The sequence below is a fragment of the Adiantum capillus-veneris genome, chromosome 8 (genome assembly GCF_014529385.1).
Source record: "Adiantum capillus-veneris isolate H3 chromosome 8, ASM1452938v2, whole genome shotgun sequence".
Taxonomy (NCBI): domain Eukaryota; kingdom Viridiplantae; phylum Streptophyta; class Polypodiopsida; order Polypodiales; family Pteridaceae; genus Adiantum; species Adiantum capillus-veneris.
In genome coordinates this window covers 135,894,211-135,966,299 of record NC_140938.1, presented here as the reverse complement: position 1 = coordinate 135,966,299, position 72,089 = coordinate 135,894,211, and the positions used below count along the sequence as shown (strand labels likewise).

The window sequence follows — 72,089 nt, the reverse complement described above, 5'->3', positions numbered from 1 at the left end:
GTAGAGAGTTCTAAAGAGTCTATGGTTGTCTCTACGCGCCTTTAGTACAGAGAGAGAGAGAGAGAGAGAGAGAGAGAGAGAGAGAGTCTGTGTGTGTGTTTTGGAGAGAGAGAGAGAGAGAGTCTGTGTGTGTATTTTGGAGAGAGAGAGAGAGAGAGAGAGAGAGAGAGAGAGAGAGAACAAAGACCTGACATGTTTCCTGATGAATAGGATTAAGGTCCAGTAGGCAGAAGAGGCTAAAACCAAACCCAAAGCTTGTGCGAGGATTCCAGCCTTTGCAGGCTCAGTTCCTTAGCATTTTTGCCAAAAGAATTGTTGACTTTTGTCACAGGACATTGATAAAGAAGAGTCAATTTGTGAAGATGAGTCAGAGAGGTCAGCAAACCAAGAGGGTCCCTCACCCTATAAGGGTCCCGAACCCTCGACAATACTTGTCAAGAAAACTACAAGAAAGAGGAATATAGACTTCTCAGATGATGCAGATCTCCGAGCAAGCAGTCCTTGTGCAAGTAAAGGTAAAGCCAAAGAGGATGTGCCTTCTCTGGAAGACCCAACTGTAACTGATGAGAGGCTATTCGATTGTGTAGCATCTTGTAGTGCTGGAGACAAATATGATCTAGTTCATTCTATGTTTAACCCAAAATTTGATATTGAAGGCCTTTTAGCTCAGCATAGTGAATTCTTGCAGTCCTATAGAGATAAATTTGAACTGATGGTGTAGGTAGGGAGTGTTGTTCTGCCCAGTATGACTGTTGTTCATTTAAATGACTACGGTGGAAAAGGAGAGGGACTGAAGAAGTATAGGAAATTACCACCTACTTGTTGCCAACATTCAGCCTGACCTTTGCACCAAAAAGAGTGCAAACTTATTCAGGAATCCTTTGGCTTTATGATTTACATGAACAGCCTATTTGGATTCCTCATGCAGAATCCTGATGAGGTGTTAGAGGAGCAGGATGCAGCACGAGACGAAGAATGCGAGGAGACAACACATATACAAGAAGTCGAGGAGGTTAAAGAGACAGTTGACCTTGAGGTTGAGGAAATTGAAGTACAAAGAAGTAAGATGCTCTCTGTGAAAACAACAGAAATCAAACTACCCTTGGATGTCAGTAACTTCACTGAGAAGCATGCTCACATGATGCTGCTTGTTGTGCCTGACTTAAGGATTGGAGACAGGACCTATATCTTTTCACATGATGTGCAAAGCATCTTTTATTTAAGGGAGGACTTCTCCCTGGCTATCATTTGCAGAGTTCAAGAGGAGAGGAGTGGATTTGTTTCAGAGGATAGTAGTGATGATGAGGCAATAGAAACATCCAGAAATCCAATGGAATGCCTCCAAAGATGCTTTGAGAAAGCTGAAAAATACAAGGAGACACTACCAGATGAAGCCACCTTCCAAGAAATAAGACAAAGCCTAAGACCATCAACAAGTAACAAAGAAGTGGAGGATTAGTTTAACCATTCAGGTCAGGGGCCATCAACAAGTAACAAAGAAGTGGAGGATTAGTTTAACCATTCAGGTCAACTACATCTGTAGACCTGTGGCAAGAAAACCTCTTTCTGCAGGATGAGAGCTTCATGGTAACTCTCTCTCTCTCTCTCTCTCTCTCTCTCTCTCTCTCTCTCTCTCTCTCTCTCTCTCTCTCTCGATGTGTGTGTGTGTCACTTACTCAAACATGATATGTGCGGTCTTGGATTGCTGACAAGGATGACTTCCTTCGATGGCGGACTTGAGAGTATCGTGGAAGGGATGCGGCCCTAGCACAGTACCTTTCAAAGCTTTTCAAGGCGCCGATAGTAGTGTTTCACAATGGAATGTCAAAAGAGGGTTCAATAGCAACTTACACACTAAATACACTCTCACACTTCTTGGGTGGACCCGTGCTGCCCAAAAGTGTAGATAAAGTCATTCTTGTGGACAAAGTGTTTGCCAGAGATTGTTTTGGTTACTGCCTGGGCTATACAGGTGGTCGGGCAGCGTATTACTACACTTACACAGCAATGGCAATAGTTCTTCGCAGACAAAACCCGGATGAACTTTTAGAGTACGGCAAACATCTCATGATTCATTAGAAGGGTGATGTGCCAAAAAACAAAATTGAACCTTCAAAACCTTGATACACTTCAAGTAGCAATTGTATCAGATCATGTATTACAAAAATTTTGTACAATGTCATCCACTCAGAGTATCTTTCTCCACTTATGGTTCACATACACCATTGTCTCTCTCCACCTTCGTTGACCTTCACGAGCACCGGAGTTGTTGTATGTCATTGATCTTTTAACGTTTTTTTGTTGTAAATGTCTGATGGCTTGTGTTGTTGTTGAAGAGGCCAAGACTTCTTTTGCCTGCATTAGATGAATGATTCTACGGTAGAACCATTCAAATAGTTCTCTTAAATTGTTAGCCTTGATTCGAGATCCACCATGTCATGTGTGCCTGAAATAAGCATTTCTCGCCATGTAATGAGACTTTTTCATCCCTTGGGTATTCCATATTGCCGGGTTCACATACTTTTGTATAAAATATGATAAATGATTGAAAATGATGTGCTGGATATGAAAACGGATTACTTAGAATGTTTTACACTCACATAATTACACATAAAAGAGAATCAAATACACAATAATACCATGTAGTGAGTAATCTGGGTGTCTGTCCATGCTGTCTTGAATGATTTTTTGAGAAGGTTGAAATTCTCCTTGAACTGGTTCAAATCACCTTGTGATCAGTCAGTCATCTTTGTCGCACATCAAAAACAGGATGTCTATTGATCGCCAAACCTCAGTCTTCACGTTACGAGTAGTTGGTTCTTGATCTTTGACTGCAATATGTAGCTTTTTCCAGCTCTGATACTCTACCTTGCTAACCTAAGATGTGTTATATATTTTTCCATGTTTTGTTAGCTTCGAATCTCGTATTCCTTGAGGTTTAGATAAAAACCTCCGTGCCTTCACCCTACCGATGGATGGTTTGCATGGGACATTCTTCTCAGCAGTTGATCTCTTTTTATCCCGCTAGATTTTCACATTGCCACCATGAAACCCCACATCTGACCGTACCAATTCTAAGCACTGCAGGGCCACTTTTCGCGCTCGCTATGCTGCGTTCTTGATTTTCCAAGCAAACCCGATATATAAGTAGACCAATTTCTCCACAATTCTACAAAGGGCATGCATTGTACAGATGTGGATATTCACAAGTGGTATTTTCAAAACCGGTCGAAAAGCAAGGTCCTCAATGTGACGTGTTGGAGCTTTTCTCCACCACTTTGGGTCCATGACCTTTGCAGACTCCATGCAGAACAAACACGGCGACTTTGCCATTACACCCATTCCACAATTATACATGCACTTTAATGTTTTGAGGTCACCTGCAAGATGCCATTGAGCTTGAAAGTCTCCCCTTCCATCTAGATGTAGTACCTCTCCCTGGTTATTATGTCGATCAATCACCTCCGGAATATTAGTTTGATGGAACACTCAATATAGAATCTCATGATCTTCTTTCTTTACCTGCAACAAAAAATAAATGAGACTTAAGTAGATGTGAACATTTGAGCTTAGCTGAGAATATCGCTTACCTCAAACGCACCAAGCCACCATACGTTAGATTGTGATTGAACACTAAAATACAAAGTATCATCATCGAGAAACTTTGAGAGGGCTCTAATCATTAAAGTAATAGTAACACTCTCTAGCTTTTTCTCTTAACAAGTTCACACTCATCCAGTTTTAACACAAAATGTAATACCCCTCGTGACACTTCAAATGTGATGTTGTAAAACTCCACCATTCTCTTCTGCAACATCTGCAAGTCCATAAAAATATTATTGAACGCATCATATGCCATGTTTGCTCCATGGCCACTATAAGTTGCTTTAATATGAAAGGGTTGTCCAAGATATTCCCCCTGTGTGTCGTTAAGGTAAAGCCTCTCTTTCCAAACACTTGAAGCTGATGGTAAAAGTTTGGATTTTATACCCTTATTAACAAAGATGGATGAGATAGATTTTTGTATAGCCGAATATCCTCTTTTGCTTACACCAAGTGAATCAAGTGTGCCTTGTATCTCTTTTGCAGGCACTGAGTTCTCTGAAATAAAGCGGTCCACTAAATTTCGTTGTAGGACCTTAAACTTCTTGTCATGTACTATATCTGCTGCAAGGCTTCTACTTATAAGTGGCTTCAATCTCTTTCCTATATTAGCTTTGGGATCAATGTTTTCCTTGTCAGGATAGATTGAATCTCTACATGAAGACAATGCATAAGTAAATAACAGAAAATTTAGTTCACCAACACTATTTAGGCACATGAAACAATGCATAGCAAGAGAAAACAAAAACATTACTTAGCTAAGAAAATTTAGCCAACCAAGAAGCATCACCTTAATGCTCGAATTCTTTTCTTGAGACCTCCGGATGCAACCTGCAATGTTTCAAGATTGCGCAATTTCTTCTTTCGGATACGACCACCCAAGATGGCGTCCTTCATTTGACAACTTCGTACCTTTGATCCTTTCAGTTCCTGTACGTCTGTTTTGTGTTGTAAAATGGTAACCTGATCTGGAGAATGTCAATGTGAAAGACGAACAATCTCACATTGTTGAGCTTGGAGAATCCCTTATAAGAGATTTACAATAACCCAGAAGGCCCTTTTCTCCATCACCACAGCAAAGGTCAATAAGCTTGTAGGATTGACAAACGGTGGACACGCATTAGTCATTGGATTCTTAGGATAGAGAGAGCCTCTCGTCCAGATATCTATGTGTTTAGCTCCATAAGCTCTGAGCGTGTCTATGGATGCGAGAGGTATATGTGTGTTTGCTTTGCTACGCTTAATCAATGGTTGGTACTCATTGTCCAAATCAATGTGAAGGTGATATTTGGCTCGTTTTTGTGTAACATTTGTGCCATTTGAGGAGTTCTCCATTAGCCAAATGTGCAGGTTTAATGGAAAGTGAATAGGCGGTGATAGCCATTTTTCGGCTCTCCGTAATTGACATAGTGAGTTAACCCACCCTAACAAAATCATACAAACACTGTGGCTATCCCTACCATTTCACTGTATATAGGTGTGTGTGAGTTAGGGGACTTTTCCCATATCTTCTTAAAAACCCTTAATTAGCTAGTCACTGGGCTAGTTGAGCCAAAAAAATAAAAAATATAAGTATATTATGGCCCATTTGTGTGTAAATATTTCATTGTATATAGGGCCTAAAGAAAAGGATTTTTCATAATTATTTTGGTATTTATTTAAATATTTATACTTAGGTGTGTGTTATTTATGCTATGTACATTAACTCATCATTACCATATTTTTTCTTACCATTTTGCATACTCTTTATTCCATATAAAAATAATTTCATACAAACTTCTCTTATTTTTGGTGTAACTCCATCCCAATAAAAATCCAAAAAAACTAGTTTTATTTATGTGTATATTTTTTCACTATTGTCATTTTTTCCTTCCTACATCTATTCTCTATTACTCTCATAAATTAGACCACCAAAAATATTCATCTTTTTATGGTAGACTTATAATGAGAGAGATTTATTTTGACCCCTTTATATTTTCTCCACCAATATTATTTATATTTGACATGTACATAATTTTTTAGACACCTCAATATTTGATTTTCTTAGTTGTACTATTCACTTATATCATGATCTTAACAAGATCTTCAATTATAGACCTACCAAATAAGTTCAAGGGTATGTGGAATGCATGCACGCACCATGGGGAGCTGACTCTTGGAGGTATTCAAAAGAATCATCCAAAGAAGGACCTCACAAGGACCTTGTGCAGTGGAAAAAACAGTCGGTTTTGCTGAATTTTTAAAGATCACATGCTCCCCGAATTTGGGAAGGTGATACAAACAAAAGTTGTAGCTCGTGAGCTGAACTTTCACCTCAAATGTTTTCATATTTTTTTGAGCTACGAGCTGTGAGCTAGGATTTTATTTGTGGACCCCAGTTTGCCCATGCTAAGCAGCCACACTTCCTCTTCCACTTTACCATTTTCCTCTTTCACACACACCTCTCCACTCATCATCCCCACCTCTCTCACCACTCCTCTGTGCACCCTACTCACCTTCTTCTAAACCTTGAAGAATAAGAGAAACCATGGTGAGCTCATGTTTCCTACACACACTTCCATTCCAAAATTGACCACCTAGTCTCAATTTTCCTCATCCATATTACCCATATCTATCAAAAAACCATAAAATTCAGCCTCATCTCTTGAAAGACAGCATCATGGTGATTGATTACTCATATTCAATTACCTTGGCTCCCAAAGGAAGGTCAAGAGTGAAAAAAACGTACCGTCAAAGCTAGTGGACCGTCAACAAGCGTCAAAATTGACCCTACTCAAAACACTTGGAGCATCAACATTGTAAGAAATCCATGTTTTCTTACCTATTAAGAGTTTTTCCTTTCTTATTTGTATCCTACTTGGATACCCCCGTTGTAAATATCCAATTCCATTTGTAAATCAATAAAATAACTAACTCTACTAATTTACTAACACTAACCTACTATGAAAAGTCCTATCACCTCCACTTCTCTCCTCTCTCTCTTCTTCATCTATCCACACCAACTTCTTAATAATTCCAAGCACAAGAAATTAGATAAGTGCTGAAAATCTAACCCAACCATGGTTAGAGGAGTAACCCTAGCCTTCAAAATTGCTATAAAAGGAGGGTGTAGCTAGCACAAAGGGGGAGCCATAAGCAAGAGCACTATGCTATAGCTTGAGAATCCAAGCTCAACCTCTCTAGAAGGAGCTCTTGAGTGGAAGCTCATTGTCTTATGCATATGCATGTGTTGTATTAGGGGTGATTATCAAGGGAACTCTATGCCATTGTAAGAGAGAGTGATCATTCAATTGAGAGTAGGAAATCTATCATTTCTCCTACTAGTGTAAGCCCAACATTTGCTGAATCAAGGAGGGTGGATTTGGACTAAGCTTGATACTTTGTCTCTCTTCCAACGTGAAGTAATGGACAACAATGATGTGTAAGTTCTTGGTGTTTTCTTAAGTTCTTCATAGCTTGTCTCTGGGTGTTGTCATCAATTTAGCTATAAATCCCACATACTGTAAGAGGGCGACAGGGTGGAGAGGACTCCCCTGGCCTTAAGACAATGATTGGGGTGGATTTTCTTGTGATGTGTTGTGGTGTAATTTACTCAAGCTATGTTGAACAAATACTAATCTCACTTTGATTGGTCATGACAGATTTGTAGGAAGGTATTAATGCAACAAGCACCCCCTCCCCCTTCTCTCTCTTTCTTACATATATAATTGTGTTTGCTTGATCATTGCCGATACATTTCAAAGTAGCCCGAGCACTCTCTCTCTCTCTCTCTCTCTCTCTCTCTCTCTCTCTCTCTCTCTCTCTCTCTCTCTCTTTACGCGTCCTAGTTCGCATCCAAAACTAGGTGGTGCCCCAAATTTGTGTAGGGTTAGGTTGCGGGTTTGTGTGTGTGTTTGTTGTTTTTTCCAACCTCAACCCAATTGAGTAGCATGGGAGTCTAGAAGGGTGCTTAGAGGCCACTCTTCTTGTTGCCCGCCCCGGACCGCCTCAGCGGCTGCGCCTTCGTCCCTCCATCTTAGCCTCATTCCCTCCATGTTGACGAGGTTCATTCAATGCAACTAAAAAGAAGATTATCCCTCAATCATTACGAATGAATGTTCAAAAGAGTAAAGAATCTACTTAAAGAACACTTTTTGATCTTTTACCATGAAAGACCCACCTCTATTATTCGCCATATTTTCTAGAGAGAGAGTGCGAATAATACATTTTCTTAGAAGGCCCTCCAAATGACCTCCGAAATTTCCTAATGTGACCGCAGTAGACGCTTCAACATATATCACAATATGTACATGATTTCTTTTATTTGCATACATTGAGAAGTTTCAAGAGTGAGGTGAATGTTTTTATTTCACACTATATACGTGCCACGGCACGACAACGTTCAACCGTGAGCAAAGGCAGAACGCCTTTACCCAAACAGATGCATGTAGTTTTCTTAGGATTCAAACAGATTACTTCACTAGAAACAATAGAGCATGTAAATATTCAATCTCAATTTTGAAGAATGAGCTTTTCTTTGGATTCAAATACAAATGATTTGTATGCAACAATTAAAAAACCAAATCAAATGTGCATAATGGTCATTTTCATTCTTATCAAAGAAAACTACAACACGATCTTGATGCTTCAAACCCAAATGTGCATAATGGTCTTTTTCATTCTTTCTAAAAACCAAAATGTTATCAAAGAAAAGAACATGACAATCTTGATGCTTCCAAAAGATGTGATTCATTATGCATGAAAATGTAGTAGCTACATCTTTTGAACCAAAAAGATATGATCTATTATGCGTGAAGATATAGCATTTTCATTTGTTAAACCAAAGGCATAACAAGGAATTCGTATGACCAAATTGTGTTTGAAACATAATTTTACGATCACTTTTTATCATATGCACTTAATGATATCTAGTTTTAAGATCTATCTTACCAAAAATAGATACATCACTTGACTTATTAAGCAAGTTTTCAACATGAGGAATAGGAAAACAAATCTTTATTTTCATTTTATCAAGTGCTCTTTATTCAATGCAAAATTGAAAAGTACCATTTTTCTTTTTGACTAAGAGAACTGGTGTACCAATTGATAAACTAGTTAACTTAATCAAACCATGAATCAATGATTCCTTGATTTGATGTTAAATCTCCCTTTGGACAGTCTAATTTGCTTAAAAAAGAGGCGCACTACTTGAAATGAACTCTATTGTGTGGTCTTCCACTTCAGAAAGAAGTGATCCTGGAGGTAGATCTTCAATAAAAAATTATTTATATCTCTTAAAAAAAAATTCTTGAGAAGACACAACTGGTCTTTATGTTTTTTAGTTTCATTGAGTAGAGCCAAAAATTATGTGTTATCTTTTTGAGCTAACCATTTTTTTTGAATGTGACTAAGAAGGGCTTATGGGTTATCTTGTAATGTGAGAGAATGAATTTATGCTTATCATATTCAAGGTTTTAATTAAAATGATGTCTCCAAGGCATGCCTAAAAAAAATTTTGTTTTTTAATGGTGCTACTAGGAAATCTTGTGATTCAGTGAAATCTCCTAATTGGTATTTCAAACCTTTTACCATATACATGTAATTTAATTTTCTTCCTTTGAAAGCTACTTTTACTATACAATTTCGCAAATTTTGTTCAACACTTTTAGAAATAAATCATGCGTGCTTCCATCATCACATAATAGCTTGAAAGCATCATCACCAATCTTAACTTCCATATGTAAGAGACTATGTAGCTTGTAAGTAGGAGTACATGTATGATCTTGGTAGTTTGAGTTACCTTGAGGTTCTTTATTGATATCATCAAAAGTGTTGGAAATGCTAATATCCATCTCCATGTTGTGCACTTGGTGGACATAATAGTATTTAATATCTTCAATAAAATGTGATTAAGATGCTGATTGACTTTCTGGATACTTGTTAATTGTATGTCCTATCTTGTGACAAAGTGGAGCAAACAACTATCTTCATATCAAGTTTTTCATTATTCTTGTTGTCGTTATTTGTACTGACTATGTGGATCCTTGTTTTGGGAATTCAAAAAAGAAATACATGAAGGTTTAAAAGCATTACTTGAACAATTTTTATTTGCCTTCCTTTGTCAAAACCACCTTTGATTAGAATTGCTTGAATGTGGTCGATATTGATTGTCATATGCATCCACCATTTTCCATTGGTGACATTGGTCACTGGTTGAGCACTCATAGGATTTGTATGTTTTGGTGGAAGAGAAGGATAACTAGCACATCTTTTTCTAAGTGGATGCTTATTGTAGATGTTAGCTTCCACTAATAGTTTAGCTTATATAAGGATCTAGTGACTCAATTAAAGTCCAAGTTTGACACTGAAGTCTAGTACCATAATATTCAACAAGCTTGTTAGAATTGTCTTTTCTGATTTTGACTTCACCTTTTGAGGTATTTCAAACATTCTGGTACCCCTTATGAGATATTTATATTTGTGGATCTCCTATAGTGATTTTACGTGGCTTGGAGGTCTTTGAAATGCACCTCTTGGTGCAATTGTTAGGTCAATATTTCCTAGGTTTGGCGTTTTGTCTTCTACTTACCTTTTTATTAGTAGAATAATTAATACAACATTCTACAATATGTACAATTGAGATTTTTCTTCTTCATATCCATCTTTGCATTCATCCTACCCTAGTCCAAAACTAGCCAAACTCTTAGACACTTTAACTTTTTTTTCCATCTTTACCCACACATATCATACAAAAAAATTTATTGTGGTACCATTATACCTAGTAACTTGGATATAAATAATTCAGCAAATTCACTTTCTATATGGAAAAAATATGGCATCCAAGTGAAAATATAGCAGACAACTACAAAAAGGGGATCAACATCCATATCTATTGAAGTGATAACACTGATATAGTTTTGTGAGGGAAATTTTATTTTTTACTTTCTATTTTTCTTTCAGTGTAGTCATATTTGAGATAGCTTGGGTGAGCTTGATCCTCTCCTTGATTACATTGTTTTAAGAGATGGTTTTCTTTTCTTGAGTGCAAGTGTTAGTAGTTCATTTCTAACTTTGCTCTACTCTAACCCTAATATAAGTTCGAATCTAATTTATCAAAAAGTTAAGGAGAAAATTTCTTCATTACAAATATTTTTTGAGCGCCACGAGAAAAACTAGTAGAAGGCCCAAATTTTTGTGAAGACATTTGATGAGTATGTTTTTGGAATAGATAATTGTGACTTAGTTTCTGCCAAGGAAGTGAGATTCACTTAGCTAAGGGATAGACACATAAACAAGGAATGAATCCAATTCTTAGTTTTCAAGGTGCTTTAATTGTGGATAAATGGAAAAAATTTTAGCAAACACTAAAAATGTCCACAAGAAGAATGTTAGTATTCACTCCATGCCCACCTCGCAGCATGTGCTAGTGGGTTGTTGAGAGATGAGTTGCTATGGTGGACGATGTAGCTCAGATATTCATGCACCCATTAACACAAGAATTTGACCTAGTTGGGGCATGAAGAATATGTTTCTTTTCACGCACAACCAAACAGCCTATCCACACGGACTATAGAGTTGATAGTATAAAACAACAAATCAAAACCTGCAAATAAAAAATATTGACTATGGTGCCATTTAAATTTTCCAAATTAATGAGAAAAGGAGTTGTGAATAGAATGCAATATAAGCGGATTGTTATACAAGCCTATTATCACCTTCTAGACTTGATAAAATCATGAATTTGTTTTTCTAGGGTACTTAAAATTAGTGCAAAAGATATCTAATAGATTAGGAATACCTCTGTATCGCTTTCAAATTTGTATAGACCACTCAAACAACAAATTTTAGCCCTAGATAGCCCGTCATCAATGAACATAAAACACACAATAGAAGTAGTTAAAATTGAAGATCAAGCACAAGAAATTGGAAACACGCGGCTAGAATGAAAAATAAGTAAACAAGATGCAATAAATCTTGATTTGAATTCTTAACGACAACTCTAAAAAAATTGTGTTGCTCATCTGAGATATCAAGCTCTAAAAAATAGCTATAATTGACTTTTAGACCAAGATATTTGCAATATTATAGACTCTAAGGCTACAAATTTATGGAAGGGTTATTTAGTTTACAAGTTGAGAATCCAATGATCCCATTCGCATAAATCAATATTCAAAACACTTAGACATTTGTGAAGCAACCAAGATCCTCAAATGAGCTTTTCTTGAAACAATCAAACTCCTCCTACATCCATCTTTGAAGGACATTACAAATTCAAGGGAGGTGCCAGTTGTTCAAGCACCGCTTGTCTCAAATATTCAAAACACCCTGACATTTGTGAAGCAACCAAGATCCTCACATGAACGTTTCTTGAAACGATCAGCTATGCTGATTCTAGTGAACAAAAATGGGTCTTTTGAATCAAAGGATCTAAACATTACAAGAGCTTCTAGAGTTTTGAGAGTCCACAAGAGGAATTTCTACTCAACTGAACATCGCATGAGTCTCGAAGAAGAGGATGGCTTATTGCAATTGGCAACATGCCAAAGGCAGCAGCATAGAAGCACTCTTACCAATGAAGTGAAAGACATTGTTTTTTACTTCTGGACTACTGAAACTAGGGTCTCTTCGTGCAAAAAAAAAGATGCTTGTCGTAAGAACGTAGGAAGAAACACTTACGTCAAACATCCTACTCATTTGCTGGACATACCACATTTTTAGAAGATTACCCTCTCTCTTTAATACAATTTATAACATTATTGTTACTGTCTTAGTGATGGTTGTTTTTCACACCACTATGGTGATGATCTACTACTATGGTGCTTTCATACCCTGCTTAATTGTATATAGCATGACACAACTTCTTTCTAACATTGTTCATGGATTTTTAGAAGTACAAGATTAGTTCTTAGTACTATAACTGCACACCACTTTTCTTCCAATTTAATTGGTTTGTATTCTAGCACTAAATAGGTGTTTCTTAGTGATGTTTTTCAGTAGTGTTTCTAGTAATTATTCCAATCACCAAAGCTTGGGAGGTTTGTAGCTTTTCTTGTCAGCTATCTAGCAATTCTCTATTTCTTTCTAGCATTGTTGTGCTTTGGTGATTGGACTACCGGGTTTTTAACTCTAAGTAGGTGTTTCTCAATAATACTTTGTTGATAGGTTTGCATGAGTGCTTTCTGGTAGTGGTTGACTTGTTTCTGGTTTCTAGCACTAAGTAGGGTCTTTCTAGTAGTTATTGCGAGGTTTGAATGCTTGTTGATAGGTTTCTAGCTACGACTATGTGGTTTGTTGCATTGAGTAGTTGTTGGTAGTTCTATGACAAGGTGGTTTCTAGCAATGTGGTGACATATGATTTCTAGCTTTGACTAGGTGGTTTCAAGTAGCAATTAAATGGTTATCAATAGTTCTTGGGAGGTTTCTAGCAGTAGATTCTTGTTTTCTAGCACTCCTTGGGAGGCTATTAGAAGTTCTTGAGAGGTTTCTAGCTTCTCTGATCAGGTTCATAGCAGCTCTCTAGTACTTTGTAGCATTATTGTACCGAGTTTCTAGCACTGAGTAGGTGTTTCTTAGTAATCCTTAACATGTTTGTACAAACGTTTTTTGGTAGTGCTTGACTTGTTTCTGGTTTCTAGCACTGAGTAGGTGCCTTCTAGTAGTTATGGGAGGTTTGTACTGCTTGTTGACAGGTTTCTAACTGTGACTATGTGGTTTGTTTCAGTAAGTACATGATTGGTAGTTCTATGACAAGGTGGTTTCTAGCAATGTGACGTATGGTTTCTAGCATTGACTAGGTGGTTTCAAGTAGCAATTAAATGGTTATCAATAGTGCTTGGGATGTTTCTAGCGGTAGACTCTTATTTTCTAGCACTTCTTGGAAAGCTACCAGTAGTTCTTGGGAGGTTTCTAGCTTTTCTTATCAGGTTTCCAGCAGTTCTCTGGTGCTTTGTAGCACTATTGTGCTTTGGTGATGATACTACCGGGTTTCTAGAACTGAGTAGGTGTTTCTTAGTAATCCTTGATAGGTTTGTCGAGTGTTATCTGGTAGTGCTTGACTACTTTGTGGTTTTTAGCATTAAGTAGGTGATTTCTAGTAGATGGGAGGTTTGCATCTCTTTTTGATAGGTTTCTATCTGCAACTATATGGTTTATTACACTGAGTAGATGATTGCTAGTTCTATGACAAGGTGGTTTCTAGCAATGTGACATTTGGTTTCTAGTTTTAACTTGGTGGTTTCAAGTAGGAAATAAATGGTTATCAATAGTTCTTGGGAGGTTTCCAATGGTAGAACCTTGTTTTTTAGCACTGCTTGTAAGGTTATTAGCAGTTCTTGAGAGCTTTCTAGATTTTCTTGTCAGGTTTCTAGCAGTTCTCTGGTGCATTGTAGCAATGTTGTGCTTTGACGCTTGTACTATCAGGTTTCTAGCACTGAGTAGGTGTTTCTTAGTAATTCTTGAAAGGTTTGTAGGAGTGTTTTCTGGTAGAGCTTGACTTGTATTTGGTTTCTAGAAGTTGTTGGGAGGTTTCTAGCTCTTCTTGGGAGGTTTTTAGCAGTCTTCAGAAGGTTTGTAGCATTGGTGTGCTTTGGTGATTTCTCTACTTGGTTTCTATCTTTGAGTTAGTGTATGTATGGAATCTTTTATCTTCCAAAAGAAGTTTTAAGGTCACACACATACTCGTATGTAGAGCGAAGATCTTTTGGTGCATCCTCAAGATGGGAGGAACTTTTGACTACCAACCTTCAACTATCTCAAAGGAGACGTTGTTGTATTGGTATGCACTATGTTGTTGTATGCATACTCTACTAAGGGTAAGTACTTTTCCCATTGATTACTTTGATCTACTTTATTAACATAACTCTTTAGTAGATCAAAATGGTAGAGTTGACAATCTCACTTTGTCCATCCGTTTGAGGGTGATAGGCAAAAGACAAGTCCACAACCTTGTTCCCATGTTCTCAAAGAGCCCTTTCTAGATGATATTATTTTTCACAAGTATAAAGTGAACTTGTTTACTAAATCTCTCATCTATGGTTGAAATACTCTTATTCTTATGAATCAAATTTGGAAGATAACATATGGAATCCATGGAAATACTTCCCCAAGGAGCATCTAAGATTGGTAGAGACTAAATTAACCCTACTAACACTATATTGGAAAATTTGAGACTTTAGGGAATCACCAATGTCTCAAAGATTTGGCCATATGGACAAATCTCAAACTATTTTTTAAGGCCAACTGCTTTCACAAGATAGTACTTGGAACACTCTTTCAAGGCATGATGTCAAAACTTTGGCTAAGATTTTGCCATGTGGTCAAATATTATACTCATTTTGAAAGTGGGAATTAAGAAATTCCCAAATTCACTAATATGGCATTTAATTGTTTACCTCTATCATATTTTAATTTTTTACACATTATGCGTTACAAAACATAAGCCTTAATACCATGTTTCATTGATGGCCAGTAAAAGTACATCTTAATAGCATTGGTAGTGGCTTGAATGCCCCAATGTCCCACATAAGGAGGAGAATGGGATTCTAGCATAACCTTTTCTCTCAAATATTGAGGCTACACATAGCTTAGAGCCATAGAGAAGAAATCCATCTTTAGCACATATGGATCTTGTGTCTTCCCCATACTCAAAGCAGGCATAACATTAGCAAAATATGAATCCATAGCATACGGATTTACCATGCTGGTTAGATCATTATGGTATGCTATTGAAACAACATTTGCTCTTGGTCGTCATGAGAGAACATCTGCCCGCTGCTGAGTTATGCTTCCCTAGGATGTGAGCAATATAAAAATGAAATTGGGATAAGAAATTTTTCCACCTTGTTTTCTTGTTAGACAACTTCATTTGAGACATGAAGTACTTGATGTTTTGATGGTCTATCCTTATAATGAAAGGATTACCAAGTAAGTAGTGTTTGCAAGAATCTAGGGCATAAACTACTGCAAGTAATTTCTTCTCATATATTCCTAGTACACACTCTTGTTCATGTAAATGAAAACTTTCATATGCTATAGCATGTCCTTCTTGCAAAAGAACCACTCCTAAGCAATCATCGCACACATCACATTCGAATGGCTTTGTGAGATCAGGGAGCACTAGCACTGGCTCGGACATAATATTTTCTTTAAGCTTCAAGAAAGTGTTATTCTCTCTAGCTATCCATTGGAATTCTACCTTTTTCTTAGTCAAATTGTGGAGTGGTCCTGTTATAATGGATAATTTCTCTATGAATCTCCTACAGTAAGAGCACATTCCAATGAAGCTTCGGAGTTCATGAAGATTAGGTGGTTGAGGCCATTCTTCAATAATCTTCAACTTTTCTAGATCCATGCAGATACCATCTTGGGAGATAATGCGACCTAAATAGAAATATTTTGTATAAAGAACTCACTCTTCTTGCCATTAACATAAAGCTTATCATGGTTAAGTTCTTGAAAAGCTACCTTGAGATGAGACTTCTGTTCCTCTAGGCTCTTGGAGTAGATTATGATGTAAGCACGATGTCTACAAAAGATGCAGTCCACCGTTCAATTCAATGTGAGTGGCACATTTGTGAGTCCAAAAGGCATCACAAGAAACTCATAAAGAGAAAAAGTAGTGCGAAATGGGATCTTATGAATGTCTTCTGGTACGATGCAAATCTGATGATAACCACTCTTGACATCTATCCTACTAAAGAAGGAAGAACCTTGAAGCTTATCAAAGATATCCTCTCAATCCTTGGAACTGGAAAGTGATTTTTAATATTGTTCTTATTTAGCACACAATAGTCCACACATGGGGTATGAACCATCCTTCTTTTGCACTAATAACACGAGTGAGCAAAAAGGAGATGAACTAGGTCGTACCAGCCTTTTTTCCACTAGCTCATTCACTTGAGTCATAATCTCCTCTTGTTGAGCAAGAAAGACTCTCTATGGTGGTTTGTTGGGTGGTAAGCTTCTTGGTATGAGCTCAATCTTATGGTCATATTTCTCTCGTGAAGGAGGTAACTTCCCTGGGATAGAGTCAGTAAAACAGTCCGAATACTCATCAAGAACCACCTTTAGACAAGGGAAGAAGGAGGAAGCTTGGGAAAAAGAGCCGTGGTCAAAGCTTGAGAAGGAGCTCGATCGAACCAAGAGAAGCACTCGTGGCCTTGAACCGAAGCAAGAGAAGAAATCAAGAGGAAGTTACAATTAGAGAATGGCAATTAAGCCGGTCCAAATCATTGACAATCAAAGCAGATAAAGCAACATAAGAAAATTTCCATCACCAACATCAGACCAAAGTTGATTAAGCATTTTCTTAGGTCCGGTGTCGTTAACGGCCAGGTTAATCCTGTAAGCGGGAGCTTAAACTCCTAGTTAGCAGATGATCCAAGTGACAGTGCTGTTAACAACCCGCCTTGGCTAAAGATTAATTTGTACTCAAATGTATTAATCAATTAATTGACGGGTATGGTGATTGCCATTGTCAATTGCATCTGTTGTTATTGTTCTCTCTCTTTCACACCTCTCATAGCCAGAGGCCCGGTGCTTGCCCGACTCACGTAGTGAACACATATCCCCCGACATCTTTGGTTTACGAAAAAATGGCAATTAAGCCAGTGCAAAGCATAAGGAGCAGGAAGCTACAGAATAATTGATAATAACTGAAGCTTGATGATTGAGACAGTGAGTAGATTGAAGCTTGCAGGATCCACGGGGCAGTTGAAGCAGTTAAAGTGACAGAAGAGAACTTTCCTCACCGTCATCAGCTAATGTTTGATTAATCATTGTGTTAAGTCCGGTGTCGTTAAACGCCCGGTTAATCCTGTAGTAACGAGAGCTTAAACTCCTACTTAGCAGTTGATCCAAGTGATGGTGCTGCTAACAGCCCGCCTTGGCTAAAGATTAAGTTGTACTCAAACGTATTTATCAATTAATTGGTGATTACGGCGATTGCGAGAGTCAGTTGCATCAGTTGTTCTTGTTCTCTCTCTTTCACACCTCCCATAGCCAGAGGCCTGGCGCCTGCCCGGCTCACGTAGGGAACACATATATCCCGACACCGGGTTATGCACAAGCTTCTGGTCCACTGGCTCCCTGTACACAATTGCGTACCATCCCTCCCTAACTTGCCATGTCCTCCAAATAGATGCGCATGATGCCACCCCACTGCAACGTTTAGCCCTGGTCATCTTTATGGGGAGCTACTTCCTGGTAAGCTTGTCCCTTTGCAACCACTTCTCCTGCAAGACAATAACCTGACTTCAGCCCTGGTCTGAAGCACCAAGCAGTGTCACACACCATGCACGAGCTCATCGGGAGGCAATGCCAATGAGACTGTCATGCATGCGGGCTCGTCTCACCACACCAAAGACAAAAGGGAGATACCTCACTGCCTGGGGCCTACGTTCATGAGAGAGAGAGAGAGAGAGATCAGGAAAATATCCGTCCTGTGTCTCTGCGCTCTTGGTGACTCCTTATGTCCACCATGCAGAAGTTCCTCGCTAGCAGCTACAGAGAAACGTCTCTCACTTTCCCATTGCACCCTATGTGTCTACGACTGCATCAACCTATCTCTCTCCTCGATCCGTCCTACTTGCCATCCAACCTCTTTTGCCTTCAAATCCACTGAAGGAATATCCCCAGATTCCATTTAATCAAGCTGCTCAAAAAATATTGTAGGGACATACGAAAACTTTCTTTTTTTTTCTACACAAATTGGAAGGGCATACACCCTTTTTTTTCTAAATTTTCTACAATTTATATCTTACACTATTCTATCTATACTATATATAATGGAGCTTAAAATTTTCCAAGAAGGAGAGAACCTCCACGCTTCAGCTCTTGGAGTGTTAGCACGGACTTGCAGTGCAAATGCACCTTTCAAATGGGATTTGGAAACTTAAGCAATGTTGTTCAAACCTTTAGCCGCTCGAGTGTCTGTATGTGCGTGCGCACGCGCGCATGTGTGTGTGTGTGTGTGTGTGTGTGTGTGTGTGTGTGTGTGTGTGAGAGAGAGAGAGAGAGAGAGACTGGCACCTGTGTGTGTGTGTGTGTGTGTGTGTGTGTGTGTGAGAGAGAGAGAGAGAGAGAGAGAGAGAGAGAGAGAGATCAGCGAGACTCAATGATTGGGGGGGAGAGAGAGAGAGAGAGAGCACACGACAAGCCCCTGTGTGTGTGTGTGTGTGTGTGTGTGTGTGTGAGAGAGAGAGAGAGAGAGAGAGAGAGAGAGAGAGAGAGAGAGAGAGAGGATGGGTCTCACACCTTGCCATTTGTAAATTTTCCTTACCAGCTACACTAGCTATGCTAGTGCTTAGCAATTGCTGTAGCCTGTGAGTGCAATGGTTGACACCATGGTGAAGGGTGAACATTTTCTTGATTTGGGTACCAATAATGTAACTTTCTCTGACAAGGCATCTATGGCTCTGACAATTGAGTTGCCACTAGTGGTGGGCCAAGCCTTCGCCGTGTGGTGCTGGCGGAGCCATAGGAGGTAATTTTCTCATCAACTATGTCACCCGCTGCTCTGATTTTGGTTGTTGGAAGTGTGTACGTGGTGCGAGATTTGGTGATTCCCATTATCGAGATGCATCCAACACTCAGGAAACTCTTGCCTAGAATTTTCTAGCAAGGAGAGAGCATCCACGTGTCATTCATTAGAGACCTTTGGACTTTTCCACTTATGTTTGAAGTTTTTTCTTGAAAAGGTTGCACCCACCTTCCAAGGGAAAATTACCTTGAATGCACCCCATCAATCATCCTTTCATTTCAACCTTTTAAGTTAAACAAGGACTCACTACTTCTGCACCCACCTTGAAAGGGGAAATGACCTTCACTGCACCCCATCAATCATCCTTAGTTTCATTTCAACCTTTGAAGTTAAATTAATCCCACTAACTTGAGCATTGGAAGGGAAAAGAAAAATTTGAATGTACATCCTTAAACAAGGCATGGCTTATCGTAGTTCTAAGGTGCTTGGAAAGTGCACACACGATGTTGTTGACACAAAATAAGACCAAGCTCACCTTGAGTGTGTGTGTATGTGTGTATGTAAGAGAGAGAACCGTCATGCATATTTTGCACTACCCACCGCAACCTTTGTTTGTGTGTGTGCGTGTGTGTGTGTGTGTGTGTGTGTGTGTGAGAGAGAGAGAGAGAGAGAGAGAGAGAGAGAGAACGAATTCAAGCCTACAAACCCTGTGTGTGTGTGTCAATGAGTAGAGAGAGAGAGAGAGAGAGAGAGAGAGAGAGAGAGCCATGCCTATTAGCCCTATGTGTCAATGAGTAGAGAGAGAGAGAAAGAGAGAACAAAACCAAGCCTACGACATCACAAAACGAAGTCATTCCTTATACGAGATCCCATTGCGACGTGTGAGTGTGTGTGTGTGTGTGTGAGTGAGAGAGAGAGAGAGAGAGAGAGAGAGAGAACATGGCTCATTATTTTTTCATGTTGTATATGTGTGTGTGTGTGTGTGTGTGTGTGTGTGTGTGTGAGAGAGAGAGAGAGAGAGAGAGAGAGCGAGTCACAACACCTCGAGCTTATGCGCAAGAAAACGCAAAAAGAATTGATATATTGTAACTACGTCCCATAGCATTGTGTCTGTAACAAGTAATTGTGTGTGTGTGTGTGTGTGTGTGTGTGTGTGTGTGAGCGCACATGCATGAGAGAGAGAGAGAGAGAGTAATTTTGCAAATTTAGTCAATTAAACTACACTAGGATTGATTATTTGTGAATTGTGGTTTCAATTAAGCATTTCATAATGTTCATGAATCACAAACAACCCTCAAATTTGAAGGGAGACCTAGTACTGTTCCTTTTTCAAAAGGTCATAAGGAAACTTCCTTTTTCTTTCTACACAAATTGAAAAGGCATAAACTTATTTTTTTTTTAATTTTCTACAATTTATATCTACACTATTCTATCTATACTATATATAATGGAGCTTAAAATTTTCCAAGAAGGAGAGGGCCTGCATGCCTAAGCTCTTGGAGCGTTTACATGGACTTGTAGTGCACATGCACCTTTCAAATAGAATTTTGAAACTCCTTTCAAATGGAATTTGGAACTTAAACTATGTTGTTTAGACTTATAGCCACTTGAGTGCGTATGTGTGTGTGTGTGCGTGCACGAGCACATGTGTGTGTGTGTGTGTGTGTGTGTGAGAGAGAGAGAGAGAGAGAGAGAGAGAGAGAGAGAGAGAGAGAGATCAACGAGACTCAACAATTGGAGAGAGAGAGACAGAGAGAGAGAGAGCACGATTTGCACCTTGAGTACCCCACACCCATGGTGAGAGTTCCACCTTTAAATTAGAGTAGAAGAGCGGGGCATACAGTGCTATCTCCCAGATGACTAGCTTTTGGAGACTTTTCACATGTTCAATAATACCAAAGCCGTAGGGTGCATTATTAAATAAAGGGCTGCCCCTAATCCCTAGTGCAACAGGAAACAGATAGTAGCTCCCACTCTCTTCTTACACTAAGTTTTGGGTAGCCTTAACCATTAATAGTGTACTTGAGAGTGTTTCCCTCTTTAGCTAGATAGAAAAACCTTTAGCTCGGATACCAATATTACGAGAATGGCACTTTTAGATTTACTTAGACAACATGTTATGTAACAATACTGGCAAGCTTGACATAACCGTTGAAAGAACAATAATAAAACTTGAAAAGAATTAAGAGGCGGCACAGCATTGAGGGTGGAGTCTATGAGACCGGCTCCCCTTCAAAAGTCTTTTGTATTCTTGGTGCTTAAATCTCTCAAAGAGTCATTGCTTGAGCATAATACAACATTGGATCTTTGTAACATAGAATCTCCATAGCCATAGCCTCATATGAGCTAAAAGAGACTTAAGCTCTCGAGTCTCTCATTTTCCTCTTATCAAGACCTCAATTACCACGTAGGCAAAGAGAACTAGCGGAGAAAAGGAGTAGAGTTCATGTACTTGAGAGGGAATCTTGTATGCATAAGCTTCATAGACTAAGTAGTTACATACCAAGGGAGGCAACATAAGCAAGATGACTGTTTGAGAAATTGAGAAGATATGAGTGTAGAACTTGGTGAGAGCATTCACTAGAGCCCCTCCATGTTGAAAACTGAGCATGCAAGCAAGAGATATGCCCTCATGAAGCTGACATTTTTTCATCATGCAAAATTAGCTTATAAAAAGCACTTTTTGTCTATTTTTAGCAGCTAGAGAGAGAGAGAGAGAGAGAGAGAGAGGAAGCTTGTGGAGCAAGGCAAAAATGCGCATTTCATTTTCTACCTCCCCTTTTGCATTGGCCAACCCATTTTGGACATGTGTATGCCCTAGTTCCCACTTGCAGTCCCTTAATTGCCCAGCTCCCAGCCTTCCCGTAAGCGGTATTTCGCTCCTTTTGACCCTCTCGGGAGTCCGTTTGACCTCCCGTAAAGCATGTCGAGATCCTATAATTGAATCCTTTGCACTTTGGGAGTAGCATTCACTTGTATATTGCCTGAATGCACTCCATGCACATCCCGTTTTAAGATTTTTATATATTCTCTCTAGAATCTTAGTGTGAGAGTGTTTGTTTTGCACTTGTAAAGGTTTATTCTTTTTTACTAACATAGACTAGAGTCAAAATAAACCTTTTTGCAATTCATTGCATTTAGCCTATGATTACTTGTGCTTTCTCTGTCTAGATAGCTACTTTTTAGAGAGAAAATTTGTGAAGGTAAAAAAATATAAATTTTATGACAGACATTGTCGCTTACAAGTGACATGTTCATTTGGTCCCATAGGTCATATTTGACCTTTGAGGACGATAACGGAACTATCTCTCTCTCTCTCTCTCTCTTTCTCTCTCTCCTCTGCAGTGCAAGTATGTATAGCACTTGATTTGTGAGGTTCTTTCATGCAATACAAGAAGATATGTTGATTATTTTCTTTGCGATTCCTTTTTTGTTGTTTATGGATATTATCTTGTATCTCTCATAGTGTTCTTTAAAGCTATAATTACATGAGTTTTGTTTTTTCCAAAAGTTTGTGAAAAGAGGGAAGGATCTAAGAAGTTTAGCTTGTTAAAGTGCATTAGGGCAACAACAGAAGAATCTTACATGTCTTCAATGATAAATATCTCCCATCTGTCTGTATGTTTTTAAAATATGCACTTACTATTTTGTCTTGGTTTTTGAAAGCTTGGATTGCATGTGAATCAAATAGGAAAAGCATACAATCCCAAGAGAGAAAGTTACATGGATGAGTAGGAACCATGCTCTTAAACACACACACACACACACACACACACACACACACACACACACACACACATATATATATATCGAGCAGGGGAAAAAAAGTGAAGACAGAGAGGGAGAGGGAAATACTACCTTGCCTATTACAATCAATATTGTGACTTTGATTGCTATTCTTGATAGCGGTGCAAGATTAGGGATTGACAAAAAGGCCATATTATGGAAAACATGGGATAAACCCACCAATAAGAGAACAAGAATGAATCTACAAATTGTAGATGGAAGTTTGGAGTGAGAATGTGAAGGTAAAGTGTTTTGGCATGGAGCACATACTGACATTTTCCATTGTGTAATTTGTAAAGAATGCCAACTACGAGGTGATTTTGGTATGTACATTCATGGGACAATTCCAAATGATCAAAGATTTGAGCTCCATGTTGCTTTTATTAAGGCGAATCTCGCGAGATCCCCTCCTGCCCTGCTCGCAAGAGAGCCATCCTTTGTGCCCTCACGAGGCCACCGTGGCATCTCCCCGCCGCCCGCTCACCTCGTCCCCGTCCCTACATTCCTCGTGTTCATCACTCCCAATCCTCCACTGTGGTCATCATCACGTCCACCTCCACGCCTTCCCCCCTTGACAAGCCAACTGCGAGAGACGCCGATCGTGGTCGGGCTCGACAAATTGATCACCAGAGACATATTCTCTATGCACACAAGGTTAATTTCTCTAGCTGTGCCTGCGAAAGAGTCGAGAGACAAACCAGGCCTCCGCTGTTGACTACCCCGCAGCTATTGCAGTTCTCCATGCTCTCATCCTCTCCCAACTCCACACCGCTTAGCGCAATCACGCTCTGCGTACCCTGCCTTGCTACACACGTCATCACCTTAGCACCATTATCTCCAGCACGGATGCATCTAGTGTTATAGATGGGCACAAGATAGAGAAATCCGGCATAGCGTTCACTTTTTTGCAATCACAGAAGTACAAAAAATATAAACTTGTTGTCCTGCTGCCCTCTCTTATTGATCCCTTCGTCTGGCATTCTTGCATGGTGTCTTTCTTTCTCTTTCTTCTTCTACGCAGCCTCAGCCTACGCAGCCCGAGTTGCAAGTGCTCCGCACATGCTCATATGCTCTCCCTCAAAGCTTTTGTGAAGAGGTTCACTGGCGTTCATCTTTGTTTGTTGGCATAGCTGCAAAATGTTGAGCTTGTTGCGCGTGAATGGGGATGCACGATGCACGATGCTGCAGACCGTGCCGGGCAGAATCACTACCCAAATCCACTCAGGCAAATGGCCTTCGTGCCTCTTAATTTTCTTTTTTTTAAAGATCTGCGTCAAGCTCCTTTGGGCCTTCCATCGCGCGTCGACACATGGCATGACAGGAGTGCGACTGCCACATGCTGCATTAGCTCTCTTAACGAGCCTAGTGTTGTCCAGGACTCACCCGCCATCTGGCATTCATACAGATTAGCATGTAATTTGTCACCAATTACTTTTCCTGAGCCTCAAGGCAAGGGACCTTTGTTGATTCCCCTTAACGAGACACTTTGTCAAACCTACTCAAAGAGTTTAACTCTCCTTCTACTATGAAGACAACATTGAGAAGGTTATTGGCAAAAGTATAGAAATTTGGATTTGTGGGCTTCTTATAGAACTAAAAAATATGAGATTTAAAGAGGATACAAAAGAGATATCTGTCATAGATAATGCATACATTCCTCTTGCATTTCCTAATTATCTAATTGAGCCTCATGAATGGATACATTTGCTTGCCACACTAGCTACATGTGCTCTTCCTAAGTAGACAAAGTTTTGCAATCGTGATGGATATGAGATTATTCCCATTTGATTGCTAAGAGTCTATCTAGATTTTGATGATACCAACTCAGACCATGATAGCTCTATCAAAGAGTATTATGAAATGTAGCATAATCCCTATACAAATAAATAGGGTGGTACCACGTTATTGTTAGCTAGAATCTAGCATGATACCACTTCAATTTCATAACTTTGGGAAAAAAGTAAAGCTAGTTTAGAAACGAAAGGCGGAACAGGGAGCGTTGTATGTAGATGGCACGTGGAGGGCAAGAGAGAGAGAGAGAGAGAGAGAGAGAGAGAGAGAGAGAGAGAATATATGATGCAAATTGAGGCCCTGCGATTTTTATTTTATCTGTGTGCTTTGTGCAGTGCCACAGATAGACGGTGCACATGCCGAGCATCAGTCGTTTAAAGTCGCTCATGCTCTCCACCGGCCGTTGGGGCCTCTTTGCGCACATGCACCGTCGGCTGCAGCCGTGTCGAACACCACCTGCCGTCAAGCATGCGCACATGATGCATGTCCGAGCCAGAACCGCGGCTGAAATTATGTCAACCCTGACGGAAATGGTTATGCGCGTTGACTGCGAAGCCACAAAGTCTTCATGCGACCAGGCCTATTGCGAGCAGCGTTTTGTTTGTCTTTTGTACATTGTCTTTGGTGGACTCCATAGGACACAACTAATGTTAAACAAGAAATACTACATACAACAGTAGGTTGCTAAAGCAGTGGCATACCTCATTGTTAAACAATAATTGCTTCATACAACATTAGCCTGCTCAAGCAATGACATACCTCATTATTAAACAAGGAATGCTGCATAGCTCATTGTTAGAAAAGAAATGCTAAACAAGAAATGCTGATAATACTTAAAAAGAACCAGAGGCAGGAGAACATAATTGTCAATTGTACTTGGAAAAGAAAGCCCGAAGGGAACATGGGATCAATAGTAAATACAAACCAGATGATCATAAGGTTTAAAAAAAGCTCGGTATAAAAACTACTAATTTTTCATGCAATCTTCGGGGAAATACTGCATCCAACAAGCCTTAAGCAACCTCCAAAACAGTTGGGAGTCAGCAAAACGAACTAACTAACAAGTATATCAAAAGAAAAAACTATTGAGGCAAGAAACAAAATTTTGTCAGTAACCTTCATAATTTCATTGGAATCTCCCGTCATTTTGTAGCATATTCGCTTGCCTTCGTATGCTTTGCAAGGCATGGTTTCTAGATAAAGTTGCTTAACACGCTCTCTCTCTTGATTCTGAGTTGTAATGCTCACCGCGCAGAGGCTCGCCATCATTTGGATGGGGGTCAACCTGCTCATTCGGTTCGGCCTCCCCGTGTAGCTGCACAAAGTTGTGCAAGAGGCAGGAAGCGCCTATCACCGTGGGTGCTATTGCCCGATCGACATTCAGCTCGCGAAGTATGCCCCATCTATTTTTCAAGATACCAAACACATTCTCCACTTTTACTCTGCCTTTTGAAAGATGCCTATCGAAGTGCTGCTTTTGAATTAAGTGTTGACCACCTTTCGAACGAAAGGGCTTCACTAAAAACGTTGTGGCTTTGTAAGCTGAGTCTGCAATCCAGAAGGGTCAGATGCATTCGCCTTGCAGTTGAATTGTGGGACGCTGGCGAGGGCTCGACCACTCTTCAACCGTTGGTAAAGACTACATTCTATTTGGAGGTGGGGTTGCCTGGATGGAATCTTCACCGGCCTGCGGTTGATTTTGACTGCATGTGCGCAGCCTAAAAGTAGAGCATGGACTTGTCTGCCCGGGTCTCTCTCTCTCTCTCTCTCTCTCTCTCTCTCTCTCTCTCTCTCTCTCTCTCTCTCTCTCTCTCTCTCTCTCTCTCTAGAGTGGAGATGGGAGCCTCGCATGCAGAACGACGCAAGGCAAGGGTGACCTTTGTGTTATGCAGTGCAGAGCCTCCCTTTTCCTGGCAGGTTGGCTTCCTTGTTAGAATGCATATACGCACAGGAGCATGGGAGCAAGGGAGACAAGAAGACAAGAAAATGTCAGTGACGCAGGCCTCAAGGCATGGGGCATGGCCGAGGGGAGGGCAACATGGCATTCGAGTGCCTCGGGGTAGTGGGCATATCCTACCCGCTATGGTGAGGCTCTACGTCTTCTGCAAGTCTGCTCACTGCTTGTCACCGTCCATGGCGACCTTTCCTCCGTGCATACAATGGCATCATTTCGTGGTGCTAATGGATCCTTGCTATTAGTAAGGGTACCAGGATTGAGTGCGACCATTGGCAGTAGCAGACGGAGGCGAGTGGGGCGGAGGGGCAGGGAGTTTGCTTTGTAAAGGGGGGAGGGTGAATATGAAGTGCAGGGCGTAGGAGGCCACAGTTTTGCTTAGCAAAAATGTAGCACCCAATCTTCAATAGATTCACGTTAATAATCTTGGACTGGTCTTAGGTCCATAAGGTGTTTTCTTTCTAGGTAATTAAAAATAGAAAAAATATATAGTCTTGAAACCACAGGGTGCTTTATACCCACTTAGAGCCTCTACATTGTAAAAATTTAGACTTGGAATTATAGGGTGTTTTCTATATGATCCTACGACCATAATGCGCTTTGTTCAGAACGCGAAGGACCGCAAGCTCATGTTTTTTCACCTCTATATTGGCACTCTATGTCCCCAGGGACATAGGGGTTCTCACTATGTTTTCTAGGACATGTGATGTTGATCTTAGGTAGGTTATAGGTTTCCCTTTATTCTAATGAGAGATCGTATGGCCTTAGGGACATAGGGTACCAATGTACAAGCTCAAGGGACATATGTTGTCCTCTATTCCAATAAGAGATCCTATGGTTCTAGGGCCATAGGGCTCCCAAGGTGCCCATGCAAGTGGCATTGAAGGACCTAAATTCTCATGTAGATATTTTACATTGAATCTAGGTCACCATCTAACCCTAGAGCCATATGTTTCCCTCTATTCTAATGAGCGATCATATGGGCCTATGACATAGGTGCCAATGTATAAGTTCCAGTGCCATAGGTTGCCCCATATTGTAATAAGAGATGCTATGGCACTAGGGCTACCATGATGCCCATGTAGGTTCCCTTGAATGGTTTAAATGCTCCTTGAGAGATTTTACATTGACACATAGGGCACATTTTCCTAGCGCCATAGGTTGTCCTTTATTTTGATGAGAGGTCTTATGGCCCTAGGGCCATAGGATGACACTCCATAAGGTCAAGGGCCATATGTTGCCCTCTCTTCCAATTATAGGTCCTATGGCTGTAGGGCCATAGGACTACCATGGTGCATATTTAGGTGCCCTTGAATGGTCTAAATTATTTTTGAGATTATATACATTGACACCTAGGCCACACTTAGGCCCTAGGGCCTTGGATTTCCTTCTATTCTTATGAGAGAGATCCAATGGCCCTAGGGCAATAGGGTGCCAATGTAGCAATTCAAGGGCCATAGGACGTGCTCTATTGGAATGAAGGATCCTATGGTATTAAGTCCACAGGTCTACCATGATACTCATGTAGGTGCCCTTGAGTGGTCTAGATGCTCTTTGAGAGCTTCTACATTGGTATGTAGGCCACCCTATGACCCTAGAGCCATAGTTTTCTCTCTATTCTAATGAGAGATCATATGGAGTTAGATCTATAGGATGTGAATGTGTAACCCAAGGGCCAAAGGTTGCCCTCTCTTCCAATGAGAGATCCTATGGCCCTAGGGCCATAGGTCTACCATGGTGTCCATGTAGGTGTCCTTGAATGGCCTAAATGCTATTTGAGAGATTTTACACTAACAATTAGGCCAACATCTACCCCCAGGTCCATAGAGTGCGAATGTATAATCTCAAGGTCCATGGGTTTACCTTTATTATAATGAGACATCCTATGGACCTAGGTCTATAGGGATGCCATGATGCCCATGTAGGTACCCTTGAATGGGCTAGATGCTCTTTTATACCTTTTACATTCTCCTATAGGTTACTCTCTAGTCCTAAGGCCATATGTTGACCTCTATTATAATGAGAGATCATATGTCCCTAGGGCCATAGGATTCCAATGTATAAGCTCAAGGGCCATAGCTTACCCTCTATTGTAATGAGAGATTCTATGGCCCTAAGGTTGTAGGTTGTCCTATATTCTAATGAGAGATCATATGGCACTAGGACCTTAGGGTGCCAATATACAAGCTCAAGGGCCATAAATTTCCCTCTAATCCAATGAGAGATCATGTGGCCCTAGGCCCATAGGGTTGCTATGATGACCATGTAGCTGTCCTAGAATGATCTAAACTCTTTTTGAGAGCTTTTACATTGACGCATAGGCTGCTCGCTGGTCCTAGGGCTATACGTTTTCCTATATTCTAATGAGGGATCATATGGCCCTAGGGCCCTAGGATTTTAATGCATAAGCTCAAGGATCATAAATTGTAGTTCATTGTAACGAGAGATCCTATGGATCAAGGGCCATAGGACTCAAGAGCCTTAGGTTTCCCTCGATCAAAAGATAGATCAGAATATAGGGCCAAAGTGTACCAACAATGCATAAGCTCAAGCACCATAGGTTGAGAGTTCTTATGGCCCTAGGACCATAGGGCTACCATGGTGCCCACATAGGTGCCCTTGGATGGCCTAAATACTCTTGGAGAGATTTTACATTGACACTCTATGTTTTTTTGGGACACATGAAATTGATCATATGTTTCTCAAAGAAAACTACATAGGTACTCTCTTTACGTGTCTTGAAGACTTTACAAGAGCTTAGAATACACCTTTTCATGGTCTTAGAGCTATATAGATAAGATTGTTTATAGGTATGAAATGGAGAAAAATTTATAGCCTTAGGCCTATAGGATGCACCTCTATATTTGCACCATGTGGCCCAAGGGCCATAGGATTTCTAGAGCATAGAGTGTTGATAATAAGCTTCTTTAAGAAAACCATATTTCATCCTATGGCTCTCTGTTGGTATTTTTAAGAATATATAAGAGCCTAAAATGTGTCTATCTTTGTCTTTAGGGCCATAGGGATAGAATTTTTTGAATATATAATATAGAGAGAACTCTATAACCTTGGGATTGTAGTAGGTACTTTCTGAATGTGTCACCCTATGGTCCTAAGGGAACCTACATGTGCCAATCTTCCAGGGCTCGAAGTAGATAAAATCGGTAGCTTCAACTAACATTTGATCAAAATGAGTTTGACTTCTCGGTCTAGCTTTAAGTTTAGAACTGCTCCCCTGCCCCCCACGGTCGCATACGAACACCCCCCCTTTACACGAGCGAGCGAGAGAGAGAGAGAGAGAGAGAGAGAGAGAGAGAGAGAGAGAGAGAGAGAGAGAGAGAGAGAGAGAGAGAGAGAAGGTTGGTGTGACAATATTTGATTAGGATTGTGTGAGGGTGTAGTGTTGTTTCAATAAGATTCAATTGCCACACATGATGGATGCATCGTGAGAGAGAGAAAGGCTCATGTTTGAAGGGTGACACTGGTCCCTTATCATTCATTTGAAGGGTAAAATTTTTTCTATCTTTCATTAAGCTATATTTATGAAAAAATTAGAAGGGCTATTCTATATTGTGGCAGTAGAGCCACGTACACAGCTAACAACCCAGCAATCATGAGAAGATTAACAGCTACAAATCAGTTGTAACCTTTAAGCCATTCTTGGCATCCTGTATGAAGCCTTATATAAGGAATGGATGATGGTACTTAGAGGAGAAATTTTGGCGTCGTTAGCCAGAGTCTAGAGTACTTCACATTTGGTGGAGGTGACCGGGTTCCTTTCTTGCCAGATTCAACCATCTTCCCTCTCTCATGTGCAAACCCATTCAAAATGAGTCACTCCCTTTCCCCTTGCCACACACCGAGCTCCCCACATTATGAAGATGCTTTGATGAACCTTGAATTCACCCCTCAATCCACTCATCTTGAGCAGATTCTCCACGCCATGTCTGGCATATTACTCCAGGTGAATCATACAAATCAATCCCTCATGGGCCTCCTTTCTGCCAATTCACACACACCTCGGAGAGACCCTAAGATTTGACCTAAATCTTTAACCAGGCTACTGACCGAAGATATTCTCACGTGGCTGGATCATTTTGACAATGTAGCTAGCTACCATCAGTGGCAGGACGAGCACAAGGCACTGGAGACAAGGACCCTATTCGAAGGGGTCACAGCTACCTCGTTCATCCAACAAACTCCATAGGTAAAAGGAGATTGGCCTCTACTGCAAGCATTATTAATTCATAATTTTGCACAGTACAATCTCACACAGTCGGCCTTACAACAATTGAATATTTTGAAACAATTAAGCGGCGAGCCAGTTGCACAATTTTTTGTGCTCTCAAGACAAGGATCCTAAGCCTAGGGGGTCACGGACCTGAGCCAGGGCTCGGACGGGACCAGTGTGGACTGGGGATCCATATGATGGCTAGGGCTAGGAGCTGGTCTATATATAGGGTGGTGGATCCGGTATCGCAATCTCCTAGGCTTTACACTGGTATCAGAGCACACGGGAGAAGCGGAGAGGAACAACTATGGTGGAGGGGAAAGGGAGGGATGCATGAAGCTCACCTATTCTCTCTCTCTCTCTCTCTCTCTCTCTCTCTCTCTCTCTCTCTCTCTCTCTCTCTCTCTCTCTCTCTCTCTCCATGGAAGGTTGCATGTTCTATCTTCTCTCTCGTTATCGATCAATTTCATGGAACATGACCCCTCCAGAGCCGATGACAGAGTTCCGGCACCGCGGGTAACACATCTTATGCGGGGGAAAGCAGGGGATCGGACCTGAGCCAAACAAAGCGGGTGTGCTGTCTACGGGGTCACAAGACCTTGAGGAGCAGTTCCCAACATACTCTCGGCAGGGGATGAGCATCACCGTGCATCCTTGCTCTCGTTTCCTCTAGCAGCGTGAAGGCGGTTCGCGAGGGCTCAATGCAAGTCTTTTTTTTGTTCATACACGGGCGCCCAACTCTGGGTTTTTTGAACTAAACCATAAGTAAGGGTGCATGCCCACCCCGGGCACACACCCCTCCACCCCTTGCTTCACCAAGCTTGGAGATCCAAGGCCGATGAGCTGCCAATTTCCATGACATATGTGCCAACAACAGCAGAGGATGCATTCGATCGTGGCCGTTCATGACATGGAGTACAACCAACACGCTCCTATGATGGACTTCATGGATGGAGTGAGGGTATAAGTCCACACGCATGCAAGGGCATGCAAGACCGCCATAATTGTGCCATGCAAGGGCATGAAGGTAAGCATGGAGTTTTTGGGAAGATCTGATAGGATTGGCAAAGCATGCAATCCTCGGTGCAACTCGGGCAAGGCCCTCGGCAACAGGAAGTAAGACATCTATTGAACCAAGCCAACATGACCATGCATGTTGATGCAAGTATCTCACAAGAAATCACATAAGGCGTCGAAGAAAGTGCTTGACCTCGGACAAGGACACGAACGGATTATCAGGTTTGCAATTTGAAGTTCTTGCATTTTTCATCGCTTTATGTATAAAATTGTATTGCAAGACTATGTTCTTATACATCCACATAAAAATAAGAAATTAATAAATATTAATTTTCACAACATGCCTTGGGGTTGAGAAGAAACTGCCCTTTAGTTGACTAAAATAAACAAAGTAGCATGGATGATCAGCCACATGCTAGTGCTGCCTCAAGCGACGATCGGCACTAAATTAACAACACATATCTCACGAGTGGAAACAAATTGTGGATCCTCATAGACACTCCCTCTGGCAGCGATCTTTGTCTAACCAAGACTTTTATGTAAGTGTGAGTGGTATGTAGTAATCAAGTGGTTGTATGTGGGAGTAAGAGATGGTTTTTGAATCCATTGAGATTCCTCAATTGAATGATTTTGATATTTAACTAAGTAACGAATATACTTAATACTAGTACGAGTGGTAGTATTATCATGGTCAAGGATAGATTTTGGAATTAAGATTTCTGTATCATCCTCAATTAAAGGAGGAGCGGCGACAACAAGGGTAATGGGTGGAGTACCTTTGAAAGGTTTCAATAAACTGATGTGAAAGGAATTATGTACTTGCCAATGTGCAGGAATGCCCAAGCAGAATGCATTTTCATTTATCTTATGAACAATCTTGAATAGTCCATAGTATCTTGGAGCTAACTTAATTTTGGGGTGACTTGAAATATTCTTGAGTCTTTTCTTTTCAACTCTTAGCAAAACTAAGTCATTTTCTTGAAATTGCATAGGGCGTCTCTTTTTATTAGCTTGTTTAGCATAACGGATTTGAGATTGATGGATCTTGTCAGCCCCTTCTTCTAAAATTTTAACATGGTCAAATGCTAAAGAGTCAACAGTTACTACATCTGGAACATCTGTAGTAATAGTAGTCATAGGACATGAAGTTTTCTACCATATTTATTTCAAAAAGAGCTCGACCTGTATAGCGGAATGAAGGGAGTTACTATAGGAAAACTGGAGAAGAGGTAAATGTTGATTCACAGTTGCTTGGTCTATCTACTGTATAAGATCTAAGAATATCTAGAATGGTACTATTGGTAGCTTCACTTTGACCATTGCTTTCAGGATGGAAACAAGGAATAAAATAGGCTTGTTTACTAAACCTATCAACGATATTACAGATCATATCATTCTTAGAAGAAGTAAGGGGAAAGCTAGTAATAAATTCCATTGAAATTTGTTCCCAAGGACCATTAGGTATGGGTAAATGCATTAATAAACCAAAAGATTTACCATGATGATGTTTCACTTGTTGATAGATAAGACACTCAGAAACAAATTGTGCAATGTCATGCTTCATATCACGCCAAAATAAATATTCTTTACATGCAGCAATAGTAGTTTGAATGCCTCTATGACCCATGTAAGGTGGTGCATGCATTTCAGTGATTGCTATTGTCCTAAATGGTGCAATTACACATAGCTTCTATTGAAAATAAAGAAAAACCATTCGCATATATGTAATGATCCATATGTGGAGTATCCATGTCTTGAAATGATTTCCATGCATTGGAAAAATCACGGTCTGTGGCATATGTGGAAGTCATAGCATCAAATGTTTGTATTTGTGTAGAAACCATCACAGTAGTTAAGTATACATTACGAGCTTTATCAAAAGCATAAGAGTGAACAACAGACAAAGTATTCAAAGGAGCAGTATCAAAACTGGTCTAAGACTTAAGGCATCTGCAACCACATTAGCTCGATCAGGTTGGTATTGAATCATAGGATGGAAATATTGAATAAAGGAAGCCCATTTAATATGGCCATCAGAAATAAAAGATTGGGTCAATAAATGCTTGATGGCTTGCTGGTCAGTTTTAATGAGAACTTCAGAGCCCATCAAGTAATGTTTCCAAATATCTAAAGCATGAACTACATCCAAAAGCTCTTTATCATAATTACTATAGTTTTGTGTAGATGGTTTGAGCTTACGACTTTCATATGCTAAGGGGTGGTCATTTTTCATAAGAACAACACCAATTCCTGAACCACTAGCATTTGTCACACCTAAAAAGAAAGGTTGATTAAAGTCAAGAAGCTATAAAACTAGGGCATGAGTCAATAGGTATTTCAACAGGTCAAAAGCTCTTTGTTGGCTAGCTCCCCAATGAAAAGTAGCCTTCTTACGAGTCAAAAGTGTAAGAGGAAGATCTATATATTACGAGAAAAAATCTTAACAAATTTACGATAAAATCTTGATAGACCTAGGAATGATCTAACCTCATGCACAGTTTTGGGAATAGGCCAATCATGTATAGTTTGCACTTTCTTGGGATCTACACTAATACCCTCAGCTACTGACACAATATGTCCTACATACTTAATCTCAAATTGGAAGAGTGCACTCTTTTCAGGATTAGCATACAAACGGTTTTCACGCAATAAATTGAAAACAACTTTGAGATGTTATTTATGTTCTTGTTTCGATTTACTAAAAACCATAATGTCATCAAAGAATACAACCACAAATTGTTGATAATCTAAGAAAATCTTATTCATCATTCTAGAAAATGTGGCGGGTGCATTTGTAAGGTCAAAGGGCATAACAACAAATTCATAATGACCAAAATGTGTACGAAAAGCAGTTTTGAAAATATCCCCTGTATCCATGCAAAACTGGTGATAGGAGCCAGATTTCAAGTCTATTTTACTAAAGACACTAGCTCCTCTGAGTTTATCTAATAGGTCATCTATGCAGGGTATAGGATATCTATTCTTCACAGTTACCTTATTAAGAGCTCTGTAGTCTATGCACATTCTATAGGTCTTATTCTTTTTCTCTATTAACAAAATAGGTGCTCTAAATGGTGAAGAACTAGGATGGATGAGTCCTTTATCTAATAATTCAGTGACCTGATGTTGAATTTCTTTTTGGTGCAAAGGGCTATGCCTATAAGGAGCCTTATGAGGTGGAGGGACACCAGGGAATAGTTCTATCTTGTGATCTAAGTTAGCACGAGAAGCATGAAGATGAGGGGGATAATCATCAGCAAAACAAACTTGAAAATTAGCAAGAAATTGAATATGTGAAGTAGACAAAGGTGTTTCTTTAGCTTCTACTTCATTCACAAAAATCAAATAAGCCTTTTCTTGCTTTCTAAGTGCTCTTCCTGCTTGTGTCTGAGAAAGTAAAGGAAACATTTCCATCTTAGGAGTACTAGACAAGCAAATAGATTGACCATTAAATTTAAATGTCATAGTGTGTGTGTCATAATTAATGTGAGGATTGTGTTGGTGATGGAATGGTATTCCAAGAATAATATCAGATGATTGAAGTGACACAATTAGAAAGTCCCTTTTCTCTTTATAATTCCCAATAAAAATTTCAAGGTCATGATTCACGTGTAGCATTATAGCGAGTTCCTTGAAATGTAGGTTTTACTTTATAGATTGAAGGAGTAGATTCTAATTGCAACTTTCTAACCATCTTTTCAGAAATAAAATCATGTGAACTACCGTCATCATGCAAAACACACACATCATTTTCATGTATCTTTCCTTTTAGACGTAACAAACAATGTAAAGGAAATAGACTCTTACTTGGCTCTTGTGTGTCATCATTATTCACCTCTTGTTGCAAAGAATCTTCACTCCAATCGGAAGTGAAATCAGCATCAATCGGGGTAGACTCTTCTTCAATGTTGTGCAACTCCACAGCCGTAGGTTTCTTTAAGGGAAGCTTGACACGACAATTAGCCTTGACATGGCCAAGCGTGCCGCATCGATAACATTGTACACGAGGATTTTTATTGTGTGCACTAGTGTGACTAGCCAAGGGCTGAGAATTTACATTATTGGGCTTGGAATTTGCCCCATTAAATACATTATTTGTGGGAGTGGTGAGTGCATGTGGAGTGTTAAAATTATTTGTGCGTGGAGTAGGGAAAGACCGCTTGAAAGGACGGTTGTTACTTACCAATGAAGATTTCTGAACTAGAAAGTTTTGTTGTTGAAGGCACTTGGCAATAGATTCAAATTCTTTTTTAGCATCGTATATAATAGAAATTGAATCATACAAGGTGGAAGGTTGTAGAGTATTTAGTTTTGCTTGTATACCTACGTCAAGTCCATCTTTATAATTACATTGGAGTGTGTCTTCAGGGACCTCTTCAAGCATGCAAGGAAGAAGTAACCGTTGCCAGAATCTTTTGGTGTAATCCGCTACCTTGTCTCCTTCAATCCATGACAACGTAGCCCAAGCACGTCGAGCTTGTAAATGAAACTGAGAGGGTAAGAAAGAGGTTTTCACCTTTGTAATAAAATCCTCCAGGTAGTAGGACGGGATGTGCTTTTGTGGAGGACATTCCACCATAGCGACGCCTTATCGATCATGTAATTCGTTGCACACTTGATCTTCTCATGATCAGGGTAGGGTTCACCCGTGAAGTAATCATCAAACTAACTAAGCCAAGACAAAATAGTCTTTCCATATTTCCTACCATCAAATTTTGAAAATTGAAAAGATTTTCAACTTATCTTTTGGTCTATTCTGTTTTGCTGCACTTCAAAAATGCCTAGTAGGATGCAGAAAATTTGGTTTTCCACGGCTTGTGCAAAAAAATTTGTTGATCCTTTTTGTGGATAGAATGAGTAGCCTCTTCCAACTTTTGTTGTAGAAGAGCCACTTGTTGTTCCAAAGTAGCTTCGGGTAATGGAGATACGTTCTCAGGATTGCTTGAATTGTTAACACCCTCCATGTGAATCGTCTCTTGGATAAAAGAATTTGTGAAGGGAGATGTATTGATAATAAAAAGGATTTATGAAGGGAGTTGTATGTATGGAAAGTAAAAAGAAAGGGAGACTTTGTAGTGGAAACTATGTAGTAAGGAATGAAAAGTAAACCTTTTTATGTAAAGTAAAGGGATTTATGTAGTAAGAAAGAAAGAGAAAGGAACTATATGGGAACTTGAGCCTTCACTTTTTGACTTAAGACTAGTAACTTGGAACTAGTATATGACCCGCGCGTTGCTGCGGCCAATTAGAAGGAGTATCATTCAATTTTGTCCCCCTCTCCCCTTCTTATAAAGGATAACATGTGTAAGTGGGTCTTACACATTTGGAAAAAGACATTGTTCAAGAATCTTCTAAGATCCTTGTAAGGAGATATGGAGAAAGGATGATGGAAAGGGTCCTTGTGATAATTATGGATGTATGCATACGTGGAGGAGGTCTGCATGCAAACTATATGAATATCGAAGAGAGAGAGAGAGAGAGAGAGAGAGAGAGAGAGAGAGAGAGGGAGTTGACAGAGCCATGCATGTAGGGATGCCTTGCAAGCAAGATGTGATGCAAAGGCATCTGCTTCACAGGGTAGAGGTGAATAAAAACTCTCTCTCTCTCTCTCTCTCTCTCTCTCTCTCTCTCTCTCTCTCTCTCTCTCTCTCTCTCTCTCTCTCTCTGTGCAGACTGAAGTTTCCCGCAAGGGAGAAGGCGCACAGGAGTTGAGGAGGGGCTGCTTGGAAGAAGGAACACAAGCCACATGTCTAACTGGGCACACACAACTGCGCACCTCCTATTCACGGCATGCCTTGTGACCATGCTACCTCAGATTACACCCACCATTGGCTGCTAAATAGTTGGTGCGCAAGCTGCTAGCTGCGTTCTCTTGCTAGATGGTTTTGGGCGAGGCTGCAGGTGGAGGTTGTTGGGAAAAGTGTGATGTCCTCCTGTAGACAGTAGAGGCCAGAGGGCATGCTGGGTGGGGGGAGGGAATCTCTAAACTATTGGGGTTGTTTTTAAAGCAGAGCCAGTAGGACCCATTAAGTATTCTTTATGCATCCAATTCAAGGTAGTGAGAACCATATCTTAAATGTTTTATTATGTGCAATAATGCTTTGTGCACATTGACTTTGTGCAGTAATGCTTTAAATCACATTGACTTTATGCGACAATAGAAAGTGCGTAGAGAATTAAATGAACATAACAACTATAGAGCATAAATTTAAAAGACTACACGAGAGAGAGAGAGAGAGAGAGAGAGGGAGACTAAAAGAAAAAAAACAATCCACTTCCATTACTGTAAGTAGTCGTTGTAAGCATAACCTAATATTCGTCTCTAAAGAAGAAGTTTTTTGAAAGCCGCTAAATCTTAACTAACAAAACAACTACAAATTCAAAATGACAGCCTTTGGGATGTTGCATTTGGTACTCGTAGAACCCATGGACCCACATAACGAACGCTCCTACCAAAACGACGGTGGCCCTCATACAGCGTGTATAATACAATCCTCCAATTCTCATATCCATCTCTATAAGAGTATTCTGCATTGGCCGGCAAGAAATCTCCGAGCTCGCGAATCCGTATGCGAGCTCAACCTGCATTACGATTCAAAGCCACACTGATATGAAAGTATCCTTGGAGTCCTCTGCAAAACTCATGCACTTCCATTAAAATGTTATTACGATAATAGTGATTCCTGCAAGCCAACTGGTTAATTACAATAAGTTCAATAACCAAAAAATATATAAAAAAACATTGTGCTTCATTGATGTTCCTTACCTAACAACTTCAAAGATTTCAATAATGTTTACTACATCATGCGTACTAAGTGGGCCTCTCCAACCAGGTGGATCTAAATGAGGAAATTGTTAGTTTGAACATCAAGCTGAAAATTTTACAAAGGATATACTTAGATCCTACCATAGATAAGAAATGGCGGATGATGAAGCATCCAGCTAAATGTAGATACTGTCCAATGCCTTCTTTGACGTGGCATCTATAAATACAATATTTCAACCCCATTCAAGAAACATCATAACATCAGCTTTTCATGAAATCGAAGTGTATAAAGAATTGAATCAACATAGCAACTATAATATGTGATCCATATGTTGGTGTAAACCAAAAGAGTACACTATTAATACCATTGAAACTCTTAAATTTGTATCAAAATCTAAGTTCTCAATCACTTTAGACATGCATAAAGAGCCGCACAAATCTACTCGTTTATGTGCAATATTTTTCATGTTTTTTCATCTCATTATATGGAAAATGTTGAAACAGAGGCCACGCTTAGTTTTGAGATTTTAATGCCTTTTTTGAAAATAAATAACTCCAAATGCAATACCAATAATCGTTCAAACACCGAAAGATTTTATTTATGATTTACATTGTCCACTCCATGCAAAATGTCAAAACTCTTAGGAAACAAACAAAGTAGTTAGTGGCAAAGGATGCTTTGGTGGAGTTCCAATTGGTAATATATAATAATATATAATAATTATAATAATAACATCCAAATTTCCTACACTATCATACATCAATGACCCTTTGTAAAAACAATCCCACAAACTCTATCGTCTTTTTTAAACCTTCCACAGTTAGGATACATTATACATACTTTGTGGATATACATCACAACAGGGTCTCAATGGTCCTAATTGCAACCTTGAAGCTCACATAGCTAAGCGTAGTTGTAATGATGGAAGCCTCTTGTCTAACAACATGCTACCTTATGTCCCCAAGCCACAAAGGTAGCACCTCATATTGTTTTCACAAAAATATCATCTCAACCAAGGACTTAAAACTTCTCAACCAGGGACTCAAAACTTAATTTAAGTATACTCTATGGCTTCATGCCATGTAGATCAAGCAACACAAGTATAAAACCAAACAAAACAACATGTTCACTAATTTATCCTACCAACATAATTCAAAGCAAGGTATGCTTTAGTACATCAAGACAGTGAATCAAATTAACACACATAAGTATGTGCTTCAATTATTTCTAGTAGCCAAGTTTGAACGTTGCTATATGGCACGGCCATCAGAAGATCGAGCCATCTTTGTCATCAACGCATTCAATTGATTCAGGTGGACCTTGAGCCGGGTTACCTCTCCTTCAAGAGCAAGGACCTGGTCCTTCAATGCATCAATTTGGATTTGGATTTCCCTATTGGGCATGTCTGAGCTTTGCATTGATTCAAATTGTTGGTCCATGCGCACCAACATGTTGAATTGGTTCTCCTCAACCTGGGAGATTCCTCCATTGAAGCATTGTGCACATAAACTCACCTCATTGTGAAGGTCAACAATGTGTTGGCCATTCGCTTGCTGAGTCACGTCTAAAATTGCTTCCAAGTGTCGTTCAAAGTCCAAATGCCTAGACTCACTCCGGGTAAAGAAGTCCCTTAATGCAGCCATGAGTTCGTGATTCCTATCATTTACGATAGTATTAACAGAAGAGGATCCCACACATCGAGCACTTCTCTTTGCCGCTCGAACATTGGCAAACCTTGGAGGAGTAGACTCAATACCATCAGACTCAGTCTCAATGATGGCATCGTCATTAATGTTCTCCATAGCTGTACCATTAAAAAGTACATCACAATGCATATAAAGCTGAATTATGTGTCAACTACCACAAAGGAAGCAATCCCTTGCACAATAATACGAACATAACATCTTATCATACAAAAAAAACATAATCTACACAAAGAAAAAGAGGTAAAAGTTCAGGAAAAGACACAAAGAGACTTTAGAGTTTTCTTCATGAAATATGCATGATTTTCTCTCTTCCTTATTGCACACCTCTCTCTCTCTCTCTCTCTCTCACACACACACACACACACACACACTCAACATAGAAAATTATATATCCTCTCACAAATGTGAGGATCAATGTATAGAATTGTTATGATTAAACAAAGATCTCTAAGATATGAACCTAATATATTGGATCCCTCAAACTCAAATAACAAGTGGAAAACTCTACTGCATAGAATTACAAAGTCATAATAAACACCAAGACATTTAGAAATGTATCCATACCTTCAAAGAAAATTGCCTAAAATGGATCACAAACATGGCAAAGTTGTTGATATGTTTGTCATAGAAACAAACACAATCAAGGACACTATTGTGCCACAAATGATCTAAGAGGCAACATTAATGTAGCTTGCTTCATCATGCAATTGGCAATCAGCTTGGAGTTTCTCCATTCCTAAATTAAGGACCATTTTTCCATCCCAAGGTTGATTATCTCCTGGATTAACAAACAAAAGTAGTAAAAAGAGAGACTTTTTTTGGAATAATACAATCAAAGCTCCAAACACAACAACTTACACGTACCAGTTATTGTAGCTATGTATGGTATTGCCAAACATGCAAGTTGTTTAGGCAAGTAGATTTGGTAGATCAACTCATCAAACCTAGAACTCTAGAGGCCGTACTCCCAATCATTGGGAATAGAGTATCCTTCATATCTAGCAAACCATTGAGCATCATCTTCATCTTGGGAAGACACACACTCCTTCCTCACCGAGTAGACACCGTACTCAACGTCGGAGGAGTAGGCCAAAATACGCAATGTGAAAATATCGATAGATGGCAACTTCCTAAGGTTTGTAACACATAAGGAAACAAAAAAACCATGAGTCTTTCTTTATGCAAAGGGAATTCCTAATTTCAAGCAGACACACCTGGTCTTGTAGTGCTTGCGGAACAATTTTTTCGTGCGGCAAAGACGCACACCAAAAATGTGGCTCTGATTAAAATAATGGGAAAAAAATCAAGGTCCCAAAGATAACACAATAAGTCTCCACATAATGTCTTAATGGTGGATAAAAACATACCAGGATGTGGATCATCTTCCACATTTAATAGAAAGGACACCTCAGAGATGTAAGAAAAGTGATCCATGATCTTTATACCCAAAAGGAAACCAAAATTTAGACAATGTTATGGAGAGAGGTAGAAAATTAATTCATAAAATATTCTATGATTTGAAACATATACAAAGAATAAGACAATGATGAGAAGGATTGGAGCCTTCATATGGCATTGATTACTATCTCATGGTATTGTTACTGCAATTGTTTTGTAAATTACATCAACATCATGTAAATTATTTATCATCATATAGAAAGAAGGATTGGAACCTTCATATAGCATTGTTTAATATCTCATGGTACACAATGTTTGTTGTTAGTGCAGTTGTTTTGTTTACATCAACGTCACGTAGGAGAATCTTCACTCCCGAGGCTGAACGTGCACGTGACAATGCAACATACAATTGTCCATGAGTGAAGACCGGTGTCACCAGGTATAGGCCCAACATGGCAATGCTTTGGCCCTGTGACTTATTTATCGTCATACAAAAAGCCAATCTAACTGGAAATTTTCTCCGTCTAAGAACAAATGGCAACTTTGTATCAGAATGCACAAAACATATTCGAGGGATGAAAACCCGAGTGCCAACCCGTCTACCTGTAATAAATTATGCCTCCAAAACTCTTGCATGAAATGCCTTGCACACCAAGCGTGTCCCATTACATAGACCTCGATTTGGATCAATGTTCCGTAGTAGAATTATTGGGGCATTCATCTTCAACTCCAAGCAATGTGTTGGAAATCCACCACCCAAGGTGAGACTATTTAAAAACTCCACAGAGTATAAGAAAGGATCTTGCATCGAGTTTTCCACCACAGAGTCAGCACTAAAGTATTGCACAACATCACCTTTCATTGTGTACAGGGCCTTAGCATTGAGAATATCAACTTCAGAGTTTTTTGGAGCAAGAATGGCCCGCTCTTTGAAGTATTCTGCATAGACCACATCTTTATCAATTTCTGAATAGATGCAACCTATCAAATCATCCAATGAAGATGAAGAAAGCACCATGTGACGGGGGATTTCTATCATCTGTTCATCACCGATTGTCAAAGTCCCATTTCCTACATCCATAAGCCATTCTCTGTAGGTAGAATTTGCAAAATCACCACCTCCCACATGCATGTTATGTGCCAATTTAAGGATCTTCACATGATTCCATAACTGCGATCGACAAAGTGTAGCATCAACAATGTCAGCACGCGCTCCCTAGAACACCACTGGTAAGATTTGTCTGAAATCTCCCCCAAGAAGCAACATTTTTCCACCAAATGGATTTCTTGAGCACATGATATCTTGCAAAGACTTGTCCAACGCTTCGAAGGCATATCGATGCATCATAGGAGCCTTATCCCACACAAACAACTTGCACATTCTAAGAAATTCAGCAAGTTGACCCTGAACAGGGATATTGCATGTGCTGCAACTATCAAGGTCCAAGGGTATCTTGAATCTAGAATGTGCAGTGCGTCCATTTCGCAATAGCAATGCTGAAATACCAGAAGATGTTGTGGCCAATGCAACTTCTCCTTCTCCACGCACGCGCGACAACAAAAAATTATACAAATAAGTTTTCCCAGTCCCTGCAGGGCCATCTAGGAAAAAAATAGCCCCACCGTCAATAGTCAATCCATGCAAGACTGCCTCAAAAGCAATTCTTTGGTCTTCATTTAGAGTCTGCTCCATTTCACGTGACACGGATAGTTCTTGTACCGTGTCAAGGCATCGCTCTTGGAAAAGCAAGCTATTTTCATCACCTGTCACAAAGCGCTCATCAGGCATTGGAATTCCAGGAAATTCAGCTAGACTTCGTCCAAAAGTACCAAGAATGTTATGCAAATCTCTCAGTGCATACCCTTCAGCAACTTGTGTACATCCATCTAACGACTCATATGTCATCTCCAACATGTGTTGGTAGTCCTCAGACAAAAAACATCGAAATATTTCCCACAAGAGATGAGGGGAGGAGGGTTCACGAAATAGTAGAATGGTCACAAACAAATGTCTCAATTGCAAGCCTGTATGTGTACTGCAAGCTTCCTCCATGTATCCGAACCATTCCCCATCATCTTCCAAGATACCCCTTGCAATGCATGCTGCCTTGAATGTTGGAAACAATACACCATTTGCGGAGCGTAGATCCTCAAATGATGCACATCCTTTACAAATAGTTAAAAGCAAACGAACATAATATCGTTCACCTGCAGAGGGCTGCACAAAATACATCCGCCCAATAGTGTCCCCACGATGTCTCTTTGTCCATTTTTTGGAACCCAAATTCCACACCCACTTTTGAGGAAAATCAATGTACAAACTATCATTTGCATCAGGATTCTCCAAGTTTCATGTGAACCACTCTGTCAAAGTGGTCTTCTCTGCATTGTCCCTTTGCAAGACATCATTAAGTCTATCATTATCTCGAAAAGTCACCATTTGACCAGTCAGAACATGCACACTCAATCTCTGAACATCTGGTGCGTCATTGTGCAAAGGATATTCAAAAATTCTCCAGCAAGCCTTAGATGAAGATACATAGCGACCATCTATGTACATGTCTATCTCATCAATGTTCTCCCTATGTGCATCACGTACCGATGTATGGAATCTTATAGTTGCCCTATCATGCCCCTTGTAGATGTACTTATAAACATACTTGACAGTTGAAATTGTAGAGCATACCTCAACATTGATATGTGCATTAAATAACGCTGACAAAATAGGATTATATGGCACAACCCATCGGTTATCAATAGTAGAACCCCTAACCTTGGCAGTGAAGCCAGTGTTTCGTCGCACATAAATGGGGTAGCCATTATTATCCATGCTTGTTTTCTCACAAAATGAACGTGGATATTTTCTAATACACCGGCCATCAACCATACAAGGAGATGAACTATTGAACTCACCACATGGTCCATGAATGTTACAACTAACAATGATATCATGGAGCACTGAAAATCGATGTTTATCTGGAAACTCTGAACAAACCATCTTGTCATAGTCAAATGTTGATTGAGGCTTACATCGAGGATCTAAAATCAATAATGTATGAGAATGTGGCAAGCCTCTCTTTTGAAACTCCACGACAGACATGTAAGCCACGACTTTCCCAAAGATATCTTTCTTTAAGATATACTTCATCATGCTCGAGTGTTTCAAGATGAAAACCCTGGTGGTTATGTCTAGTCGATCAGAGGAAACCTGTCTTGGAAGTAGTGCCTCATTTATTTTTGGCCATTTAGGGTTACATGTGAATGTGATAAATAGGTCTTGCTTTCCCTTTGCACGCACAATTGCCATTGCATCTTGATACAATTGGTACATGTGGCGAGGGCCGCCTATAAAAGATGAGGGTAAGACAATTCTTCGACCTACAGATCGTCCAAGTACAGCATCACTCCCAGACAAATGCACCATGTCAGCTAGCCCTGCATACAATTCTGCCCTCAACGTCTTCTGATTTGTACGGACCCATGCAAGACGACATTCCTCAATCGCACAATATGCATCAACCATAAATTGTTGAAGTAAACGACCCCCACGAAGCAAGCATGACTCCGTATTAGTACGAACCTATAGTCGATATGCATAGTACTCTCTTTGAGTGACACATTGTCGACCAGCCAAGGCATCCAAAGGTCCATGCACATGAGCATAAGGAAGCTTGATATACCATCCATCTTCTCCCCGTGGAAAGAGAAGAACATACAATAGTGGCATGTACGACCTTTGTAGATTTGAAATCCTTTGCAGCCTTCCATTTTGACAATGTATCACAATGTCTCGATGGCCAGTTGTTTGTACATCCCCTTGACCCGGCATAATTGCAGCAACCTCATTGCCAACAGGTATCAAGTACTGCCTAGAAGTATTTTTATTCTCACAAATTGTCATTTTGATCTCCACACCAGGACTGTCACGTAACATTCTACCAACATTGTAGAAGGCATTCGCATATGGATTACATGATGGCATCATCATTGATAATGCTTCAAGAGTGGACAAATTCAAACCATCCAAGGCACTCATACGATTCTGAACCTCATGCTCAGTATCATATACATATATTTGTGCAAATTTTGGCACCCCTGCTTCGTGTGGTACCAAAGAACCAATTCGATGGTACACACCGCCATGTACACGAAAGCAATATGCACCAGACCTACCCATCAATGTCTCATCAATGGTAGCTCCAAGAGACACAAATGCCATCACACTATTGTAACTCCTGATGTTTTTTCTGAAGGATCTACTCATAGCATCACTGTTATTGAGTAGCCTCTCCAATACATGTGGCGGTCTTGCAAGAGGAAAAGGGAGACTTTTCCACCTTTGCAACAATATTTTCCCATTGATGGTGTATCTTCCTTCTTCATTTCACACGGCCAAAGACGTGCACCACAAAACTCACAGAAGGAGGACATGGTTCCTGTATGATCTGTAGGCAATGAGACATGTATCAATGGTAGCATGGAAGGGTGAACACCTCATATACAGGGATAAGCATGTAGAATGCAAGCAATTCCTCCAAGTGATGTGTCATGAACATACGGGATCTGTTCCTCATTTTGAGCGTTTATGAGAGGGCAAAAGTGTCCATCATTTTGATGGCGCTACTCTCTTATGTTGGAGGTATGTTGCCTTGCCCGTTGTCGACGATATCTTCTTGTCGCATCCAAACATAAAAGAGTGTGTTGTCTTCGTCCTTGTCCTTGCATGACTGTTTGCAGAGGGACTGGTGGAATTGTAACATCACCATGGATAGAACCCTCCACAAATGTGGAGGGACTCCTACCACGACCATGGTCATTTGTTAAGCATGTCAAGGCATTACTTGTCAAGTATACCGTACGCTGTATAGCGAGTTGGCATCGATAATTTCGTGCAACCTTTTGGCGTGCCCGCACATGAGAGGAATGACTTGGAGATTTACAAAGACAAAGGAATGTGTCCCTTGTCCTCATAAATGCTTCTGTCAAGCAACAACGAAAACACTAAGCTCATAATGAGTGCATAAGTTTTAGCAGTGCAATATGTATAATCAATTTAGACATCATGGAAACGTGATAGAATGTAGGTGTAGTAGTCCAAATGGCCCCGAAGGCTATGGTGCAAAGGTGTAGAGAGGTAGGTCGTGGTCAAATATAGTGGAGGTTTTCCCTAATTTATTGTGCCCTATGTCATCAGTGCTTTGAGAAAAAGCATTGTCACCCTGAAAGATCGGTTTAGTGTATTCTTGCCTAACAAATTTTAATATGGGAAATTACCAAAATACCCCTCTAATTTGTCGAAATTCCGACTTATGAATTTCGAGATCCACCTCTAAAATTTTACCTGAAGGCAATAGCACCCACGAAAGGTGATAGCACCCATGAAACTCAAAGCACCCGTCTTTTGGACGAAAGTATCTTAACTTTAGTGCAATCCCAGCTACGAATCTTGAGTTTTATCTCTAAATTTCACCCCAAGGTGATATAATGCATGAAACTTAAAGGAATTTAATGTAAAATAATCTCCAAATATAGCAAAGGGTTGCCTTGATTGATCGTGTCCTTCGTCATCAGTGCTTTGAGAAAAAGCATTGTTGCTCTGAAAGATCGATTTAGTGTAATCCCACCTAACAAATTTTAATATTTACCTTGAGATTTTAATTTTCACCTTGAGAACACCATAAGGTGATAGCACGCATGAAACTCTCTAATGTAAACATCTCCAAATGTAGCAAAGGGTTGCCCTATTTCATTGTGTACTTCGTCATTAGTGCTTTGGGAAAAAACATTGTCACCCTAAAAGATCGATTTAGTGGAAATTCCCGAAATACCCCTCAAATTTCAAAAATACCCTTGTATCCATTTTGGTAACTTTCTTCAAGATTTCCTAGTCTTAATTCCTTTCTGACAATTGAGATCCATTTTCCTTTCTAACAATTGAGATCCGTTTTTGAGTGCTTAGTATGTAAAAAATATGTAAAAAATTTGGCACAAATGAGCTCGCATAAGAAGGGTTTTATGTCTAAAAATAAAGAGTCTCCAAAGCGTACATGACCAACTCAAATTCTAGTTTTAGCATCTTGTATGATAGACAATCAGTCTTCTTATGAAAAGCTACAAAAAAGCAATCGTTGGAGAAATTTACTCTCTCAACCAGGGGCATTTTGGTTGGAAAATTTGAAGGACATTTTGGGAATTTATGACAAAATATTGGGGATATTTTGGAAATTTTTTTCAAGATTTCCTAGTCTTAATTCCTTTTTGACAACTGAGATCCGTTTTTGAGTGCTTAACATGCAATTTGGCACAAATTACCTCGCAAAAGAAGGCGATTATTAGAGGGGTCTTTTGGGGATATTTTGCAAATTTTCTTCAAGATTTTCTAGTCTTAATTCCTTTTTGACAACTGAGATCCGTTTTTGAGTGCTTAGCATGTAATTTGGCACAAATTACCTCGCAGAAGAAGGCGATTATGACTCAAATTCTAGTTTTATCATCTTGTATGATAGAAAATTATTCTTTCTTTTCTAATTTTAGGAGAAATTCACTCTCACAACCGGGGGTATTTTAGGAATATCCACATATTAGAGGGGTGTTTTGGGGATATTTTGCAAATTTTCTTCAAGATTTCCTATTCTTAATTCCTTTTTGACAACGGAGATCCGTTTTTGAGTGCTTAGCATGTAATTTGGCGCAAATTACCGAGTGCAGAAGAAGGCGATTATGACTCAAATTGTAGTTTTATCATCTTGTATGATAGACAATTATTCTTTCTTCCTATGAAAAGCTATAAATTTTCTAATTTTATGAGAAATTCACTCTCACAACCGTGGGTATTTTGGGAATATCCACATATTAGAGGGGTGTTTTGGGGCTATTTTGCAAATTTTCTTCAAGATTTGCTATTCTTAATTCCTTTTTGACAACTGAGATCCATTTTTGAGTGCTGCAAATTACCGAGCGCAGAAGAAGGCAATTATGACTCAAATTCTAGTTTTAGCATCTTGTATGATAGATATGATAGTGATAGCCGTTTTTTGGCTCTCCATAATTGCCATAGTAAGTTACTCCACCCTACCAAATTCACCCAAACGCTATGGCTATCCCTACCATTTCACTGTACATAGGCGTGTGTGAGTTACGGGGCTTTTCCCATATCTTCTTAAAAACCCTCAGCTAGCTAGTCACTGGGCTAGTTGAGCCAAAAAAATAAATAAAAAAAATTTGTGTGTAAATATTTCATTGTATATATGGCCTAATTATAGGGATTTTTTATTATTATTTTGGTATTTTATTTAAATATTTCTACTTAGGTGTGTGTTTTATTAAACCTATGTACACCTTCTTTCATCCTCTTACACTATAATTATATTTTTTGCCAATATGTACACACTCTAACCTCATATTTTTCCTTTATACAAATCACTCCCACATTTTCACCCTCACCCTCGTGAAAACAAAAAATTGATTTCTACTCATTGGTTACGTTTATTATATTATTTACTTGCATACCTTTTCCTCTTTCACCCAAAAGAATTCAAGGAGGGACCATGTCATATGATTTCAATATCTTTCCATATCCATAACTCCTCCATATTTTTATTATTATTTTTACTCATTATTCTAACACCATGTGTTCATTGAGCTAAAGTCCATGAATAGTCCATACACTAGTCCCACCATGTATATATTTCTTTATTCACCAATAATCCTCCTCCATGCATGAGTCAAGGGCAACTTGGATGCTTTGTATTATAATATGACAAAGGAGGGGCTCACTCTTGGATGCATTGTACAAATTCAACAAAGGAGGGGACCACTAAAAGACTTTTGCAGGCATAAAAAACAGGTCTTTTGGTGGGATTTTTAATATCCATCTCCACTCCGAATTTGGAGCGGTGGTCAAAAAAGAAAATGTAGCCCAGGCTCTGAATAATCACCTCAAATGTTTTCATGATTTTTGGAGCTACCAATGGTGAGCTATGATTTTTTGAGTGGACCCTAGTCTGCCCACTTTTCTCACAAGTAGCCCATAGTCTTCTCTCACCTCTTTCCACACTTCTACACACACACACATTCCTCTCAATCCCTCACTCAAACCTGCACCTTCAATGGTTTCTCTCACCTTCTTCACCATTAACCTCCCCACTTACTCCTATAGCTCTCATATGAGCTCTCCATGTACATACACCATCTCTATGCCTCTCTCTATTATCTTCAAAGTACAATTCCATCGTAACCCTTATATATATACATAAATTCAGCATGTGTACCATGCTTAACCTCTGCAAATCAAGAGATCTCATCAACGGAATTACCATTTTCATCACGATAATCAACCTTGGCGGCGGTGGCGTAAAGAAGGGAAGACGAAGAAGAAGATCGATAGTCATTTCGAGAACCTACACAAGTAAGTCCAAAACTTCTTCAAGCTTCACCATCACAAGGATTTGCTCACTTCATTCAACCATCTTACTTCAACCAACCACCTCATTCTACCCATTGTAAATGTAACATTAACTTTCTAGTGATTACTAACACTAACCACTAACATACTAACACAAAATAGCATTGACCTAACCATAAAAGACACCTCACCTCAAGACATGTACAAAGTAACTCTCTCTCTCTCTCTCCTTTTCCTTAAAACTCTACTTTCACCTTATTCACCATCAATAATGCTCTCTTTTGAGCCCACACCCATGACTCAAGCAGACAAAGAAGGCCCGCAATGTTTTGATATTCAAAAAAATCATAATCCTGATTTGTTAGCTTGTAAATTAGGATTTCCAATAATCTTTATGAGGGGTCTCCAACCTATAAATAGGCCTCTCTCCTTCGTGTAAAACAATCTCCAACATCTCACATAGCACCCCAACACTCTATGCGTGAGGAGAGACTTAGGTGTAGCAACCACTTGTGAGCTTCACTCTTGGTGTGAGAGAAGCCTTCAAGCTAAACATTGCAAGTGAGAGAGAGTGAGTTCCACAAATCTCAAAACCACTATTGTATATGCTCCTTCATCATCAATAAATTGAGGTTTGGTGCATCAAAGGCGTGATTCGACGTTCAAATCTTCGTCCTTCCATTTGTGCAATACGGTTTGGTGAATTCAAGGTGACTTGTGTATTTTGAATTTTTATCGGTTGATCTTGATTTTAGAAAGTGTTTTAGTGTGTTTTTCATTGCCAATTTTTTGTCCATTGTAAGAGGGTATTGTGGTGAGAGGTCTCCCACACCCTAAGACAGTGTGTGTGTGTGTGTTTGGCAATGTTTAGCAATCACTAAGCATTGAGTGAGTTTTGTACAAGTTCTAAGATAGCATCATAACGAACCATCTCCATTTGCAAGTCACAAATAAGGTATTACGCAAGATCCTTTCCTCTCTCTCTTCCCTTTGCTCTAGCTCTCTCTGGTCCATTTTGTGTGTGTCTTGGTGTGAGGTTGCTTGTGTTGTGTTGTGTGGTGCATCTTCTTGGTTGTGCCAAAATCTCTCTTGCGTCCTAGTTCGCATACCATAACTAGGTGGTGCCCCTATCTTGTTTGGGTTTGGCTGTGGGCTTGTTGTTGTGTTGTGCTTGTGGTTGCTTCAGCCCCAATTGAGCAGCACGGGAGCCTTGAGGGGTGTTTAGAGGTCGCCTCTCTTGTTGCCCGCCCCGGACGTCCCCAATTTTGGTGCCCCCACGGAGGACAGGCTTGTGTATGTTTTGTGAAGGATCAACCTTTAGCATAATCAAGTAGCTTGCATGAATCACGAGAATTTTTATGATCCCTTCATTCCCATTGCAAGGCAAAAGCTACACATAATTGTTAGTACTAAGTTGCCATTTCAGCGAGTAATTCGTAGAATTTTAGGTCCTCTTAGGTTGGTAGAGATAAACACATCAATAAATCCTTTTATTTTGCCTCTCATTAGGTACGACCTTAGTTTGGACGTCTATATTTTTGTTTTGTTTTAAGAATTAGGTCATGCATAGACCATGGATAATGGCCCAGGAATACAGGTTTTTCCCTTTCATTTCACTCCACATATTAGAGTAAACATTGCAATTAGTAGAAAAATCCATTTTCAACGACGTATGGTATTCATGTTTGGTGTCCAAAGAGTAGGAGAAATTCTCGCGTCACCAAACCCTGTCATTCTACCTCTTATCGATTATCATAGGTCATTTGATGTGAATATTTTTATTTTGTTATAGAATAGATTTCAATTTAGAAAATATTATTGTGTAAATCTTTTAAAGAAAAAAAAAACAAAAACGCGTCACTTTGAAATCAATTCAATGGAGAGCCAACACCAAATGTCTGGATATCCTCTTTTCTTTGGAGAGCCTGGAGAGGATGCAGAATTATTTCTAGCAAATTTCAAGATGTCTTGCCGTATCAAGAGGATAATAACTTATCAAGAACGTGTAGAAATGTTTGAGGTGGTCCTTAGGAAAGATGCTAGCACTTGGTTTGACTCTTTGCCTGAGGAAGTTAAAGGGAATCACACGGAAGTTTTGAATCGTTTCAAGAACTACTTCTTTGATCCCCAAAACACTCAGAAATTATGGCAAGACATTGTTTCTCATAAGCAAAAATACTTAGATGACTACTACTTGTACAAGCAAGAGTTCCTACGTCTTTGGGCTCTATGGATACGAAATGTTGCTAACCCTAGTGATGGTGCAGAATTTCTAAAGAAGGAGAGGTTCATAGCCAGACTCTTTCCTGACCTTAAGGTAAAAGCTGAGGCGGGTGCACCTGCTACCTTTGATGCAGCTGAAACTAGGGCTGCTGAGAAATACAGGAAACTCAAGTGCTTAAGGGGGGAGGTTCCAATAGAAGGTCTTCGACCCAAAGGTAAGTCACAAGCATCAACATCTAAGGAGCTTCCTGAGGTAACGGCGGAAGTGATTGAGAAGTTAAACGAATCTTTAAGCAGCTTGTCAACTCACCTTGCACAAGCCGTAGGTCCAAAGGGACAAGCAAAGAACTCTGAAGAGCGAGACCCACGACCTAGGAGAGTCTCGCAATGTTGGAATTGCGGTGAGTCTGGACATGGGATGTATAATTTTCCTTGGCCCCGTGGGGAGCCAGGGAGACCTAACTTGAATTACCCAGTGATGAATGCAGGTAAAGGAACTAGTCAGCAACCACGGCTTATACAAAGGCCAAATGGAGCAAGACCACCTCCACAAGGAGTGGAAGGAGTTCCACCTTTGCCAGACCCAAATGTGCATGTGGTAGAGGTGACCAATTCAAGAGAGGTTGACATGGAAGAAAATGGCATTAAGCGTGGCCGAGGGAAAGGTAAGGAGAAAGAAGGAGTTACATCACAAAGTGACCATGGACGAGAAAAGAAGGCAAAGGAGACCAAGGAAGCTAAGAGGACTCGACGTCGTATCAACCTCCAAGACTTTCCTCTTGGACACGGAATGGCTCCATACAACCTGTTGGAAGACATGAGAGGTAAGGGTCCTGATATCTCATGGCCTCAATTTCTTGCATTCTGTCCACAAGTTAGGAGGGATTTAACAAGGGCAGTTAGCACTAGGAGAAAGGTAAAAGAGAGTGTGCCTGTTGTAAAAATTGCACAAGCTGAAATGAATGAGGACATTACACCTGTGCTAAATTGTTACATAAAAGGGAGATTGGTTAGGAAAGGTCTAGTGGATGGGGGTGCACAAATTTGCATCATGACAACGGGACTCATGCAAAAACTAGGCATGCACATCCATGAGACACCTGAAATTAAGGTCAAGATGGCAAACAATAGCAAGGCTAGGTGTGTAGGCATTTGTAAAAATGTTTTTGTGGAGGCCTTTGGCATTAAGAAGGCAGTGGATTTCTATGTCATGTCTACCAAAGGAAATGGTTACCCATTTATCCTAGGGAGACCATGGCTAATGAAAATGCGAGCTTTGCAGGATTGGGACAGTGGAAAGCTAATTTAAAGGAACGACAATCATAAGAAGGTTGTCTTTGACATGAAGGAGCAACGCCAAGAGGAGCTCCATGAAGAATCATCTCAAAGTGAGACAGAAGAAGGTTGGACCGATAACACTTCAGAAGAAGAAAGTAGCGGCGGCATTACTGAAGAGGAGTCTTCCATCGAAGTGATGGGGGTAAGGTTTAAGCCAACCAACCAAGAGACCTCTTGTCAAGGTTTGGAGGAGGTAGGTTCCCAAGAGAACCAAAAAGTGGAAGATGAAAGAATGCTAGAAGGTATGCTATCTACAACACTTACAAAGGATGAAAGAGAGGAGTTCAAATGTGTGCTAAGGAAATTTTCTAGGCTTTTTGCTAAAGACTACACCGATGTGCGTGGAGTAGATGTTGTTCAACACAAAATTGAGTTGAAGCCAGAGGCCACACCTAAGGGTCAGAAGCTACGAAGGCTAGGAGTCATCAAGGAGAAGGCTTTACTCAAGGAGGTAAGAAAGCTTCTAGTAGCAGGTTTCATTTATCCAGTGGAGAATTCAGAGTGGGTCTCTCCCGTTGTTGTCACTCCTAAGAAAAACGGAAAGTGGAGGGTGTGTGTGGATTACCGTCCACTCAATGAGGCAACAAAAAGAGATCACTTTTCCCTCCCATTTCAGGATAAGATACTAAATGAGGTAGCTGGTCATGAGAAGTACACTGTGTGTGATGGCTACTCAGGCTACTTTCAAATAGGTATCGCATTGGAAGATCAATTGAAAAGAACCTTTATCACTCCTTGGGGTTGTTATGCTTTTAGAGTCATGCCATTTGGTCTGACAAATGCTCTTGCAACATTCCAACGTTTCATGAACATGGTGTTTCAAGCATTCTTTGGAAAGTCAATTAGGGTGTTCATTGATGATTTCTGCATTTATAGCTCAAAATCATTGCATCTACAAAGGGTAGAAGAAGGTTTAAAGAAGCTCTACGACATGGGAGGTCAACTCAACCCCGACAAGTGCCACATAGGTGAGGATGAAGTGATCTTGCTCGGTCACAAGGTTTCCTATAAAGGCATTGAGGTGGATCCTTCAAAGGCAAAGGCTCTTATTGAGCTCCCATCACCGAAGAGTCTTAAGGAGGTCATCTCTTTCATTCAGAAGGTGAAGTATATGTCACGCTTCATTCACTTAGCTTCGGAGTTGCTTCATCCTTTGCAAAAGTTGACACAACAAGTAGAATTTGCATGGTCTGATGAGCTTGAAGAGTATTTTTGTAACATTAAAGTCATTTTGTCAGAGCTACCAACACTCATGCCTCCTTGTTGGGAGTACACATTCTTTGTTAGCTCTAGTGTTGGAAGGGAAACAATTGGTGCTGTGTTGCTACAACAAGATCTCCACATTACAAGGATGCGACCCATCTACTTTGCTAGTAGGGTCATGAATGCTTTGGAGAGAGATTACACAGAAGCAGAACTCATGATGCTTTCTCTCATGTTTGCGGTGAGAAAGTTTAGATCCTACCTGCTACCAAAACCTTTTGTAATTCTCACTGCAGAAAATTTGTTCCCTTGGGTGTCATCTCAAATGAATCTTAGTACTAGGATCTCAAAGTGGATTATGGAGTTGCAAGAGTTCCAATACTCTTTCAAGGTAGAAGATAGTGTGCGTGCACAATTGGCAGGGATTCTCACTTATAGGGTACATGAGAAGGAAATTAAGGTGCCTCAAGTAAAGACCCTACCATTGCCACCACCAAAAAGTATTCCCAATGTTTTTACCTTGTTCTTTGATGGGGCTTTTCGACGAGCCACAGGGAAAGCAGGGGGAGGGCTAGTGTTGCTCAACCCAAGTGGAGAGGTGGTCATGAAAGAGAAGGTCAATCTACCAGGTTCAACTAGCAACAATGAAGCAGAATACGACACACTACTTCATGGTTTGAAGATGTGCATTGGCCAAGGGATAAAATGTCTCATGGTAAAGAGAGATGCACTTCTCATTGTTAAACAGATTTTAGGCATTTGGGCATGCAAGAATGAAAGCTTAAGGACAAAAGTTCATGCCATTCGTAGGATGTTTAATCAGTTTGAAGAAGGGCAACTATATCATATTCCGAGGAAACAAAATGAAGATGCCGATTTACTTGCACAACAAGCAGTTACATGTGTTGAGAGAGAAGTGCAGGTCATCATGGTGGCAGCAGCTGTCAAGCAACCGAGATACCAGGGATTGGAGTCATTGGCTCCCATTATTGGCTACATTTTGGAGGGTGAGTTTCCACAAGACTTCACGAAGGCTCAGAAGAGGAGACTCATGAAGAAGGCAAGTTTCTATCTCTTCCTAGAAGGCTCCCTCTATCAAAGAGGGAAAGATCAAGTGTGCAGAAGAGTACCAACTATCGAGGAAATTCCAGCCATTCTAAAAGGTTTGCATGAAGAGGCATGTGGTGGTCATTTTGCCCAAGAATCAACTGTGAAGAAGATTTTGCTTGCGGGGTATGTTTGGCCAAGCTTGCATATGGATGTTCAACATTGGTGTAAAAGATGTCACAATTGTCAGATAAATGGAAATAGAAGGTTAGTGCATGGCCCAAGGCAAATAGTGCTTGCAAATGGACCCTTTGAAAAGTGGGCCATTGATGCTATGGGTCCTCTGCCTAGGACAAAAAATGGTAAACTCTACATTCTAGTGGCTGTAGACTATATGACTAGGTGGGTGGAAGCTCAAAGTGTGGCAAGAGTGAATGAGAGGACAGTTAGCAAGTTTGTGTACACTCACATTTGTTGCAGATTTGGCACACCTTTGGAGATTGTTTCTGATAATGGTCCACGGTTTAGGAAGGGCTTGCTCACAGAAGTTTGTGAAGAGCTTCACATTCTACATCGCCATAGCACACCATACTACCCACAGTCAAATGGTTTGGTGGAGAAGGCTAATGGTGTCATTGTAGGAATCATCAGAAAGATAGTGCAAAACAAGACAAAATTATGGGATGACTTCTTGGATGGTGCCTTGTGGGCATATAGAACCACATATAGGGAAGCCACGGAGTTCACACCATTTCACTTGGTCTATGGTCAAGAGGCTTTGCAGCCTATCGAGCTCAACATTCCAACAATGCGACTTCATGGCAAAGGAGCACAAGATGATCAAGAGATATGGATGGATCGACTTCTTACGTTAGTGGAGCTTGAGTGGAAAAGAGAAGCAGCATATGAGTGCTACTAGAGGAAAGCCACACAAGCGAAAGAAACGCATGACAAGAAACTGAAGGACAAAGGCATCAAGAAAGGAGAGCTTGTGCTAAGGTATGACAATCGACTTGACAATCGTTTTGATGCCAAGTTTGAAACTAGATGGCAAGGGCCATACATAGTCAAGAAGGCTTTCAATTCTAGTTACTATCAGCTTATGGACTTGAATGGTAAAGAGCACTCCAGGAATGTAAACGGGTATCGCTTGAATCCCTATTTGAGTCGCCTTCTACCAAAGGATCTACCAAAGATCTGTCCAAAGGCCGCTATCTCATGTAAGTATTGTTACATGAAGCCTGAGTGTAACTCCAGCCAAAATTTTGAGGGGCCAAACAATGAAGATCTCGTCAAGGACTCTGAAGCACTCTCTTTGGAAAAGATGCTCTTTGATGGTACATGAATATACCATCATCCTGGGGGAGGGCTAATGATAGCCGTTTTTTGGCTCTCCATAATTGCCATAGTAAGTTACTCCACCCTACCAAATTCACCCAAACGCTATGGCTATCCCTACCATTTCACTGTACATAGGCGTGTGTGACTTAGGGGGCTTTTCCCATATCTTCTTAAAAATCCTCAGCTAGCTAGTCATTGGGCTAGTTGAGCCAAAAAAAAAAGAAAAACAATAAAAAAATAAAAGTATATAGTGGCCTCTTTGTGTGTAAATATTTCATTGTATATATGGCCTAAATATAGGGTTTTTCATTATTATTTTGGTATTTTATTTAAATATTTCTACTTAGGTGTGTGTTTTATTAAACCTATGTACGCCTTCTTTCATCCTCGTACACTATAATTATATTTTTTGCCAATATGTACATACTCTAACCTCATATTTTTCCTTTATACAAATCACTCCCACATTTTCACCCTCACCCTCGTGAAAACAAAAAATTGATTTCTACTCATTGGTTACGTTTATTATATTATTTACTTGCATACCTTTTCCTCTTTCACCCAAAATAATTCAAGGAGGGACCATATCATATGATTTCAATATCTTTCCATATCCATAACTCCTCCATATTTTTATTATTATTTTTACTCATTATTCTAACACCATGTGTTCATTGAGCTAAAGTCCATGAATAGTCCATACACTAGTCTCACCATGTATATATTTCTTTATTCACCAATAATCCTCCTCCATGCATGAGTCAAGGGCAACTTGGATGCTTTGTATTATAATATGACAAAGGAGGGGCTCACTCTTGGATGCATTGTACAAATTCAACAAAGGAGGGGGCCACTAAAAGACTTTTGCAGGCATAAAAAACAGGTCTTTTGGTGGGATTTTTAATATCCATCTCCACTCCGAATTTGGAGCAGTGGTCAAAAGAGAAAATGTAGCCCAAACTCTGAATAATCACCTCAAATCTTTTATTGATTTTTGGAGCTACCAACGGTGAGCTATGATTTTTTGAGTGGACCCCAGTCTGCCCACTTTTCTCACAAGTAGCCCATAGTCTTCTCTCACCTCTTTCCACACTTCTACACACACACACATTCCTCTCAATCCCTCACTCAAACCTGCACCTTCAATGGTTTCTCTCACCTTCTTCACCATTAACCTCCCCACTTACTCGTATAGCTCTCATATGAGCTCTCCATGTACATACACCATCTCTATGCCTCTCTCTATTATCTTCAAAGTACAATTCCATCTTAACCCTTATATATATACATAAATTCAGCATGTGTACCATGCTTAACCTCTGCAAATCAAGAGATCTCATCAACGGAATTACCATTTTCATCACGATAATCAACCTTGGCGGCGGTGGCGTAAAGAAGGGAAGACGAAGAAGAAGATCGATAGTCATTTCGAGAACCTACACAAGTAAGTCCAAAACTTCTTCAAGCTTCACCATCACAAGGATTTTCTCACTTCATTCAACCATCTTACTTCAACCAACCACCTCATTCTACCCATTGTAAATGTAACATTAACTTTCTAGTGATTACTAACACTAACCACTAACATACTAACACAAAATAGCATTGACCTAACCATAAAAGACACCTCACCTCAAGACATCTACAAAGTAACTCTCTCTCTCTCTCTCCTTTTCCTTAAAACTCTACTTTCACCTTATTCACCATCAATAATGCTCTCTTTTGAGCCCACACCCATGACTCAAGCAGACAAAGAAGGCCCGCAATGTTTTGATATTCAAAAAAATCATAATCCTGATTTGTTAGCTTGTAAATTAGGATTTCCAATAATCTTTATGAGGGGTCTCCAACCTATAAATAGGCCCCTCTCCTTCGTGTAAAACAATCTCCAACATCTCACATAGCACCCCAACACTCTATGCGTGAGGAGAGACTTAGGTGTAGCAACCACTTGTGAGCTTCACTCTTGGTGTGAGAGAAGCCTTCAAGCTACGCATTGCAAGTGAGAGAGAGTGAGTTCCACAAATCTCAAAACCAATATTGTATATGCTCCTTCTTTGGTTTAGGCCATCCTTTGTATATTCTTTGGTTTAGGCCATCCTTTTATTACCTCTAACTTGGATGGATTCATTTGGATTCCATCTTGAGAGATAATGTGACGTAAATATTGAATCTCTTGCAAGAAAAATTCACTTTTCTTTCGATTAACATAAAGTTTATTCTCTCTTAAAACTTGAAATATTACCTGGAGGTGTTGCTTGTGTTCCTCTAATGAATTAGAGTAGATGATAATATCATCAAAGAACACTCCAGTGAAGGTTCGATGAGGTCTGAACAGCTTCTCCATCAAGCGGTTAAATGTGGCTGGTGCATTAGTCAAGCCAAAAGGCATGACAATGTATTCGTAAAGACCAAATGTAGTACGAAATGCGGTCTTTACAATGTCTTGATCAACTATCCTTATTTGATGATAGCCACTTTTTAGGTCAATCCTACTGAAGTAGGTCGATCCTTGTAGCTTATCAAATAGGTCTTCTACCCGTGGAACGGGAAACCTATTCTTGGTAGTGATCCTATTTAGTGCTCTATAGTCGACACACATACGATATGTGCCGTCTTTCTTTTGCACTAATAGCACAGGTGAGCAAAATGGAGATGAGCTAGGCCTAACCATGCCCTTCTCAATTAACTCATGCACTTGCCGCATAATCTCCTCTTGTTGAGCTTGAGAAACTCTATAAGGAGGTTTGTTAGGCGGTGAACTTCCTGGAAGAAGTTCAATTTCATGGTCGTCATTACCTCGTTTAGGAGGTAGCTCACAAGGGATGTCGTCAATAAAGACATCTTGAAACCCCTTGAGAAAATTGGATAACTCTAATTCCTTTTGGTTGCTTTTATTTTCTTTTGCTAAAGCATTAGGTTCATTTTGAGAATCTTTAACAAAAATCATGTACACGGAAATAGAGCTCTTTATTGACTTGTTGAAAGCTGGTGTATGTACAATGGGGATGGTGTTACCCATCTCCCTAGCATCTATATACATGTCCTTTTCCCTGAACTTAAAGGAGATTCTCCTTTCAGGAAATTTAACATGGGCAGCCAGATGGTCAAACCATGGTGCCCTTAGGATTACATCCTCATGCTTGAGAGGAGAGATAAAGAAGTCCTCTTTGTCCACATAGCCTTGGACATGAAGCCTCAATTTCCCGATTAAGGGAGTGACTGAAGCTTCTTGCCCCTTGAAGGCACTGTCTGCGGGTAGGATATCTCCCATCTCGTAGGATTGTATGCCTAGCTTGGTGACTAACTCCATAGATATAAAATTGTGAGTAGAACCAGGGTCAAAGAGAATAAAAGCATCATGTTCTCTTACCTTTCCCCAAGCATGGCATAGAGGAGATCCTTTGTGGTGAGTTTGGTGAATCTCCTCCTCTTGGATTTCAACCAAAGAAGCTCTAGGAGGATCTTGGCGGTTGTTCTTTTGGGGACAAGCGCGGTACGCATGCCCTTGTTCGCCGCACTTGAAACACCGGTTATCTTTACGATAACGCTCAAGCTCTTCAGGAGAGAGTTTATTCTTTCCTTTGTAAACTCCCTTCTCTTTAGCTTTGTTGGAATTGCCCTTAGGAGACTTTTGCACATTGTCCTTCCCCTTAGGCTCATTGGAACCCTTGTTTTCCGGGGGCTTATTATTTCTTTTACCCCCCGTTTGGAAGTTGATTCGCGAGGCCACCATAGTATGGTGTATTACCGCCGATATGGTACGTGGCCTTTGGGAGTTGACATACTCCGCCATTTCTTCGGTTAAGCCCGAAGAAAATTGTTGCTTTTGCTCTCCAAAATCCAACTTTTTGAAGACAGTGGCTTTGAGTTGTAGGTCCCAAAACTTGTCTACATATTTGTGGATGGATTCATTGGGAGAGATCTTTAAGCTTCGCCATTCGGTGAGTACTTTGTCTTTGGCATCGGTGGCCAAAAATTGCTTCATAATGGAAGCTCTTAAAGCCTTCCATGTTCGTGGAGCTTCACCGTTGGCTCGTAGGCTAGACCACCATTGTCTGGCGGACTTTTGAAAGTGCATAGCTACATGGCGTAGCTTAGAGGACTCCGTGAAGCCCTCATCTCCAAACTCCGCATCGAATTGTTGGATAAAGGCCAAAACTTTGTCTGTAGCACCGAAGGTGCCATCATAGGTAAGGAAAGAGATGCTCTTCCCTCCCTCTTTGAATTTCTTCAGCTTGGACGACCTCTTCCATGCGGCATAGGATTTTCTATGGCCTCTTCTTTTTGATGGTTCAAAAGTTGCACCATCACTTTCTTCAGAAGATGAAGAATTTGAAGAAGGTGGAGAAGAGGGTGACCTCTTTCTCGCCTTTTTTTTGTCTTGATCTTTGTCGTCTTCACCATAGCTTTCATAAGAGGAAGAGGATGAAGAAGATGGAGAAGAGGGTGTCCTCTTTCTCGCCTTTTTCTTCTCTTGCTTTTTATCATCCCTCTTTGAATTATGGCGTGGAGAAGAGTGTGATGGTCTTCTCCGCTTTGGTGGTGATGGAGAGCGTTTAGCCCGCCGTCTTCGTGGAGCCATCTCCGCCGAGGTGGCGGGAGACTCGCTTCTTTCTCGTTCCTTCGGTGGAGGCTCTTGAGTTCTCCTTTGGGAAGGAGATGCATCATCAAGAAGTAAGTTCTTGAGCCCTTCATATGGATTCTCTTCTTCTTCCCGAATCGGAGAGAGACCTCTTTTGGTAGTCTCACAAGGAGGCTTCCTAGGTGTTCTCTCGTCATGGTGATGAGCTTGGAGAATCCCGTGAGCACGGAGCTGCCGTTGCACTTCACTTTGGAGAGATGGATTGCCCATGGCTTGTTGAAGCCTAGAAACAAGATAATTAACAAGCATTGAAGCATCATTAGTAGCTTGCTCATGAGCAAAATCAAAGTTATCAACATTAATTTCACTCTCTTTAATATTGTCAGCCATTCTAACAACTTTTAGGTGTAAACTTTTTAGGTGTACTTTGGCACTTCAAGCCCTAGTTGCTACTCCTCTTTACCCCTTTAGAAAAAGCACTCAAGCTACTGTACCCGCAGCTCGAATACCATTAATTGCAAGGAATAGAAGAGAGGGTCTTTCGACACCAAAACAGCACCGGCTCCTGTCAAGCTTCTAATAGCTCAATAGTGGTTAAGACGTAGGCAAGCCCCCTAGGACTCCACTATTAAGACCATAGCTCTCGACGGTGATGCCCCGTTAACTGCACAAAGGCAGGCGCACTGAAAGGCTGAAAAATCCCTATTCTACTTACTCACAGGCAATTAATAATACCAACCATTTGTAGCTAGCTTGAGGACCTCCCTTCTTGAGCAAGAAAAGAGAAACCTTGAGCTCTGATACCAATGTAACATTTAATGGCCTAAAATCTTTTGTGTAGCGGAATTTAGCATGAACATAGTGGGCATTTCATTAGAGTTGATTCCTAATGAGAATTACAAGAGTGCTTGGGTGGAGAGAGCAACAAAAAGCATAACACCTAGTTAGATAGCATCGACAATACTTTCAAAAGAGAGAGCAATAAAGCTATTGACAACAGTTGAGGACCGGATTTGCATGGAGCCGGTCCCCCCTCCAAAAGGCTTTGTATTATGGTTTCTCCCATCAAGAGAGACATTGTACAATACAATTCTTTGTGTTCCTTCAAGACTAGCTAGTGCAATGAAGATGAAAGCTTCATACACCAAGCAAAACACTTAATCAAACACAACTTGAATTATCCCCGTTCTCAGACCCAAGACCTCACACACCTTCGAAGATGGTGAGAGCTAGCAGGGTATGAGAGTAGATTGAGAGGAAAAAGAAGTATCTTACGAGAAAGAAGTACATCTCCTCACATAATCACTCATATTAGCATAGCTTAGCTTAGTAATTAGCTTGGTAGAGAAGATGAGCATGCATTGAAGCTTGGCTCTTGGTTGGATTTGCATCCACATGCCAAGAGAGTGTTGATGTAGGCTTCTATCTCACAAGCTTGGAGTAGGTGATGAGCTCTCCATTAAAGCTTGGGAGGAGATAGAGTATTTTCCCTTCACACATGGTCAAGTGTGAGAGTGTGTGTGTCAATGCCAAGCAAAAATCAGCCCCCCCCCTCTCTTGGGCGAGCCCTAGCTGCTAAATAAGTCTGGCTTTTGCCTCATTGGACCTCCCCAGGTCAAGCCAATAGGGATTAAGCAGCATAAGTGATAGCCTTCTGACATGTGTCCCCCTTTCCCCTTTTGTGAGAGCTTTAGGTAATTAAATAATTAAACTAAACTCTCATTGGACCCCTTTGCCTCCTGGCCAATAGGAATCAGGCAAGCCATGGGGCTCCTGAATGCTCATTGGACCCTTTGGGAGACTGCCCAATAGTCTTCTAGGACACTTAATTCTTATTGGTTTCTTTTATTAAATGTTTTTAAATTAATTAAACTAGATTTACTCTAGCTTAATTCTCATTGGTCCACTTCAAGGGTCTTCCAATAGGAATTGGGCACACCTTGTGGGCATCTGGCCTAGGGAGCTGACATGTGTCCCTCATTCCCTTTGTGTAAAGGGAGCCTGTGTGTGTGTGTGTGGCTTTCTCTCTCATCCCCTAGCTTTGGGGCTCGCCCCCTCCCATGTAGGGATATGCAAAGACTTTTAGGGCACACACTAAGCATCCAATTTTCCCTAGGGTTGACCTTTGGACACAACCTTTGAATTTTGGAACCTTAGCATTTTGGAAGTCTTAATGGGCTGAACCTTAGGGTCTTTTTGGCCCATTGTTTCACATGGCTCTTTTACAGATGGCCCCCCCTTTGGATCCCTATTTTCCCTCCTTTGGATCCCTACTGTGGCCGGTCTGCTAACTTAACCAATATTCTATCTTTTTCTCCCTTGGCACTTCCCCACATTAAATGATCAGTTTAATATGAGAAAATCATTTAGGAGAATTAGATATTGATTATTATGACATTACCTCTCTCTTGAAATCATAGTCGTCCTCGACTATGGTGTAGAGAAGATAAAGCATATGCATGAGTCCTTTTCTTAGCGGGTAGAGGATCCCTATGTTACCCTACGACATCATTCCATAATGGATGACTAGTCCATTTGGCGCTTGAGAGCCTGAGGCTGCCGCAAGCATGTCTGCACATTAGTCCTATCAGTCTTCCATAGTAGAGTGACAAGCTCTACTTGGTGTTCGGGAGACGTCGTCTCCGCAAACTTGATCTAAGCATGCATACTACTTCATTTTTGTGCACAAATAAAGAAAAAGAGAGTCTTATAAGACAAAAAAATTTTGTTCATTTTTAACATTTTGTACATTTGCTTACTCTTGGGAAGCATTGTAAGCATTGACAAGGTTTAGGTTATCCTTTAATTGTATGCCTTGCATCCATCTAGCATCTTCAAAAGGATAATTCTTAAACTTAATAAGATATCGTCTGATAGTCTTACCGCCTCTTAATACCTTGTCTTCATGTCAGAGAATGGACTCGGGCTGCAGCACCTCCTCGTGGTCCTCGATCTCCGGTGGGTCTTCAATAATTGGTTCTTGAGGTGGCTCTCCTTTGTAAGGCTTAAAGAGGCTCACATGAAAAGCATTGTGTATGAGCCAATGATTGGGCAATTTAAGTTGATAGGCCATCTCATTGATTGGCCTAAGAATCTGGAAGGGACCATAGTACCTTTTTGCTAGTTTAGCATAGTACTTTTGGTGGCCCGTAGGATTCTTGCCCGTAGTGTGCCTTAATCGAGCCTTGGGAAACTTTAACAAGACCCAATCGTTTTCTTTAAAGGCTTGGGCTCTTCTGTGTTTGTCAGCAGCAGCCTTTTGCCTTTGCTGTGAGATAGAGATAGCATCTTTAATCTTTTGGAAAGATTCTTGTAGGTCTCGGCTATACTCATCTGCAGCGAAGATCTTCCCATGTACCTTAAGTAGCAAGGGACTTTTTGATCTTCCCTCAATTACCTCGAAAGGTGCTTTTCCTGTAGAAGTATGTACAGTGTTATTGTAAGCATACTCTACTAAGGGTAAGTACTTCTCCCATTGGGATCTTTGATCTACTTCCGTTACATAGGCTTTTAGTAGATCGAGAATAGTTAGGTTAGCTATTTCACTTTGGCCATCAATTTGTGGATGATAGGCCGAAGAGAAGTTTAGCCTTGTTCCTAAATTCTCAAAGAGACCCTTCCAGAAATTACTGGTCATTCTAGGATCTCTATCCGACACTATGGACATTGGCAAGCCATGGTACTTGAAAATTTGTGAAATGAAGAGGGTTGCCATTTGATGGGCTTTGATAGTCTTTTTGACAGGTATAAAATGAGCTTGTTTACTGAACCTGTCTACTATCGTCCATATTCCCGTATTCCCATGGATAGACTTAGGCAATCCAAAGATAAAATCCATGGATATGCTCTCCCACGGTGAATTAGGGATTGGCAAGGGTTGAAGCAATCCAGGTTGCTTCCCTCTATCAAATTTTGTCTTTTGACATACCACACATTTGGAAACATACTCATGTATGTTCACTTTCATGGTAGGCCAATAGAAATATGTTTCAATTCCATTTAGGGTAGACTGAATCCCTCTATGCCCCACATATGGGGGAGCATGAGATTCATACATTACTTTCTCACGTAGTGAGTTAGTAACGCATAGTCTATTGCCATAGAGAAGATAACCATCTTGTAAAGTAAATGGTTCTTCTTTCTTCCCTAATGCAAGGGCTGAAATCACATCTCTAAAATCGGGATCAATAGCATACTCATCTATCATTAAAGATAGATCATTGTGAGTTGCTATGGAAACCGCATTCACTCTCGGTCGTCTTGAGAGTGCATCGGCTACTTGATTATGCTTGCCAGCAATGTGAGCAATATGAAAATGAAATTGCGAAAGGAAATTTGCCCACCTCATTTGTTTGTCGGAGATTTTGGTCTGCGTCATGAAGTACTTAAGACTTTGGTGATCCGTTCGCAGAATGAAAGGAGTCCCCAATAAATAGTGCTTCCATGAGTCTAAGGCATGTAGAACTGCAAGGAGTTCTTTTTCGTATATGCCTAGAGCTTGCTCAACAGGGTCGAGCCTTCGACTCTCATAGCCTATGGCGTGCCCTTCTTGGAGCAGAACAGCCCCAAGGCAATCACCACAAGCATCACATTGGACCTCAAATGGTTTTGAGAGATCCGGTAGTGTAAGCACAGGTTGAGAGATAAGCTTTTCTTTAAGCTTTTCGAAAGCATTGTTCTCCTTAGCAGACCACGTATACCTAACATTTTTCTTTGTTAGGTCATGTAATGGTCCCGCAATTTGTGAGAACTTTTCTATGAAGCGTCTATAGTATGCACACATACCTATAAAGCTTCTTAGTTCATGAAGATTCTTTGGTTTAGGCCATCCTTTTATTACCTCTAACTTGGATGGATTCATTTGGATTCCATCTTGAGAGATAATGTGACGTAAATATTGAATCTCTTGCAAGAAAAATTCACTTTTCTTTCGATTAACATAAAGTTTATTCTCTCTTAAAACTTGAAATATTACCTGGAGGTGTTGCTTGTGTTCCTCTAATGAATTAGAGTAGATGATAATATCATCAAAGAACACTCCAGTGAAGGTTCGATGAGGTCTGAACAGCTTCTCCATCAAGCGGTTAAATGTGGCTGGTGCATTAGTCAAGCCAAAAGGCATGACAATGTATTCGTAAAGACCAAATGTAGTACGAAATGCGGTCTTTACAATGTCTTGATCAACTATCCTTATTTGATGATAGCCACTTTTTAGGTCAATCCTACTGAAGTAGGTCGATCCTTGTAGCTTATCAAATAGGTCTTCTACCCGTGGAACGGGAAACCTATTCTTGGTAGTGATCCTATTTAGTGCTCTATAGTCGACACACATACGATATGTGCCGTCTTTCTTTTGCACTAATAGCACAGGTGAGCAAAATGGAGATGAGCTAGGCCTAACCATGCCCTTCTCAATTAACTCATGCACTTGCCGCATAATCTCCTCTTGTTGAGCTTGAGAAACTCTATAAGGAGGTTTGTTAGGCGGTGAACTTCCTGGAAGAAGTTCAATTTCATGGTCGTCATTACCTCGTTTAGGAGGTAGCTCACAAGGGATGTCGTCAATAAAGACATCTTGAAACCCCTTGAGAAAATTGGATAACTCTAATTCCTTTTGGTTGCTTTTATTTTCTTTTGCTAAAGCATTAGGTTCATTTTGAGAATCTTTAACAAAAATCATGTACACGGAAATAGAGCTCTTTATTGACTTGTTGAAAGCTGGTGTATGTACAATGGGGATGGTGTTACCCATCTCCCTAGCATCTATATACATGTCCTTTTCCCTGAACTTAAAGGAGATTCTCCTTTCAGGAAATTTAACATGGGCAGCCAGACGGTCAAACCATGGTGCCCCTAGGATTACATCCTCATGCTTGAGAGGAGAGATAAAGAAGTCCTCTTTGTCCACATAGCCTTGGACATGAAGCCTCAATTTCCCGATTAAGGGAGTGACTGAAGCTTCTTGCCCCTTGAAGGCACTGTCTGCGGGTAGGATATCTCCCATCTCGTAGGATTGTATGCCTAGCTTGGTGGCTAACGCCATAGATATAAAATTGTGAGTAGAACCAGGGTCAAAGAGAATAAAAGCATCATGTTCTCTTACCTTTCCCCAAGCATGGCATAGAGGAGATCCTTTGTGGTGAGTTTGGTGAATCTCCTCCTCTTGGATTTCGACCAAAGAAGCTCTAGGAGGATCTTGGCGGTTGTTCTTTTGGGGACAAGTGCGGTACGCATGCCCTTGTTCGCCGCACTTGAAACACCGGTTATCTTTACGATAACGCTCAAGCTCTTCAGGAGAGAGTTTATTCTTTCCTTTGTAAACTCCCTTCTCTTTAGCTTTGTTGGAATTGCCCTTAGGAGACTTTTGGACATTGTCCTTCCCCTTAGGCTCATTGGAACCCTTGTTTTCCGGGGGCTTATTATTTCTTTTACCCCCCGTTTGGAAGTTGATTCGCGAGGCCACCATAGTATGGTGTATTACCGCCGATATGGTACGTGGCCTTTGGGAGTTGACATACTCCGCCATTTCTTCGGTTAAGCCCGCAGAAAATTGTTGCTTTTTCTCTCCAAAATCCAACTTTTTGAAGACAGTGGCTTTGAGTTGTAGGTCCCAAAACTTGTCTACATATTTGTGGATGGATTCATTGGGAGAGAGCTTTAAGCTTCGCCATTCGGTGAGTACTTTGTCTTTGGCATCGGTGGCCAAAAATTGCTTCATAATGGAAGCTCTTAAAGCCTTCCATGTTCGTGGAGCTTCACCGTTGGCTCGTAGGCTAGACCACCATTGTCTGGCGGACTTTTGAAAGTGCATAGCTACATGGCGTAGCTTAGAGGACTCCGTGAAGCCCTCATCTCCAAACGCCGCATCGAATTGCTGGATAAAGGCCAAAACTTTGTCTGTAGCACCGAAGGTGCCATCATAGGTAAGGAAAGAGATGCTCTTCCCTCCCTCTTTGAATTTCTTCAGCTTGGACGACCTCTTCCATGCGGCATAGGATTTTCTATGGCCTCTTCTTTTTGATGGTTCAAAAGTTGCACCATCACTTTCTTCAGAAGATGAAGAATTTGAAGAAGGTGGAGAAGAGGGTGACCTCTTTCTCGCCTTTTTTTTGTCTTGATCTTTGTCGTCTTCACCATAGCTTTCATAAGAGGAAGAGGATGAAGAAGATGGAGAAGAGGGTGTCCTCTTTCTCGCCTTTTTCTTCTCTTGCTTTTTATCATCCCTCTTTGAATTATGGCGTGGAGAAGAGTGTGATGGTCTTCTCCGCTTTGGTGGTGATGGAGAGCGTTTAGCCCGCCGTCTTCGTGGAGCCATCTCCGCCGAGGTGGCGGGAGACTCGCTTCTTTCTCGTTCCTTCGATGGAGGCTCTTGAGTTCTCCTTTGGGAAGGAGATGCATCATCAAGAAGTAAGTTCTTGAGCCCTTCATATGGATTCTCTTCTTCTTCCCGAATCGGAGAGAGACCTCTTTTGGTAGTCTCACAAGGAGGCTTCCTAGGTGTTCTCTCGTCATGGTGATGAGCTTGGAGAATCCCGTGAGCACGGAGCTGCCGTTGCACTTCACTTTGGAGAGATGGATTGCCCATGGCTTGTTGAAGCCTAGAAACAAGATAATTAACAAGCATTGAAGCATCATTAGTAGCTTGCTCATGAGCAAAATCAAAGTTATCAACATTAATTTCACTCTCTTTAATATTGTCAGCCATTCTAACAACTTTTAGGTGTAAACTTTTTAGGTGTACTTTGGCACTTCAAGCCCTAGTTGCTACTCCTCTTTACCCCTTTAGAAAAAGCACTCAAGCTACTGTACCCGCGGCTCGAATACCATTAATTGCAAGGAATAGAAGAGAGGGTCTTTCGACACCAAAACAGCACCGGCTCCTGTCAAGCTTCTAATAGCTCAATAGTGGTTAAGCCGTAGGCAAGCCCCCTAGGAATCCACTATTAAGACCATAGCTCTCGACGGTGATGCCCCGTTAACTGCACAAAGGCAGGCGCACTGAAAGGCTGAAAAATCCCTATTCTACTTACTCACAGGCAATTAATAATACCAACCATTTGTAGCTAGCTTGAGGACCTCCCTTCTTGAGCAAGAAAAGAGAAACCTTGAGCTCTGATACCAATGTAACATTTAATGGCCTAAAATCTTTTGTGTAGCGGAATTTAGCATGAACATAGTGGGCATTTCATTAGAGTTGATTCCTAATGAGAATTACAAGAGTGCTTGGGTGGAGAGAGCAACAAAAAGCATAACACCTAGTTAGATAGCATCGAAAATACTTTCAAAAGAGAGAGCAATTAAGCTATTGACAACAGTTGAGGACCGGATTTGCATGGAGCCGGTCCCCCCTCCAAAAGGCTTTGTATTATGGTTTCTCCCATCAAGAGAGACATTGTACAATACAATTCTTTGTGTTCCTTCAAGACTAGCTAGTGCAATGAAGATGGAAGCTTCATACACCAAGCAAAACACTTAATCAAACACAACTTGAATTATCCCCGTTCTCAGACCCAAGACCTCACACACCTTCGAAGATGGTGAGAGCTAGCAGGGTATGAGAGTAGATTGAGAGGAAAAAGAAGTATCTTACGAGAAAGAAGTACATCTCCTCACATAATCACTCATATTAGCATAGCTTAGCTTAGTAATTAGCTTGGTAGAGAAGATGATCATGCATTGAAGCTTGGCTCTTGGTTGGATTTGCATCCACATGCCAAGAGAGTGTTGATGTAGGCTTCTATCTCACAAGCTTGGAGTAGGTGATGAGCTCTCCATTAAAGCTTGGGAGGAGATAGAGTATTTTCCCTTCACACATGGTCAAGTGTGAGAGTGTGTGTGTCAATGCCAAGCAAAAATCAGCCCCCCCCCTCTCTTGGGCGAGCCCTAGCTGCTAAATAAGTCTGGCTTTTGCCTCATTGGACCTCCCCAGGTCAAGCCAATAGGGATTAAGCAGCATAAGTGATAGCCTTCTGACATGTGTCCCCCTTTCCCCTTTTGTGAGAGCTTTAGGTAATTAAATAATTAAACTAAACTCTCATTGGACCCCTTTGCCTCCTGGCCAATAGGAATCAGGCAAGCCATGGGGCTCCTGAATGCTCATTGGACCCTTTGGGAGACTGCCCAATAGTCTTCTAGGACACTTAATTCTTATTGGTTTCTTTTATTAAATGTTTTTAAATTAATTAAACTAGATTTACTCTAGCTTAATTCTCATTGGTCCACTTCAAGGGTCTTCCAATAGGAATTGGGCACACCTTGTGGGCATCTGGCCTAGGGAGCTGACATGTGTCCCTCATTCCCTTTGTGTAAAGGGAGCCTGTGTGTGTGTGTGTGGCTTTCTCTCTCATCCCCTAGCTTTGGGGCTCGCCCCCTCCCATGTAGGGATATGCAAAGACTTTTAGGGCACACACTAAGCATCCAATTTTCCCTAGGGTTGACCTTTGGACACAACCTTTGAATTTTGGAACCTTAGCATTTTGGAAGTCTTAATGGGCTGAACCTTAGGGTCTTTTTGGCCCATTGTTTCACATGGCTCTTTTGCAGATGGCCCCCCCTTTGGATCCCTATTTTCCCTCCTTTGGATCCCTACTGTGGCCGGTCTGCTAACTTAACCAATATTCTATCTTTTTCTCCCTTGGCACTTCCCCACATTAAATGATCAGTTTAATATGAGAAAATCATTTAGGAGAATTAGATATTGATTATTATGACAGAGAGAGAGAGAGAGAGAGAGAGAGAGAGAGAGAGAGAGAGAGAGAGAGAGAGAGAGAGAGAGAGAGAAAGAGAGCCCATCCGCACAGAGCGCTCAAGAAAAACTGCCGTAACCTGCATAATATTCACACACCATTGAGTCGTAACCTCCACATGGCTGTGTGTGTGAGAGAGAGATAGAGAGGGGGTTGGGGCTTCGTCCAACATTGCTTAGGGGAGAGTCTTGGAGTTAAGACGCAGAGGTGGTTTGAAGGTGGCATGCAAGGACACACAGGAGCTGCAATGCTGCATGACGATGTCGACTGCAGCCAGCAGAGGCCCGCTTGGGGGAGGTTGCAAGGGCCAAGCACTATATTGGGATGGGATGGAAACTTGGAAAGTGCATTAAAGCTCTTGTAGGTGCCGTGACTCTAGCAGCTCAGCGTGCATCCTGTGTGTGTGTGTGTGTGTGTGTGTGTGTGTGTGTGAGAGAGAGAGAGAGAGAGAGAGAGAGAGAGAGAGAGAGAGAGAGAGAGAGAGAGAGAGAG

General features: G+C 40.5%; 3 protein-coding genes across 3 annotated transcripts; all 3 read right to left on the bottom strand.

Annotated features, from left to right (window-relative positions):
• Positions 1-42,323: 42,323 nt before the first annotated feature.
• Positions 42,324-42,842, bottom strand: LOC147453014 (uncharacterized). Its single transcript, XM_086519332.1, has one exon. The coding sequence runs from the start codon at positions 42,840-42,842 to the stop codon at positions 42,324-42,326; it is 519 nt and encodes a 172-aa protein (XP_086375458.1).
• An 84-nt stretch (positions 42,843-42,926) lies between these two features.
• On the bottom strand, positions 42,927-43,943 carry LOC147453013 (uncharacterized). The gene has a single exon (XM_086519331.1). It carries the CDS (start codon positions 43,941-43,943, stop codon positions 42,927-42,929), a length of 1,017 nt encoding a protein of 338 aa, XP_086375457.1.
• A 117-nt stretch (positions 43,944-44,060) lies between these two features.
• On the bottom strand, positions 44,061-45,929 carry LOC147453012 (uncharacterized). Its single transcript, XM_086519330.1, has 3 exons — positions 45,495-45,929; positions 45,009-45,290; positions 44,061-44,918 (listed from the first exon to the last, which is right to left on the bottom strand). Exons 1-3 carry the CDS (start codon positions 45,927-45,929, stop codon positions 44,061-44,063), a joined length of 1,575 nt encoding a protein of 524 aa, XP_086375456.1.
• Positions 45,930-72,089: the final 26,160 nt, after the last annotated feature.

Bases quoted from the DNA above. Each gene is read 5' to 3' on its own strand.
- LOC147453013 (XM_086519331.1), bottom strand. From the start codon at position 43,943: ATGTATTTTGTGCAGCCCTCTGCAGGTGAACGATATTATGTTCGTTTG.
- LOC147453012 (XM_086519330.1), bottom strand. From the start codon at position 45,929: ATGGCATTTGTGTCTCTTGGAGCTACCATTGATGAGACATTGATGGGT. The intron at 45,291-45,494 runs GTGATACATTGT...TATCGACTATAG, and splicing joins CAACTGGCCATCGAGACATT to GTTCGTACTAATACGGAGTC. The intron at 44,919-45,008 runs GTGCGTGCAAAG...CTTCCAAGACAG, and splicing joins ATCAAGATGCAATGGCAATT to GTTTCCTCTGATCGACTAGA.
- LOC147453014 (XM_086519332.1), bottom strand. From the start codon at position 42,842: ATGCATGTGGGAGGTGGTGATTTTGCAAATTCTACCTACAGAGAATGG.